General features: G+C 44.6%; 3 protein-coding genes across 3 annotated transcripts; all 3 read left to right on the plus strand.

Moving 5' to 3' along the window:
* Positions 1-37,758: 37,758 nt before the first annotated feature.
* On the plus strand, positions 37,759-40,365 carry LOC147855622 (uncharacterized). The gene is made up of 4 exons (XM_087330310.1): positions 37,759-37,921; positions 38,303-38,725; positions 39,003-39,039; positions 39,716-40,365. Exons 1-4 carry the CDS (start codon positions 37,852-37,854, stop codon positions 39,909-39,911), a joined length of 726 nt encoding a protein of 241 aa, XP_087186436.1. The 5' UTR covers positions 37,759-37,851; the 3' UTR covers positions 39,912-40,365.
* Positions 40,366-44,678: 4,313 nt separating this feature from the next.
* Positions 44,679-47,503, plus strand: LOC147855623 (large ribosomal subunit protein eL20y-like). Its single transcript, XM_087330311.1, has 4 exons — positions 44,679-44,811; positions 45,151-45,266; positions 45,366-45,429; positions 47,057-47,503. Exons 1-4 carry the CDS (start codon positions 44,797-44,799, stop codon positions 47,396-47,398), a joined length of 537 nt encoding a protein of 178 aa, XP_087186437.1. The 5' UTR covers positions 44,679-44,796; the 3' UTR covers positions 47,399-47,503.
* Positions 47,504-51,358: 3,855 nt separating this feature from the next.
* LOC147855624 (acyl-CoA synthetase family protein) lies at positions 51,359-57,348 on the plus strand. The gene is made up of 6 exons (XM_087330609.1): positions 51,359-51,647; positions 52,286-52,556; positions 53,182-53,386; positions 54,979-55,182; positions 55,671-56,009; positions 56,094-57,348. Exons 1-6 carry the CDS (start codon positions 51,441-51,443, stop codon positions 57,274-57,276), a joined length of 2,409 nt encoding a protein of 802 aa, XP_087186735.1. The 5' UTR covers positions 51,359-51,440; the 3' UTR covers positions 57,277-57,348.
* The last annotated feature ends 14,741 nt before the right edge of the window (positions 57,349-72,089 follow it).

A 72,089-nucleotide genomic window follows, 5' to 3' on the forward strand; every position in this document is an offset into this window, starting at 1 on the left:
TGGAAAGGCATGAGAAATTGGGAGTTGTTGAAACCAGAGACGACACTCCTCGCCCGATTGAACATGTCGGAGAAGTTCCCCTCAGCCATGTCGAACATAGAGGGAAGATCATGAATGTGTTGCAAGTTGTCGTGAAGATCCGTCACTACGCGCGGATCATGAGGCGGAACCACCGGGGTTTTGGACCAGAAGGACTCAAAGTTTGCACCAGCTTTAGTGAGAAAGGAATTAAGATAGATTGAAAGAGAGAGAGAGATTGAGATAAGATAGAACACTTGACTTTAAATTGAGAGAGATTAAGATTGAACTCTTGACTTTAGATTTGAAGAACAAGATTGATATATCAATCGAATAACAAATTTCTTACTTTTAATGTCTTGATTAATACCTCGCTCCCCTTTTTTTATTTTCTATCCACTCTTTTATAGATGCCCCCATGCATATGATGCATGTGGGGTACAAGACATGCATAAAATCCATGATGCATGTTTGCCATTTGGTGCTCATGCGTTACATGTGATGCATAATAACCATGTCACTCATTTAAGCTCTTATATGAGAATTTTCAAGTAAAACTATAATGAAAAAAATATATATATAACTTTAAGGAAATGACTTGGCTTAGTGGTAAATATATTGCTTTTTGTCTTGGAGGTGCAAGGTTCAAGTCTTTCTTACATCGCTTTTAAAGCACAAAATACTATTAGGCTTTTGGACCAAATATCTTTAAAACACCATGCACCACGATCAACCGATTCGTCCGGTCTGGCCCCGTTCGGTTCGCATCTCGAGGTCGCCAGATGTTGGATGCCGGTCACCAGTCGCCGGACAAAACCAATGAACTTGGCTACATCCATTCGTCAAGTCATTCAACTCATCCTTTCTATTCTCCACATAAACATAAAGATAATAACTTTTGCTCTTCCTTATATATGGTGAGATCCTTATTTGTCTTGTCTATGTGGGATATCTCACAATTTTTTATTTTTCTCTTTTTCTTTGCAAACTTCATACCCACATAACTTGACGCTCATATGTTCGTTTGTTATGTAGCAAAGTATATTCAAAAGCTCTTCAAGATCTCCATCTTTTTGTACCAAGATATTAAACTTATTTACATTATTATTGTTTCATATTGTGTGTGAAGAACCACACTCAATTTTGTATGTTCCATGCAATTTTCACACTGTTGCCGAAAATCTTCACGACAACGTTTCGACAATTACAAAGAACCTGGTGTCGGTTAGACAGATCGTCGACCAGGGGATGCAAATGCAGTTTACGCATCTTGGGTGCTTCACCAAGGAAGAGGGACAATTCATCGCACCAGGGCGTTGGGACAAGAGGATGTTTATCCTCGACACCAACAACGTAGGCACCGCCTTGTTCGCAAAAGGACGAAAAGTCGAGTCGGATATCGACTTATGGCATAATTGGATCGGCCACGTCAACTATTAGAGGCTTCAAGACCTGTAATCGAAATAGGTTGTTTTCGGATTGCCAAAATTTTGTGGTTGGAAGGCCCAAATTTGTGAAGCCTGCCATCTCAGGAAGCAACACTAGCTTACGTTCCCCATTGAAAGAAATCAGAGTTGTAACAAGCTCGATCTAATACATTCAGATGTCTGGGGACCGTCATAGAATGTTAGTCTTGGCAGGAGTCGATATTTCGTCTCCTTCATTGACGACTACAGCCGGCACACATGGATCTACCTATTCGAAAGGAAAAGCGAAGTTTTCGATTGTTTCTGAAACCTGCAAAGTCTTGTGGAACGAGAAACGGAGACGAAGATCAAGTGTCTACGGTTGGATTGTGGAAAAGAATATTTTTCTGGCCAATTCAATAGTTATCTACAGTAGAAAGGAATTTAGAGGGAATTCAGTTGTAGATACACACCGGAACAAAACAGTGTGGTCGAAAGAAAGAACCGGTCTATTGTGGAGGCGGCACGAGCCATGCTGGAAGAGAAGAGCATGCCCAAGTTCTACTGGGTTGAGGCGGTCTGGACGATCGTCTATATCCAAAACCGGATCGGGGATAAGGTGTCAACACATGCTATATTTCAGGCGCAAGCCGAATTTAAGGCACCTTAAGATATTTGGTAGCATTGCCTATGTGCATGTACCGGATGAGAAGTGGGGGAAGCTGGACCCTATCATGAAGACATACATTTTGGCATTGCAAGGATTCGAGCCCAAAATGTCTTGGTCTATATGTTAGACCTTTAACCATTATAATAACATATATGATGTATAGTTATAATAAAGGCCATTACGAGCCAAGAGACAACTGAGTTACTCTTGCGAGAGGTGTTTCGGCATCATGGTCTTCCTAATGATATTATCAATTATCGGGGTCCCTAGTTCATCTCAAAATTTTGGCGGCACATGTTCAAACTCTTACATACTTCTTGCAAACTCTCTTCCGGTTACTATCCAGAAACTAACAGACAGAGTGAGCGCACCAACCAAACAGTAGAACAATATCTTCGTTGTTTTGTCAACTATCAACAAGATGATTCGGTTTATCTATTACATTTGGCGAAATTTGCTTACAACAACTCACAAGATTCTTCTACTGGATATTCCCCATTTTTTGCAAACATTGGGTACCATCCTTGTTGGACTATGGTTGAACATCTCAAACTCCCGAAAAACCCGACTGCTGAAGATTGGCTCACCCGACTCCAAGAAGTTCAAGATATCCTTTTGCACCATTTATGGATGCTCAAAACACTCAAAAGAAGGTTGTTGACCATCATCGACTACGTTTCAAGTGGGAGATCGAGTATGGCTTTTACAAGGTCGCATTAAAACAACCTGACCTTGTTGCAAATTGGATTATCAACGTTTTGGCCCATATGTGATTTCTAGTAAGATCAATGATGTGGCATTTCGCCTTGATCTTTCCCCTCATATGCATCTTCACCCGGTCTTCCATGTTTCACTTTTGGAGCCATACACAATCAACTCTATTCCAGGCCGTCTTACATCTCCCCCACCTCCAATCGAAGTTTCAGATGGCTCCGAATATGAAGTTGTTGTCATTCTCGACTCCAAGATTGTTCGCAACAAACTGTATTATTTGGTTGACTGGTTAGGTTATACACCTAATGATTGAACATGGGAACCTCTCGAGAATCTTGCTAATGCCTCCAAAATGGTTGTTGCGTTTCACAACAAATATCCCCATAAGCCAAGTTCGAAATATTGTCTTCTGACTCGTGGAACTCATTGTTGAAAAGAGGGGATAATGTCATGAAGACATACATTTTTGCCTTACAAGCATTCAAGCCCAAGACGTCTTGGTCTATATGTTAGACCTTTAACCATTATAATAACATATATGATGTATAATTATAATAAATGTATTATTAGTTATTACAAGATATTTAGAGTATTCTCGAACATTCTAGGATATTCCATGATTATATTAAATATCATAAATATTCTAGAACATTCTAGAATACTCCATAAGGACCTATAAATAGGTGTCTATTCATTCATCACAACTCATTCGGTTCAACACTAGTTTGTAGCCCCTTAGCCTACACTTTGTAATCCTTGCTCTCTTATAATATAAACACTCTTTCCATTTCTAGTGCTCTCTCTCTCTCTCTCTCTCTCTACCTTCTATTGTCATCTTATCTTTCTCTCTCCTATTCTCAAGTCTCGATAGACCCAAAGTCGGAGAAGTGTATCCTTGTTGGCTACTCACATGAGCAGAAGGGGTATAAGTTCTACAAGCCCCGGACAAAGACGATTCGAGTAAGTCGAGATGTCAATCGACATCCTGGTACTCTCTACCGACTCCGACCTTCAACCCCGACCCAATTCCGGAGGATGAGGCCAGTGAGCCCGAAACGATCTGGGCAGAAGATGAGGAAGGATTCGACACTCTAGACGAGAGTCCGATCTCATTCCGGCTAAGTGAGCCGAATGAGCGACTGAGTCGAAATGACCAGTCATATGAAGAGTCGGCGAGTAGTGGAGACTCGTCTGACTTTCCCCACGTAAGGAACCGAGGAGATGGTTCATGTGCAAAGAGAAGGGGAAGAAGAAGATGTTGGAATATGACTCTGGTAGATATGAGTCGGATCAGAGTGAGTCTTATTCCGGAAAGAAATAAGGCGGATCTTGAGAAGAGAAGTCTGAGTCAGTCAAGAGAGCCCAAAAATCGACAAAGCAGAAATTGCGCCGATCTACCCGCTAAAAGCACCCCGTAGTTCGATACGGATATAACGAGTATATGGCGCATCATTATGTGTACATGGTGAAGGTGGCAATCGTGCGCGAGCCGGTGAGCTACGACGAAGCGGCTAAGGATCCGAACTGGCAGAAGGCCATGGAGGAAGAGATGCATGCGCTCATGGAGAATGAGACGTGGGACTTGGTGGACGTACCGAAAGGAGTGAAGCCGATCGGTTTTCGGTGGGTATACAATGTCAAATACAACACTGATGGCTCCGCCAACCGGTACAAGGCCTGGTTAGTGGCAAAGGGCTATGCGTAACAGCACGACATCGACTACGATGAGACATGCACGTCGATCGTAAAGATGACGACCGTTCGTGTCTTGCTTGCGGTGGCAACGACGAAGGGGTGGTATCTACATCAAATGGATGTGAAACATGTGTTCCTGCAAGGTGATCTTGAGGAACAAGTATACATGGTTCAACCCCCCGGATTTCAGTTCGGAATGAACACATCGGTCGTTTCTCGGCTGAAGAAGTGCCTTTACAGACTCAAGCAAGCCCCTCGCACATGGAACGCGAAAATCAAGCAGTGACTGCGTCGGATGGGGTTTGCCGCGTCGAGGTCAGACTCTTCCCTATTCATTCGGCGAGGTCGGAATGGACTGGTAAGCATTTTGCTTTATGTTAATGATTTAGTCATCGCCGACACCGACCTGGCCGAAATTGACCATGTCAAGTCCGAACTCGCGGCATCGTTTGACATGAAGGATCTTGGGGACCTTCATCACTTCCTCGGGATTGAAGTGATCCGCACCTTGGAAAGCATATTGATCAGTCAATGCCACTATGTGTTGAGTATGCTCTTCAAATTCGGTATGACAGAATGTAAGTCCATCTCAACTCCTCTGGATAGGAATGTTGAAAACGTAAGTGTTTGCGGAAGCGTAAAACAGAGAACACAGAGAGAGAGAGACAGAGACAGAGAGAGCAGAACGTAATTTCAAAATTATATCAAGACTCTGTATACACACTGTGCTAAGTAGCACTATTTATACAAGTCCTCTTGGGACTGACAGAAGTACCATGTACTTCAATGCTCACACGAGCATCTGACAGTTACTACGAGACTATAGCTACCTAGTAGTCTATCCTATACTAGGCTTCCAATTGGACTTCCGGTTACGGATTGCACCCAGCCTCCACTGCTTGCCGGTTCGGTTGCTCACCGTTCATACCGATCCGTTTCGCCCGATCTGTCTCGCTTACCGGCTCCGGCTTATTCAGCCGATCCGGCTCCGGTTGAGCTTGCCGCTCAACACTCCCCCTCAAGCTCAACCTGAGGTGGGGTCGTAGTGTTGACCTCTGTGGTAGTTGGTTCTTCCAACCAACTTCCCCTGGCGTCACTCCTGTTGGGATTTCGGTCCCTCCGGATGGGATGTCCGGAGATGAATGACGGCAAGCCCGGTTGCGGTTACGGAACCGGATGATGAAGAGTACCCGGCATGAAGCCGGATAAAGAGTACCCGGATACGGAGCCGGATGATGAAGACCCCGGTTACGGAGCCGGATGCTGAAGACCCCGGTTATGAAGCCGGATAAAGAGTACCCGGATACGGAGCCGGATGATGAAGACCCCGGTTACGGAGCCGGATGCTGAAGACCCCGGTTACGGAGCCGGATGACGAATGTACCCGGATACGGAGCCGGATGATGAAGACCCCGGTTACGGAGCCGGATGACGAATGTACCCGGAGAGAGATCCGGATGCGGGGACATATTTGTGAATATGTTTGCCAAGAGCCCTTGAGGCTATATTTGTAAATAGCCCAAAAGTCATATGTGTATAAATATGACTTAGGGCAAACAGTTTTATGTTGTTGTTGCTCATTTTCTGTTTTCCACGAAGAGGGAGCGAAGTGAGAGCAGCCGAGAGAGTGTGAGAGACGAAGAGGTCGTTGCCTCAGTGTATTACCGCCGCCTGTGGCGAAGACTGTGAGCTCAAGGTTGTTGCCTTGTAGCTTCATCATTGTACATCTCTGCATATAGTGATAGTTGGAGTTTGAGGACTCCCGTGGTTTTTCCCACTTAGGGTTTTCCACGTAAAATATCCTGTGTACTCTTCTCCCCATTATCTTCGTGTATTTTGTAATTCCTGTTTTCTGAAAGTTAATCCTATTTCTCGGTTGTGGCCGAGCACTGCGTGTAACAAATTGGTATCAGAGCGACGGTAACACAGAAAATGGAAGGCGGCGGCAGCGGGCAGCCGATGATGATGGTGCTGAATGCACAGAATTACGCCGACTGGAAGATCAAGATGGAGGATCTTCTGATTGTTCGGGACCTGTACGAACCGATTGACAGGTCGGAAATACCGAAAGGGGTACTTGAGTCGGAGTGGAAGCTCCTGAACCGGAAAGCCGTAGCGACGATCCGGCAATATGTCGATGTAAGTGTCCTGCAACATGTGGCGAACGACACCAACGCATACGAGATGTGGAAGAAGCTGTCGGGCCTCTATGAGAGGAAGAATGCGTTGAACCGGACCTCCCTGATGAGGAAGATAGTGAATCTCAAGTACCGGGACGGCGAGAGTATGGTAGAACACGTAAGCACGTTCATGGGATTCGTGAATCAGCTTGCGGCGATCAAGTTCCCGTTGGAGGATGCAATGCAAGCCATCATCCTGATGTGTACATTGCCGGAAAGCTGGGAGAACTTGGTGGTGACTCTCAGCACCTCGTGCACCGAAGATAACTTGTCCTTACAAACTGTAAAGACAAGTATTCTGAATGAAGAAGCGCGTCGGAGAGATAAAGAACCGGTCTCCGACTCGAAGGCGCTGCTTACCGAATCGGAACGGGGAAGACAGTGGAACCGGAGTCCGCAAAGACGGGAGAAGTCGGGGACCCGGTCGCAGTCAAGAGGAAGGCCAACATGCTTCCACTGTGGGAAGCCGGGGCACTTCCGGAAGAATTGTCGGCATTACCGAAAGGACAACGGAGCCGACGACACCGATTCGAAGAAATCACCGGAGAGAAACGGTGCATACCGGGGAGCCACGGACCGGAGAGGTCCGGATCGGCGAGGGCAGGACCGGAAAGGAACGACGGCACTTGCGGCAAGTGAAGAAGAGATAATGCTTATTACCGAAGAGAGGGAGCTGAACCTTGCCGGTGTAGAGATGACCTGGGTGGTCGATTCCGGAGCGTCGTTCCACCTGACCCCGGAGAAGAAATACTTCTCATCCTACACAGCCGGTGAGCACGGCTGTGTCCGGATGGGAAATGAAGGTACGTGCCGGATAGCCGGCATAGGAGACGTGTGGCTGATGACATCAACCGGATGCAAGATGCTGTTGAAGGATGTGCGACACGTTCCGGAGGTCCGATTGAACCTGATCTCGGCCGGGAGGCTAGATGATGAAGGCTACACGGGTAGCATCCGGAACGGTGTCATGAAGTTCAGCAAGGGGAGCCTGATAGTGGCTCGGGCCCGGAAGGTCAACACACTGTACCTGATGAATTCCCGGCTATGTCTGGAAGAGCTGAATGTGGCAGCCGACACTGCCGGTGAGCTGTGGCACAAAAGACTGTGCCACATGAGTGAGAAGGGGATGAAGAGGCTTGCAGAAGACAACCTCATTCCAGTGAAGCATGTGCACCTGGAGAAGTGCACCGACTGCCTGGCCGGTAAGCAAAACCGGACCTCCTTCCACTCAAGGCCACCGACGAGACGTAGCGCACCATTGGAGTTGGTGCACACCGATGTGTGTCAGGTAGAAACGAAGTCACATGGCGGAGCCCAGTACTTCGTAACATTCATTGATGATCACAGCCGGAAGCTGTGGACGGCACCGTTGAAGACAAAGGACCAAGTGTTGTGCGTCTTCAAAGAACTCCACGCGAGAGTGGAAAGGGAATCCGGCAAGAAGCTGAAAGCGATACGAGCGGATAACGGAGGGGAATACCGGGGGCAGTTCCAGGAGTACTGTCGCTCGAAGGGAATCCGGCTCGAGTTTACTGTGCCGAAGACGCCGGAACTGAACGGGCTGGCCGAGAGGATGAACCGGACCATAATGGAGCGGGTCCGGAGTATGCTGGCGCATGCGAAATTACCCAAGGGGTTTTGGGCTGAGGCAATGTCGACGGCGACATATGTGATAAACAGATCACCCTCAGTTCCTTTGGACGGAGACACGCCGCAGAGAGTGTGGACCGGTAAGGAAGTGTCCTACCGGCATCTGAAGGTGTTCGGGTGTCTCGCATACGTGCATGTGGCAAAGGACCGGAGAGGAAAGCTAGATCCTAAGACCCGGCCATGCATATTCCTCGGTTACGGCGACGACGAGTTCGGCTACCGAGTATGGGACCCGGTCGACAAGAAGATATTCAGGAGTCGAGACATCATCTTCATGGAGGACAAGACACTCGCCGACTGGGAGTCGGAGAAGAAGATGAAGAGCTCCAAGTCGATCGGTGAGGATCAACTCTACGAGGAGCAGTCCCGACCGGCAAGGGACCGGTTAACACTCGAGGATCCGGCCGAAGACGGTGAAGAAACAGAACCGGCCGAAGAAGATGAAAATGATACCGGAACCGGCCCCGATCCCGAAATGGATTCGGATGAAGAAGAAGAATCGGAAGAACCGGTTACCGAAGCTCCCGAACGGAGATATCCTCTAAGAGAGAGGAGAGCCCCCCGGAGATTTCCGGAACCAGAGCACGTGCTGCTAACCGACGAGGGGGAGCCGGAGAGCTTTGAAGAAGCAAAGGATGACACCCAGAGCCGCAGGTGGTTGAGTGCCATGCAGGACGAGATGGATTCCCTGCATGAGAACCACACATATGAACTTGTGGAGTTGCCGAAAGGAAAGCGGGCACTTCGAAACAAGTGGGTGTTCAAGCTGAAACCGGGAGATGCCGGAAACCCCACGAGATACAAAGCCAGGATCGTGGTGAAGGGGTTCCAGCAAAAGAAGGGCGTCGACTTCGACGAGATATTTGCCCCGGTAGTGAAGATGACCTCCATCCGGACGGTGCTGAGCATAGCGGCAAGCATGGACCTCGAGGTAGAACAGATGGACGTGAAGACAGCATTCCTTCACGGTGACCTCGAAGAAGAAATCTACATGCAGCAACCGGAAGGATTCGAGAAGAAAGGGAAGGAGCACCTGGTATGCCGGTTGAAGAAGAGCCTTTACGGACTGAAGCAGGCTCCCCGGCAATGGTACCGGAAGTTCGACTCCTTCATGACCGACGAAGGGTACCTCAAAACGCAGTCCGACCACTGCGTGTTTGTGAAGAAGTTTGAAGGAGGAGACTTCCTAATACTCCTCCTGTACGTGGACGACATGTTGATCGTCGGACGGGACCAGGTCAAGATACGGATGCTGAAGAAGGCTCTTCACCGAACCTTCTCAATGAAGGATTTGGGTCCGGCGAGGCAAATACTAGGGATGCACATCATCCGGGACCGGAAGAAGAAGCAGTTGTGGCTGTCACAGGAGAAGTACGTGACGAAGGTGCTTCACCGGTTCAACATGTCGGAGGCAAGACCGGTCGGATCGACCCTCCCGGCAAACTGCAAGCTGTCCAGCAAGCAAAGCCCCAAGACAAAGGCTGAAAAGGAGGATATGATGAAAGTACCATATGCCTCAGCCGTCGGGAGCTTGATGTACGCCATGGTATGTACGAGACCGGACATCGGATATGCAGTCGGAGTGGTGAGCCGGTACATGAGCAATCCCGGCAAAGAGCATTGGAACGCGGTCAAGTGGATACTCCGATACCTGAAGGGCACGGCAAACGTGTGCCTCCGATTCGGCTCCGGTAAGCCCGAACTCGAAGGCTTTACTGATTCTGATATGTCGGCTGATGCAGATACCAGCCGGTCCACATCAGGGTATGTGATGACGTATGCAGGGGGAGCTGTTTCGTGGCAGTCGAGGCTGCAGAAGACGGTTGCGTTGTCAACCACGGAGGCGGAGTACATGGCGGCTGTTGAAGCCGGCAAAGAAATAATATGGATGAAGGACTTCATTAGAGAGCTCGGTATCCAGCAGGAGGAGTACCGACTCTACTGCGACAGTCAGAGTGCCATCCACCTTGCGAAGAACGCGGCCTATCACTCCCGGACGAAGCACATCCAGCGAAGATATCACTGGATCCGGGAAAGGATAGAAGACAAGGAGTTCGTGCTGACGAAGGTCCACACGGACGAGAACGGGTCGGATATGCTGACCAAAGTGCTCACACCCGACAAGCTGGGAGCGTGCCGGAAGAGAGTCGGATTGGAGAGACATCCCATGCCGAAGTGAAGGGGGAGTTTGTTGGGATTTCGGTCCCTCCGGATGGGATGTCCGGAGATGAATGACGGCAAGCCCGGTTGCGGTTACGGAACCGGATGATGAAGAGTACCCGGCATGAAGCCGGATAAAGAGTACCCGGATACGGAGCCGGATGATGAAGACCCCGGTTACGGAGCCAGATGCTGAAGACCCCGGTTATGAAGCCGGATAAAGAGTACCCGGATACGGAGCCGGATGATGAAGACCCCGGTTACGGAGCCGGATGCTGAAGACCCCGGTTACGGAGCCGGATGACGAATGTACCCGGATACGGAGCCGGATGATGAAGACCCCGGTTACGGAGCCGGATGACGAATGTACCCGGAGAGAGATCCGGATGCGGGGACATATTTGTGAATATGTTTGCCAAGAGCCCTTGAGGCTATATTTGTAAATAGCCCAAAAGTCATATGTGTATAAATATGACTTAGGGCAAACAGTTTTATGTTGTTGTTGCTCATTTTCTGTTTTCCACGAAGAGGGAGCGAAGTGAGAGCAGCCGAGAGAGTGTGAGAGACGAAGAGGTCGTTGCCTCAGTGTATTACCGCCGCCTGTGGCGAAGACTGTGAGCTCAAGGTTGTTGCCTTGTAGCTTCATCATTGTACATCTCTGCATATAGTGATAGTTGGAGTTTGAGGACTCCCGTGGTTTTTCCCACTTAGGGTTTTCCACGTAAAATATCCTGTGTACTCTTCTCCCCATTATCTTCGTGTATTTTGTAATTCCTGTTTTCTGAAAGTTAATCCTATTTCTCGGTTGTGGCCGAGCACTGCGTGTAACAACTCCGCCTTGCTCACGCTCCTCGTCCGGTCCGGTCCCGTTTGCCGCGACCCCTTTGGTTCTGCGCGCCTCGACCCTCTCGGTCGGCATGTCTGCTCAATAGGCCCATCTCAGCACTCACGTTGCTGTGACTCCGGCGCTTGCCGATCCGTCGGATCTCCCACGATGGCATCGACTTCCGCTGTGTCTGTGTCCTCTTGGCCTTCAGTCGATCCGACTCATCCGGATCCATCTGTTGATCCAAGTCAGCTGTCTCTGACTCGTTCCAGCTCTTGTCTGAATCGGTACACTCCGATTCGACTTCCGGCTTCAAGCCTCTCACCACATCAGACCACTTCCGAGTCTTGGCCTTCTCTATGCTTCCCTCGGCTTCTTCAGCCGGTGAACCGAAATCGAATTCTTCATTCGACTTCGCATCATGGTCAGTACCGTCGTGATGACCTCCGCACATCATGCACTTCTCTTCCTGAGTGCACAACTCTTCTTCACAACCGCTTGCTCCGACCTGTTCGGATGTGTCGGCTTCCTTCATCTTCTTGTCTCCTCTTCTTCCGGTTCTCCTCTTACCGACGGGTTCAACAATTTTTTGGCCTTTGCCCGTTTCGGTAGAGACTTTGCCCTTGCTTCTCCCCCTCAAGTGTGGCACGTCAAGATGCTGAATACCAAGCATGTCGGTAAAGTGCTGCAACTTGTCCAATCCGAGCGGCTTGGTGAAGATGTCGGCAACTTGCCGATCCGTATGAACATACCGTAGGTCAACTTCACCGCTCAGGACCCGCTCACGCACGAAGTGGTAGTGCACCTCGATGTGCTTTGTGCAAGCATGGAACACAGGGTTCCTGGCGAGCTGCAAGCTGCTCATGTTATCGCAGTAAATCGGGATCCGGGTCGGTACCTCGATCCGCAATTCTCGCAGTAGTCGCTGAAGCCAGATGGCTTCACAAGTGGCAACGGTAGCGGCCCGATACTCAGCCTCAGTGCTTGACAAAGCCATTGTGGGCTGCTTCCTGCTGCTCCACGCAACGGCCGCCCTACCTATGGAGAACATGTATCCGGAAGTGGAGCGGCGATTAGACACATCGTCGGCCCAGTCAGCATCTGTGTAACCGACAAGCTCTTCGGGTATACCCCGCCGGTATAGCAGTCCCCGGTCCTTAGTGCCGCTGACATACCGTAATATTCGTTGCGCGCACTGAAGGTGCTCCACGGTCGGCTTCTGCATGAACTGACTTACCATGCCGACCGGATAGCTGATGTCGGGTCGGGTGATGGCTAAGTAGATCAGGCTTCCGACAACCTGTCGGAACCGTTTCTCATTGTAGGCCGGTTCGGAGTTGGGACGGAGCTTCTGGTTCCGGTCCAAGGGTGTGGAGACAGGTCGGCAATCCGTCATGCCGAACTTATACAGCATATTCAACACGTAATGTCGTTGTGAGAGCAATATGTCGTCGGGGGTCCGGATCAGTTCGATCCCAAGAAAATAATGAAGGTCCCCCAGGTCCTTCATTTCGAATGCGTCCGACAACTGGGACTTGACGCGGTTGATTTCGGGAAGACCCGGTCCGGTGATGACTAAATCATCCACATACAAGAGTATACATACCGGACCGTCAGAGCCTTGCCGGATGAAGAACGAAGAGTCCGACTTAGAGACAGCAAACCCCAGCTTACGCAACTGGTGCGTGATCTTCGCGTTCCACACTCGGGGGGCTTGCTTCAAGCCGTAAAGCGACTTCTTCAGTCGGCATACCGCCGACTTGTTCATCTCCGATTGAAATCCGGGGGGCTGAGTCATAAAGACTTCTTCTTCAAGCTCTCCTTGAAGGAAGGCGTTCTTCACATCCATCTGGTGAAGATGCCACCCCCTTGCCGTAGCAACCGCCAGTACCACATGAACCGTCGTCATCTTCGCCACAGGAGCGAAGGTCTCGTCGTAGTCGATTCCGTGGGTCTGTGCGTATCCCTTCGCCACTAACCGGGCTTTGTACCGGTTAACAGAACCGTCGGCGTTGTACTTGACCTTGTACACCCACTTGCATCCGATCGGTTTACAGTGACGAGGAGGATCAACTAGGTCCCAAGTTTCGTTGGCATCGAGTGCACGCATTTCTTCGTCCATAGCGGCACGCTAATTTGCGTCCTTTGCCGCTTCTGCGTAGCTCTCCAACTCACGCACTTCTGTCACCTTAGTCATGTACGCATAATGATGCGCCATGTATTCATTGTACCCGTACCGCATGACGGGATCCTTCTGGCGGGTTGATCGGCGCAACACACCGTAACCTGATTTGAGTCCCTTCTTGGCCAGTTCGGTCTTCGTTGCCGAAGATCCGCCTTTTTCTTTTCCGGAGTCGGATACGTACCGATCCGACTCATCGTTGCCGGTTTCGAATTCCGGCATCTTCCTCTTCCCCTTCTCTTTGCGCGTGAACCGTTTCCTCAGTGCCTTGCGCGGGGAGAGCACGACAGAGTCTCCACCACTTGCCGTCTCTTCATCCGACTGGTCCAACCGACTCAGTCGCTCGTTCGGTCCACTCAACCGTAACGATTCCGGACTCTCATCTTGAGTCCCGGCTTCATCATCCTCTGCCAGGGCTGATTCAGGCTCACTGGCCTGATCTTCTGGCATTGGGTCGGGATCGGAAGTCGGAGTCGGTACGGAGTACCAAGATGCTGATTCATCGAACTCAACATCCCGGCTAACTCGGACTTCCTTCGTCTAGGGGTTATAGCACTTATACCCCTTTTGCTCTTGAGCATAGCCGACTACGATGCATTTTTCCGATTTTGCATCCACCTTTCTCCGCTTCTGATCCGGCACATGCACATACGCTATGCTGCCGAATATCCAAAGGTGTCTTAAGTTCGGCTTGCGCCCGAAATACAGCTCATGAGCTGACACCTTGTCACCAATGCAGTTTTGTATGTAGACGGTCGTCTGGACCACCTTCGCCCAGTAGAACCGGGGCATGCTCTTCTCCTCCAGCATTGCCCTTGCCCCTTCGACGAGTGTCCGGTTCTTCCTTTCGGCCACACCGTTTTGCTCCGGTGTGTATCTGCAGCTGAACTCTCGCCGAATTCCCATCTGCTGCAGATAACTAGTGAATTGGCCGGAAAAATATTCCTTTCCGCCATCCGACCGAAGGCATTTGATCTTCCTCTCTGATTCCCGTTCCACCATCTTCTGGAGGCTCCGGAAACAGTCGAAGACTTCGCTCTTCCGCTCAATGAGGTAGATCCAAGTATGTCGAGTATAGTCGTCAATGAAGGAGACGAAGTATCGGCTCCCGCCAAGGCTTACACTTTGTGCCGGTCCCCACACATCCGAATGGATGAGATCGAGCTTGTTACGGCTCCGGTTCCGTTCGGTGGGGAATGGAAGCCGGTGTTGCTTCCCAAGTTGGCAGGCTTCACAAATTTCGGTTCTCCGGCCGCTAAACTTCGGCAAACCGAAAACGACTTGTTTGGTTTGCAGGTCTTGAAGCCTCCGGTAGTTGACGTGGCCTATCCGCTTGTGCCACAGGTCGATGTCCGACTCGACCTTCTGTCGTTCCACGAACAGAGCGGTGCCAAAGTCATTGGTGTTGAGGATAAACATCCTCCCGTCTCTGCGCCCTTGCGCAATGACTTCGCCCTCATCCTCAATGAAGCACCCGAGGTGCGTAAACCGCACCTGCATCCCTTGGTCGACAATCTGACCGACGGACACCAGGTTCTTCGTGATTGTCGGAACGTGTAATACGTTCATCAGCTTCCCTTTCTGTCCGACGTGGCTTAGAGGGACTTCTCCGACGTGCACGATTGTGTGAGGAGTGGCGTCTCCGGTTTCGACTACTCCTGGTTGATCCGGTTTCTCCAGAAAGGAGAACCACTCTTTCTGGCTCGTCATGTGGTTCGACGCGCCGGAATCAACATACCACACTTCCTCCGTTTTGGAAGTGGTCTTCTTCATTGAGTTTGCCTTGTGATTCATCACCAAGGTTGGCCCCTTACCGGCCTTTCCGGTTCCAGATCCTCCTGATCCGTTTGCGTAGTGCAAGTTTTGCCGGCCATCCTTACCGATCTTGCCGGATCCGGATTTGTCCGAATCGGCACGCTTTCTCCAGCACTCGCTTTCCCTGTTGCCTTTTTTGCCACAATACCAGCATTCTGTAGCGGATTTGTCTTGCCGGCCTCCGGCACCGCCTTGACTCCCCCTACTTGTGGAAGTCCCGGAACTGCTGTCAGCACGCTCATAGTGCCTCCGTTCCTGCTCTTGCCGGCCGCCTCCATTGCGTGCCGACCCACCTCTTCCACCACGCCCACAGAGCCGATCCGTTCCCGTGTATAGCATTCGGTTGTCCGGGGATGCACTGTTAGATGCACCGGCGTGGTTCTCCTCTACAAGGAGCATCGACTATAAGTCGAAGAATGAGGGGGTATTCTCCCTTGTACACACCGCAGTCCGGAACGCTCCGAACTTGGACGTCAGGCCTCCGAGACATACCTGCACCATCTCGTCTTCCTCTACGGTAACATTGATAGAGGCGAGCGAGTCGCAGATCTCCTTTATCCGGCCCGTGGAGTCTGCCACGGACATGTTCTTTTGTCAAACATTGCTCAACTCCTGTCTGAGTTGCAGCTTCCGGGCAGTGGTGCTTGCGGCGAAAACCTTTTTCAGGTTCCCCCAAGCATCCTTCGGTGTCTTGGCGTCACGGATGTGGCTGAGCAGCTGATCGCCGACACTGGACGCGAAGCAGTACATCACCCTGCTTGCCGCTTGTTCCCATACCGGGAAGTCCTTGTGTGCCGAGTCTGGCGCCGCATCATTCGCTCCTTCGACAAAACTCCAGTACCCGTGTCCAAGCAGGTACTGGTGCATCTTGTAAGACCAGGATGCGTAGTTGCTCCTGTCGAGCTTCTCCACCGGGAGCGACGTAGCCATGCCTCTATCCATGTCTTCTACTGTGTCTGTTTTCGACCTGTTAGGGTTTTCTTCTCAAGAGTAAATGTCTGTAGCAGAGGTTCTCAACCCTCGCGCTCTGATACCATGAAAACGTAAGTGTTTGCGGAAGCGTAAAACAGAGAACAGAGAGAGAGAGAGAGAGAGAGAGAGAGAGCGAGAGAGACAGAGAGAGCAGAACGTAATTTCAAAATTATATCAAGACTTTGTATACACACTGTGCTAAGTAGCACTATTTATACAAGTCCTCTTGGGACTAACAGAAGTACCATGTACTTCAATGCTCACACGAGCATCTGACACTTACTACGAGACTATAGCTACCTAGTAGTCTATCCTATACTAGGCTTCCGATTGGACTTCCGGTTACGGATTGCACCCAGCCTCCACTGCTTGCCGGTTCAGTTGCTCACCGTTCATACCGATCCGTTTTGCCCGATCCGTCTCGCTTACCGGCTCCGGCTTATTCAGCCGATCCGGCTCCGGTTGAGCTTGCCGCTCAACAAATCTGAAGCTCCGCCCAACTTTGGAACGCATGCAACCCAAAAAGTTTCCGCCAAACAGTCGAAAGCCTCATATATCTAACCATCACCCGGCCGGACCTCAGCTATCCGATTGGACTGATTAGTCAATTTATGGCTCATTCAACGCTAAGTGCATGCCCATGTGTCTTCGTATGACACAACGCATCGGACCGTGAAGAAGATTTTGGGAGAGTATCTCTCCGGTGGCTGAGACAATCGTTCAAACCATCTTGGGATGATTGAGGTCGTCGTATCATCACTGATGATCATCTCTTGAGTAGTTGATCCACTTTATGGGTCGCTACTTAGGCTGCTCTTTGAGTTAGCTTGACCCGTGGTGGCGGCTTGCCATGTTGCCGCTCTAGTGTGTTGTGCTAGGCTATCAAGAGAAATCAAGGCGTCCTAAAAAGTGACTCTTATGACTTCAATTTGTAGTCGGTTTGTGCATCTCTGACTCGTTGAAAACGACGTCCGAACTTTGGATGATTTGCCTGTTTAACAAAGGAAAACACATTTCCGAGATCGTGGCTCAAGCTTTTGATGATCATCCTTAGGCACAAGTGTGAATGCTTCACAACCAAAAATACGTAGCTTCTCATAATTCGGCCTCTAGCCAGTCTAGAGCTCCTGCGGAATATGAAGTCCTAGAAGCCTACTTGGGAACATGTTGATTATGTGCACTGCAGTGAGTAGTGCCTCAGCCCAGAAACCATTCGATAGTTCAACAAGTTGCATCATGGTGACAAATCGTTCCTGAATTGTCCAATTCATGCGTTTTGCAACGCCGTTTTGTTTTAGACTATATGGAGTTGTCAGCTCTCATCTGATCCCACATTGTCAGAAATATTTGATGAATTCGTGGAGTGGAATTCTCCACCATTATCCGGTCTTAAGCATTTCAACTTTGGGCCTGATTGATTTTCAACCATTGCAAGCCACTCTTGAAAGATCGTGAACACTCGATCGTTGGTTTTGATCATATACGCCCACACTTTTCTTGTTGAGTCATCAATAAACGTGAAGATGTAGGAGGAGCCGCCAAGAAACTAATGTGGCATCGGGCTATAGACGTCCGAATAGACTAAGTCAAGGGACTCAACTCTCTTGGCTCTCTTGTTGGGTGTGAGACATCAATCTATTTGCCGTATTGGCAGTGCACACAGAACTGGTGGTCAGAGAATAAGAGTTTGGGGATGTATTCGGCTTTGGATAAATGCGTAATGCCGGCCTTGCAGAGGTGTCTGAGTCGGCCGTGCCACAATGATGACACAGGAATGTTGACCAGAAACAAGTCCCCCTCTCTTAGTGTGGACTATAGAGGGTACATGGAATGTACTTTTTGTCTTCGAGCAAGCCGGTGTCGCGAAGTTTCGCGCGCGCGTGTTACTTGGGTGGGACCATTGGGGTCTTGGACTAGGGAGTACTCAAGGGATAGAGAAGACCCGAGGTTTGCTTTACGACAATACTATTTCCCGACCCCTTCCTGAGCAAGGACTCATTGCCCTTTGTTTTGTGAGGCCAGTGGCTCTCGTTGATCACGACTCGTCGACCTTTCGAGATCACCACATGAGCCAAGTGATCAAAGTGGTACAAGCAAGATGAACACACAAGGGGACAATAACACAAACACGAATGCATGTACGTCTTTATGAGGAGGAGAGGTGCATGGGCACGCCCGAACGCTCCCTCGTCACAAGACGTCGAACATACGAGTGTCATGATATGGCAAGACTCGAACCCATGACCTTATGGTATATGGGTCGAGCTCTTAACCATCACACCATCTATTGTAATTCATATGATATTATTTTCATTTATGTTTAATTATAAGAAAGTAATGTATATTCCAGATTTCTCTGGAACATTCTAGAAGTTTCAGGATTACTCCTGACAACACTATAAAAGAAAGCACTAGGCATTATGTTGAACCAAATTGGTTCAACGCCAGTCTTAAGCCTCTCAGCCGCTTTGTACTTATCTTTTCACATAATATATTAGTTGTTGTCATCATCTTTCTCTCTCTCTCTCTCTCATCCTCGCTATCTCTCTCTCTCTCTCCTCTTCTCACTTCCTTTCTCGGGAATCTTACGCAGTCCCGTCCTCTTAGTACTAATAGTACTACTCTTCTTAGTACTAATTCCATCTTTGCTTTAGTGCTATTCCTGACAGTTTGAACCAATTTCTTCCTTTCCTCCAGCCTACTTGTCGTTCTCCCTCATCCTCCTACCCTTTTCCCTATACTATGGCTACTGTTAGCGCCCAAGAATATCAATCCGTTTTCTCCGAGTTACAGTGCCTAAAAGAAAAGTTTGTTGCCCTGGAACAAGAAAACCAACGGTTGATAGGGGATCTGCAACAAATCGCTCTCGAAAAACAACAAACGCAACAACAACATGGGGAGTTAGCATTACTGGTACAACAACTCGAAGCAGCGTTGCAACAACAAGGATCAAGTCCCCAAGGATTTCATAAAGAACCCAAGATTGGACTTCCTGTGAAATTTGATGGAACGCGATCGCAATTCCGGGGATTCCTTAATCAGGTACGCTTAGTCATCCAGATGCATCCTTCCCGATATCCCACTGATGCATCTCGAGTCGGCCTAATAGGCACGTTACTTAGCAGCTCAGCCTTGGCATGGTTCGCTCCGCTTCTAGAAAAACAATCACCCTTGCTTAATAACTTTGAAGATTTTATTGGTGAGTTTAAAGCCTGCTTTGGAGATATCGATAGCATCAGGACGGCGATCAACAAGATCCGAAGATTGCGTCAAGGCGATCGTCCAGCCTCTGCCTACGCGGCGGATTTCCGTCTACTCGCCTCAGATATTCCCTGGGATGATCAGGCCCTCATGGAGCAGTTTCGCTACAGCTTGCGCAATGATGTCAAAGATCTGCTTTTAACCTTCCCCGAAGAACCAAAGTCTCTTACGGAGGCAATCAGTCGAGCGATCCGATGCGACAACCGCCTTTTCGAACGGTGTTCAGAGCGTCAGTTACAAATACCACGCTCTCGGCCAGAACCCACATACGCCTCAGTCACGGCTAAACCGTTTGCATGCGATGTACCCCAAGCCAATATTCCGACACCGATGGAGATCGACACCATGCGTCGACGCGGCCCGTTATCGGAAGAAGAAAAGCAACGACGATGTGCCAATCGATTATGTCTTTATTGCGGTGGACCAGGGCATATCGCCATCAATTGTCCCCATAGGCCAAGAAGACAGGTAAATCAAATCGTCGCTTGTACTAAACCCGAGTCAATTCTTCCCTTCGGAGTGTCTGATAGTATTAATAGTACTAATAGAGTGTCAGATAGTATTCATAGTACTAATAGCCCAAGTATCTCAAACAAATTTGAAATCCTTAGTCAATTAGATGAAGAGTTAAATGATTGAGTCCAGCCAAAATAGGAGCCGTTTGGTTGGACAGCAACCCTAGATCTGTACAACCCATTAGTGGTTCCATTCCTTCCAAGCAAGTTAGCAATGTGTTCCTAGCCCAAGTCATTGTTAGTACTAAAAGTACTCCCCCAGTACCCGTCCTAGCACTCTTAGATTCCGGAGCTAATTCCTGTTTCATGGATTGAAATTTTGCCCAAGCTTCTCAGATATCCCTAAGAAAACTTCCTTGTCCCGCATATGTAGTAGTCATTGATGGTAGTCCCATTGCTTCCAGGAATATTGTAGAAGAATCAGAACCCATTCAAGTTGTCCTAGGTAGTTTTGTGTGTGTAATATCATTTAATATAATTAGTAGTGCAGAGCATCCCATTGTCCTAGGATTACCTTGGTTTGAATTACATAATCCAACCATAGATTGGAGGACAAGAGAAGTCCAATATCGACCACCCCAAGAATCTACTCACCGAGTTTCGACCATTTCACTCCATCAATTACGCGAAGAAGGACACAAGGAGGCAGTGTTCCTATTTGCAATATCAATACACCCTTCCAGCACTATTAAGAAGGACTCCTCAGTACAACTTCCGGCAAAATATCATCCTTATGCCGATGTATTTGACAAGGTAAAAGCCGGTACCCTTCCTCATCACCGTCCCTATGACTGTCCCATCGATTTACAACCAGGAACCGAGCCACCATGGGGACCAATTTACAACTTGTCACCCACCGAATTAGAAGTCCTTCGAGCCTACATAGAGGAGAACTTGGCAAGCGGGTTCATCCGTCATTCGAAATCTCTGGCCGGTGCACCCATCTTCTTTGTTAAGAAGAAAGATGGCTCACTTCGTCTCGTCGTTGATTACCGCGGATTGAATAAGGTCACCATCCGGAATAGGTATGCACTTCCTCTTATATCAAGTCTTTTAGAGCGAGTTAATGGTGCCAAGTTTTTTACCAAAATCGATCTACGAGGAGCGTTGTTGCGTTGTTACGCGCGTGCGTGGAGAAATGCGGAACCACGCGGGTCTTGGACTAGAGAGTGATGGAGCGTAGGAAGTCGTGCTTCACTGTTTCTGGGGCATCCCAGAAACACACCGGAAGCAACCGAAGGGAGAGAGAGAGAGAGAGAGAGAGAGAGCGTGCTTAAAACCAACTCACACACACACACACACACACACACAGCCCAACCCGACTCACGCCTTATGCACAGAAAACGCAGGAAAGGGTAAGCACCCGACGCCAACAACGACGCAAATATACACAGGCAAACGTATATATATATATATATATATAAAGGGAAGAATACATTCCCGGCGTCGAGCCGGACTGAGGTAGGTTACAGTAGTCGTCTGCTGTCAAGCCGCCGTCGGGGAGCTCTCAGCTCGTCGCGCCGAGCGGGGTCTTGCACAGGAGGCCGAACCAAAGCAAACCCTAAGCAAAACACGAAGAAGGAGGAGAAGAAGAAGAAGAACCTAACTCTAAACCTAACGGTATACCCTCTAATGCAAAATGGGCAACCCTTTCCCAAAGGGCGTTCCCCTCCTTTTATAGAACAAGGAGAGGGATGCGTTACAATGTGGGACAAATCCCGACTTACATGGGATCGTCTGTCCCGACTTGACTACTCTTCGGCGCCATAAAGGCGCCCTCGATATTCACACTAAATGTACATGGGTGCGTACACACGCTGCACCCCGCCGATGTAGCCAATGTTTCCCGGTTTCCGCCTCTGGCCGAAATTCTTCACGACAACGTATAACCTCGTGCGGATCCGACCGGGAGATGAATGGAAAACCGCCTTTCGCACGCGGTATGGGCATTTCGAGTATACTGTTATGCCGTTCGGCCTAACCAACGCACCCGCAGTCTTCCAACACATGGCAAATGATATATTCAGAGACCTCTTGGATATCTGTTTGATCATCTATCTTGATGATCTATTGATTTATTCGAAGACCCAGCAAGAGCACGATTCTCATGTACTATTAGTACTAAAGCGACTCCGCGAGAATGGTCTTTATGCCAAGCTAGAAAAATGTAGCTTTGACTGCAAGCAAGTGGAATTTCTAGGCTACATCATCTCCTCAAAGGGCATCGCCATGGATCCAGCTAAAGTCCAAACTGTACTAGAGTGGCAAATTCCACGGTCGGTACGAGATGTACAATGTTTTCTAGGTTTTGCTAACTTCTACCATAAGTTTATACAGGATTACTCGAAGATTATCCTACCCCTCACACAACTTACGAAGAAGGGCCAAGCATTTCTTTGGTCCATTGAAGCAGATATGGCTTTTTGGCATCTTAAGAAAGCCTTTACATCAACACCGATTCTAGCTCATGTGGATACTAGCAAACCATTCATCATGGAGGCCAATGCTTCAAATTTCGCCCTCGGTAGCATCCTTTCTCAACAAGGAGATAAAGAAGAGTTGCATCCGGTGGCTTTCCATTCGCGCAAATTCGATGTTGCAGAAATCAACCACGAAATACATGACAAGGAGTTATTAGCCATCGTGGATTCATTTGTGCAATGGTGGCATTTCTTAGAGGGCTCTCCACATCATGTCGTTGTCTTTAGTGATCATAAAAATCTTGCTTATTTCCAGAACGCTCGCGTACTAAATCGACGGCAAGCTTGATGGGCGCAATTCCTCACGTGTTTCGACTTCAAAATCACATATCGACCGGGGAAGCAGCAAGGAAAAGCAGATGCACTATCACGACGTTCATATCTTGCACCTCGTCCTGGTGATCCAACATTTGATAATCAAAAGCAAGTAATTTTGGGACCAACACGATTGCACACGACGCGGATTTTTCACACCCCGATGGATTCACGGATTACCGATAACATACGTGCAAACTTGAAGACGGATAGTTTTGCTCAAGACATCCTGGCACACATTGATACTTCTCAGGCATCCTGTTCTCAGTCTCAACAACCAGGTATTGACTACCGACAATTCGAATATCATGATGGTTTGTTATTCTTTAAAAAGCGCGTATATGTCCCTGATTGCTCCTGTCGCCTTCACATCGTCCAGCATTGTCACGACACCCATACGACGGGACATTTTGGTAGTACTAAGACATTGGAGCTAGTGCAGCGATCTGTTTGGTGGCCCCACATGCGCCGTTTTGCTGCCGAGCAAAGATGCCACGATACCATCCATATGGCTTGTTGGAACCCTTACCGATTCCAAGTAAGCCGTGGCAGTCTATTTTTCTTGATTTTATCACAGATCTGCCGGTCTCGCAGCGGTTCGATGCTATCTTAACCGTCGTCGATCGATATACGAAGATGGCACATTTTGTTCCGTGTACTAAGGCCATCACTAACGAGGAAACCGCCGCCCTAGTCATGCGTGAGGTATTTCGGCATCATGGCCTCCCAGACAGTATCATCAGTGACCGAGGACCGCAATTTTTCTCCAAATTTTGGCAGCATCTCTTCAAGATGCTCAAGGTCTCTTGCAACCTCTCCTCCGGCTACCATCCTCAGACCGATGGGCAGGCAGAACGAACAAACCAAACACTGGAGCAATATCTCTGGTGTTTCCTGAGTTATCAACAGGACAATTGGGCCGAGATTCTCCACTTTGCGGAGTTTGCGTATAATAATGTTGTTCACTCCTCGACTCAAGTCTCCCCATTCTACGCTTATACCGGTTCTCATCCTCACTGGTCGGTGATCGACACCCCTGAGCTACCTACCAATCCTCGTGCTGGGGATCATTTGGAGAGACTACGCAAGATCCAGACAAATCTCTCGACTCATCTTCGTCATGCTCAACAGACACAGAAGACTTACGCGGATCGTCATCGGCTTCCCTCCTCTTTTGCCATCGGAGATCGAGTATGGCTCTTACGTCGTCACATCAAGACTACTCGACCGTGCGACAAGTTGGATTATCGACGACTCGGTCCTTTCCGTATTACGGGTAAAGTTAATGATGTCACATTCCGCCTTGATCTCCCTCCGCAGCTTTAGATACATCCGGTTTTCCATTGTTCTCTTCTTGAACCTTATAAAGCAAACACCATTCCCGATCGTGTTACACCACCGCCAGCCCCGCTGGAGTTGGACGTCGGCCCGGAGTATGAAGTTGCTGCCATCCTCGATTCCAAACTTATTCGCAACAAACTTTATTATTTGGTCGATTGGGATGGTTATAGTCTGAGCGAACGCACTTGGGAACCCGTCGAGCATGTTGCCAATGCTCAGGATCTGCTTGCTGATTTTCACCGAAAGTATCCGAACAAACCCGGTCTGCAGTCAACGCCGACTCGTTCCACTCGTCGTCTTTAAGGGGGAGATAATGTCATGATATGGCAAGACTCGAACCTATGACCTTATGGTATATGGGTCGAGCTCTTAACCATCACACCATCTATTGTAATTCATATGATATTATTTTCATTTATGTTTTATTATAAGAAAGTAATGTATATTCCAGATTTCTCTGGAACATTCTAGAAGTTTCAGGATTACTCCTGACAACACTATAAAAGAAGGCACTAGGCATTATGTTGAACCAAATTGGTTCAACGCCAGTCTTAAGCCTCTCAGCCGCTTTGTACTTATCTTTTCACATAATATATTAGCTGTTGTCATCATCTTTCTCTCTCTCTCTCATCCTCGCTATCTCTCTCTCTCTCCTCTTCTCACTTCCTCTCTCGGGAATCTTACGCAGTCCCATCCTCTTAGTACTAATAGTACTACTCTTCTTAGTACTAATTCCATCTCTGCTTTAGTACTATTCCTGACAACAAGGAAGACACAAACACACGCACGAAATGCTCATACGCCTTTATGAGGAGGAGAGGTGCATGGGCAAGCCCGAAATGGTCCCTCGTCACAAGATGGTCAAACGTACAAGGAAGACACAACACACACACAAATGCTCGTACGTCTTTATGAGGAGGAGAGGTGTATGGGCACGTCCGAAACGCTCCCTCGTCACAAGACGCTCGAACGTACAAGGAAGACACAAACACACACACAAATACTCGTACGCCTTTATGAGGAGGAGAGGTGCATGGGTTAGCCCGAAACGATCCCTCGTCACATGACGGTCGAACGTACAAGGAAGACACAAACACACGCACAAAAGGCTCATACGCCTTTATGAGGAGGAGAGGTGCATGGGCAAGCCCGAAACGGTCCCTCGTCACAAGACGGCCGAACGTACAAGGAAGACACGAACAAAGAAAGAAGGAAAGAAAGAAACACGAATGATATCAGCCAAAGAAATAAATACGTGTTTGATTCCAACGCAAGAGGACCCTTTATAAAATAGGGTTTGATTACAATGGCAACTTATAGTTAACCACAAGCTCAATCAAAACATAAATACTAAATGCCCTTAGAGACAAGAGCAAATCCGAACACAGCGAAGATGAACACATGACCACCACCAAAATGTCAATCCCAACGAACCACGACCACCCGAATGGCGAGCACACGGGCTCGCAACGACGAATGGGGCGGAGCAACATTGAACCAACGAAGCTTGGGCTCACGAGCACTTTGAGTGCCGACGTGAAGAAGACGAGCACGTGGCGGTGGGGGGATGAAGGGGTATGAGATGAAGAGAAGTGGTGAATAAGAAGATGAAGAGCTCCGAAGGAAAATTGGCGATAGTCTCCTCCTCCCCAAAACGTCCTCCCCGAATGAGCCCCCCTCGACCTCCTTTTATAGGAAAAAGGAAGGGGAGGTTACCAATTTTGTCTTTAATGTAAAAAAGGAATAAAATTCCTTAAATCACGTTGCACTATAAGACTAGATTTGAACCGTGCACCTCTAACTAGAAATCAATGTGACTATCCACTAGCCCATTAACTCTCTCTTATATACCTCTATAAATTAATAGCTTGTCTCCCCTCTACCTTTTATCTCTCCTCTCTTTTACTTTTTGCACGAGCTTCTATATCTCCTTTCCACCCTTTCTTTTCCCTTTTATTTTGCATATGCACAATTAATCGCCTTTGTGTGCACACACATTGCACATGCACATTTTGATCCCCCCTTTCGCCGGTTTTCCCACTCTCGAGCACACCACATCACGACATCGGAGGTTCCCCCAATGGAGTGTCCACCCTCCTGATGAGAAACCAACATAGATGCCATCTTTATATGACTGTTTGACTGAGATCAATGGTCTTGAGAGCATACATGTAAAACATTGTGTAGTACTAATGTAGAGCCACCCGGAAGGTTGAGCTCTACAATGTTGACTCCAATTATGGCGCAATGTTGGGAGTTTTAGACTTGGACTGAGTCAGAATGTCAGGCCGAATATTGCCGAAATTGGGATCTATGAGGGGTCACACGATAGGACACACCCGAATCCAAGAGCCATGTGCTCAATTCCTCAATCATGAGCAAAACTTCTTGTTACCATACGAGATGTGCAGAGAGTTGAGTGTTATGAGTGAGGGTGAAGAGACTTAATGATGTTGTATGTATGTGTAATGTGTATGATTACGAGTGTGAGTATATGCGTAAGCGTAAGTGTGAGTGGACGGATAAGATGAGGAGTGAGTGAGTGATTAGTGTGAATGGCCAAGGGGGTTGCACCCCTCTTGTAACTATTTAACCCCCTTATGGGGAATGAATGAAACATGAATAAGTTCTCTCTCAATCTCTCTCTCTTGACATCTCTCTCTTTCTATCTCCCTCTCTCATGTTGAACCCCCTTGGGAGGGGGGTGGAGCCATTCTAGGCACCCAGCCCCACCCCGCAATCCTTATCAATCTATCAACCCTAAACTGATAACACTATTTTGGCACGCTTGGTGGGACAGAGGCATGCGGCGAAATTTTAAAAAACTTGAGGCTAGAGGACAAAATTTCAAAATTTCAAGGGTATATAATAGAATTTTAAAAATCGAAGGGCAACGACGAGATTTTGAAAACTTATCAACGTGAAAGAAATGGACGCGATCAACTCATGATAACTCACAAAATACATGGAAGAACACACATACACACAACGTGATTTTGGGCCCATGATGAAGTTCGTGTGCCGATAGAATGAGATCTTCATGTAAAAGAAGATTTGCTGACTGACGAAGATGTTCGAGTCAAGCATTCCAATCGAGGGAGTCGATAGTAGAGAAGACCGATGAAGTTCCGGTCGAATAGAGATCAAGGCATGTGGGATCAACGTGCAATGCAATGTCCCACGTGTGTGCCATAATGTGTTACCGTACGAGATATCCGGAGAGTTTACTGTTATGAGTGAGGGTGAAGAGACTTAATGTTGTTGTATGTATTGTGTAATGATTATGAGTGTGAGTATATGCGTAAGTGTGAGTGTGAGTGGACAGATCATAAGGGGTGTGAGTGAGTGATTAGTGTGAATGGCTTGCATCCCTCTTGTAACTATTTAACGCCCTTATGGGGAATGAATGAAACATGAATAAGTTCTCTCTCAATCTCTCTCTCTCCCTCCCTTGACGTCACTCTCTTTCTCTCTCCCTCTCTCATAGACGACCACATTATAGGATATCTCATCAAGCTTTTGAGGCATCTCGATCTCTATATGAGTCTGGTTATACTAGCTCAAGGTATGGCCTGATGGTGAGTTGGCTTCTTGCAAACCGTCTAGACATTAATAATCTACGCCCCCTTAGGTACAACCACACGATCGATAATACTTTTGCTAAGAATTAGGTAAGTAATTAAGCAAGGATTAATTAGTACCTAGTTATGTGATTAGTTGATAAGCGGAAGATTAAGTGATATGTGTGTGTGTGTGTGTGTGTGTGTGTGTGTGTGTGAGAGAGAGAGAGACTTATGAACAACACAAGATGGGGGATAAGTAAGTATATTAAATTAGCATTATCATCATCAAATGCAAAAATACCCACAATGAGGTATATATACATCTCATGTGCAAGGGGGCACATGTGTGAGTGGAATATAGGTACTAAGGTGTGCGTAATGATGGGCCATATACTCGTTGTAGCCGAGCCGAGTGACGAGATTCTTCTCTCTAGAAGAGCGTCGAAGTAGAAGAGCGCCTTCTTTGCTCCGGGTGTACGCATGATGGGTACACTGAACTCACTATCTAGTGAGGGAGCCGACACATCTGAATCACTGTCGTCGGGGTGATCAACTTCGTATTCGGGCATCTTACCTTTGCCTTTGTCCAAGTTCGTACTTGGCCACGACGTGCTTGGGTCGCGTGGGGGCTCTTGTGGCCCACTAGGCTTTGTCGTAATCGAACTTTCTTCGAACATGTGTTCGAAGCGATCTCCATCTTCTATCTCTTGTTCGGCGGATTCCGGGTTGAGCGGAGTCGGAGTCGAAGTTGCCTTTGGTGCGTACCACGATGCGGACTCATTGAAGACTACATTTCGACTTACATGAACTTCTCGCGTCGACGGGTTGTAGCACTTGTATGCTATCTTCTCGGATGAGTATCCTATGAGGATACATTCCTCCGACTTCGCGTCGGGCTTCTGTCATTGTTCATTCGGAATGCGTACATTCGCAATGCTTCCGAAAACCTTGAGGTGTGACAGGATCGACTTCCTTCCAACGACGAGCTCGTATGGAGTTAGCTCATGGACTCCATTAGTGGTGCACCGGTTCATGAGATAGACGGCCGTGGATGCCGCTTCAACCCAATAGAAATTCAGCATGTGCTTCTCATGCATCATGGCGCATGCTACCTCGAGTATTTGCCGATTCTTCCTTTCGGCGACTCCATTTTGTTGGGGTGTGTGTCGGCATGAGAATTCTCTACGAATGCCTTCACTTTGGAGGTAGGAGGTGAATTCGTCAGAGAAGTACTCATTTCCTCCATCCGATCGTAGGCATCGAATGTGCCAACCGGTTTCTTTTTTGACTTGCCCCTTGAGCTTTTGGAAGTGGGAGAGCACTTCGCTTTTCTTCTTCATCGGGTAGATCCACGCGCTACTCGGTTTCTTTTTTGACTTGCCCCTTGAGCTTTTGGAAGTGGGAGAGCACTTCGCTTTTCTTCTTCATCGGGTAGATCCACGCGTAGCGCGAGTAGTCAACGATGAAGGTTACGTAGTATCAGCATACGCCGATCGTCGGCGTTTGAGCCAGTCCCCATACATCTGAGTGTATGACGTCGAGGAGGCCTTTGCTCGCGTGGCTCTCCTTCGAGAATGGGAGTCAATGTTGTTTGCCGAGTTGACACGCTTCGCATACTCGGTCGACTCGTTTCGACTCAAATGTCGGAAGTCCAATGAAGACTCCCTTGGTTTGCATCGCTCATAGCCGTCAGAGGTTTATGTGGCCGATTCTCTTGTGCCACAACTCGATGCTTGTCTCGGTTTTGAGACCTTTGGCATACATTGTCAATTTCACCTTGTTCGAATTGAGGATGAACATTCGGTCATCTCTTCGCCCCTTAGCTATGAGTCGGCCATCTTTCTCAATGAAACAACCTTCAGTGTTGAAGCGGACTTGCATGCCTTGCTCCACGATTTGGCCGACCGAGACCAAATTCTTCGTTATTGTGGGCACGTGCAAGACATTCTTGATGCAAGTTTGCTCGCCTTCTTTCCCGAATGGGACATTGCCGATGTGCCATATGGGGTGCGTGGTGTCGTCTCCCGTCTCTATGAAGCCGGGTCGATCCGGCGTTCATAAATCACGAAACCACTCTTCGTGAGATGTCATGTGATGTGAGGCGCCAGAGTCAATGTACCATACATCTTCCGAGTTGGAGGTGCTTGCGGAGTTGGAGTTCGTCATAGAGTTTGCTCTATGCCTCATTACAAACATTCCGCCACGGTCACCGTAGTCGGAATTTGGGGCGTAATTTGTAAACATTTCACTACGATTGTTGTAGTCAGAATTCGACGCATGATTCGTGAACATTTCGCTACGGTTGTCGTGGTCGGAGTTCGATGCATAGTTTGTGAGGTGTCGACTTGTTGAAAGCGACTCACTTCTCTTTTATTGACACTCCACCTCGTAGTGGCCGATTTTGCCGGAATAATTGCAAGTTGCAGGCCTCGTTTGCCAACCATGTTCGGCATGGAAGCTCCCCCTTCTTCCGAAGGTTCCTCGATGGCTTCCGTGAAGGTTTGAGTTCCCTTTGCGTGATGGGTCGAATTGACCTCTTCTACCGCCGTGACCTCCTCCTCGGCCACCGTCCGAATTCGAGAAGAACATTTGTCCTTCTGACGTCTTGCTTTTCGTTCGGACGTGGTTCTCTTTGACCAATAACACTGATTGGAGGTCGAAGAATGAAGGAGGGGTTTCTCTCGCCAAGATTGCCATCCGTAATGGATCGAATCGTTGTGTGAGGCCTCCCAAGCATACTTGCACCATCTCGTCTTCGTCGACGTTTATTTTGATGGAGCCAAGAGACTCGCAAATGCTCTTGTTGCGTAGTCAACGTTCTTTGAGTCGGGTTGATTTTCTTGAGCGTCGTTGATGTAGCTCGAATACCCTTGGCCGACGAGGTATTGGGTCATCTTGTACTCCCAAGATAAATAATTGCTCCGGTCTAGCTTTTCACTAGGGAGCGAGCTACCCATTTGTGTGTTCATGTTGATTAGTGTCTTCTCTTCTTTTGCTTTTCTTCCTCGATCACGTACACGTGCTACGTAGCGGCACTACAGTAGCGGATAACCGGAATTTGTCGTCGGCGTTTCGAAAACACAATTATGAAGAGGCAGATGGGCTTAGTGGATGTGCTAAACCACACACTCTAATACCATGTTAAGAATTAGGTAAGTAATTAAGCAATGATTAATTAGTACCTAATTATGTGATTAGTTGATAAGTTAAGCGGAAGATTAAGTGATATGTGTGTGTATGTGTGTGAGAGGAAGAGAGAGAGAGATACACTTATGAAGAACATAAGATGGGGGATGAGTAACTATATTAAATTAGCATTATCATCATCATCAAATACAAAAATACCATCAATGAGGTATATATAGATCTCATGTGCAAAGGTGCACATGTGTGAGGAGAATATAGGTACAACTGTCTAAGTCCTATATTAAATGACCTTGGGAGTGGAGGATCTAGAATATCCTACTTAAGTACAAGGTCCTATTTAAGTCATTATAGTCAACACTTCTAACTAGATTCTATCTAGGTAACTACAAAATTACATGGTTGACTAACTAACTAAGCTAAGTTGAGCTTGATCTCTCAACAAAGACTATGTACATACAATGTCCTACAGAACACTTTTTATACAACTCCTTAAAAGCACTGACAGAAGTATTTACATGTACTTCAATGCTCGTACGAGCAACTGACACTAACTCCAAGGAATATGCCTACGTACTAGGCTCAGACCGTAGGCCTCTAACGGCCCACCAATTACACTCCGATCCGGCTCTTGATTTCGGATACCTATTCGGTTCTTCGTTCTGGATATTGATCCGGCTCCGGCTTATTCAGCCGATTCGGATCTGGTTGAGCTTGTCCGCTCAACACTCCCCCTCAAGCTCAACTTGAGGTCGAATCATGGTGTCAATGTCTGTCGGTTCTTCCCTCCGACTCCTCTTGGCGTCTTCCCGCCTTGCTCGCGCTCCTCGACCTTCCCGTCGGCTTGTCTGCTCATAAGGCCCATCTCAGCTCCTTCGTTGTTGTGACTTCGGCGCTTCTCAACCCGCCGGTTCCTCCGTGTCGATGTCGTTTTCTCCTGCCTCCTTGTCCGCTTGGCCTTGAGTTGATTTGGTTCCTCCGAATCGAATGCCTCTTCTAAATCGGATGACTCTGATTCGTTCTAGCTCTTGTTTAAATTGGTTGTCTCCAATTTGTCCCCAACCTTCAGGCCCTTTACCACATCAGACCATGTCTGAGTCTTGGCCTTCTTCTTCTTGTCCGTAGTGTCCTTCTTGACTCTACCACCGTCACCGCTTGTTCTGCCTTCTTTGGATTCAGCTATATTTTCGTCCTTGTCTCCCCCCGTTTCAATTTCCTTCTCTCCAGCTACTTTTCTGGTTCCTTTACCTACATTTCTGGTTTTTGTTCTAGTACCCCCGTACTAGTACCAATTCTCCCCCTCAAGTGTGGCATGTCAAGATGTTGAAGACCAAGCATCTCCGAAAAATGCTGCAACTTGGTGGTTCTGAGTGCCTTCGTGAAGATGTCGACAAACCTATCGATCCGTTCGAACATACCAAAGTTTGACTTCACCGCTCCAAACCCGCTAGCGCACAAAGTGGTAGTGCATTTCTATGTGCTTTGTCCAAGCATGGAACACATGGTTCTTGACTAACTGCATGTTGCTCATGTTGTCGCAGTAGATCAAGATCAAAGTCGATACTTCGATCCGGAGGTCTTGCAGCAGCCGCCGACGCCATATGGCTTCACAGGTGGCAACGATTGTGCCCTGATACTTAGCCTTTGTACTCGATAGAGCCACTGTCGGTTGCTTTTTGCTGCTCCACGCAACAATCGCGCTAGTTGGAGAGAACATGTAACCGGAAGTGGACTGACGATCCGATGCGTCACCGGCCAAGTCGGCATTTGCATATCCGACTAGCTTTTCGGTTATAGCGTGTCTGTATAACAATCCCCGGTCCTTAGTGCCTCTAACATACCTAAGTATTCGGTGCGTGCACTGAAGGTGCTCCAAGGTCGGCTTCTACATAAACTGAATTATCATCATGATCGGATAGCTAATATCGGGTTGGGTGATAGTGAGATAGATGACGCTTCCGACAATTTTTCGAAACCGTTTCCGTTGTAGGGCGGTCCAAAGTTGGGACGAAGCTTCAAGTTCTGGTTTAGGGGTGTGGAGACTAATCAACAATCCGTCATGCCGAACTTGTCAAAATGATTCACAAACCAAAATGCTAGAAGTCAAATCTAGAAAGCCAACCAATTGGGTCAAACGATCACTCGTAGAAAAAACTCCAAGTTACGTGTTGACTGACCAATCCGAACCGACATCGACACAATTGAACTAGCCGAACACTCATGAAGTAAGGGACAATCTAACATCAATGCAAGACAATTGCAATTGCGAAGTCTTCAACAAATCTCCACCGAACAAAGGTTCAAACAATACTGACAGATCATCAACATTGATCGAAGAATCCGAACTGAATAAATTGGCACCGAGGAGAACAGGACGAGTTTGAAGGCTGACAAAGTCCTATCAACCGGGCCCGGACTACGTCAACTATATGGACACATGAGAACCGAGCTCATACATGGAAGCCATTACTGTGCATGATGCCGAAACATGGCAACAAGCCATGCGATCCAAAATGGACTCAATCAAATAGAATAACACATGGGAATTGGTCGAATTACCATGCGGTAGGAAGTCGCTACCCTACAAATGGGTTTGCATGTACAAATATGTACCTGGTTCGGAAAAACCTAAGTACAAAGCTTGACTCGTCGCCAAGGGATTCAAACAAGAATGCGGCGTTGACTACGACGATATTTTTTTCTCTTGTAGTCAAGATGATGACCCTTTGACTCTTATTCGGAGTGATGGCGACGAAAGCTCTTGAGCTTGAGCAACTAGACGTCAAGATGTCATTTGACCATGGAGATATGGAAGAAGACATTTATATGTCTTGGTCAACAGGCTTCACGGTGATGGGGGGAGGAAAGTCACCTTATTTGTTGGCTGAAGAAAAGTCTTTACGGCTTAAAGCAAGCACCAAGGATGTGGTATCAGAAGTTTGACTCCTACATCCAGAAGCTTGGGTACAACTGGTGTATGTACATTCGGCAATTTGACCCAAATCTACATGATCCTTTACGTCGGCAACATGCTCATCGCCGACAACAACAGAGCCAAAATCGGGAAGCCAAAATGGCAACTTCACGATAAATTCTCGATGAAGGAACTCGAAGAGACCCGACAAATCTTGGGCATAAGGATAGAGCAAGACGGGACGAAGAAGATCCTACTGCTCTCCCAATCCGACTATATATGTAAGGCGTTGACATGATTCAACATAGACACGTCAAAGCCAGCACCGACTCCGCTCCCAACGTTGATCCGACTAGTGCACATGGAGTCTCCCTCTACAAAGGTTGAGACTGAGCAGATGAGAAAGATACCCTATGCATCGGCCGTAGGAAGTCTCATGTACGCAATGGTGGCCACCCGACCCAATCTTGCATATGTCGTAGCCGTCACCAACTGCTACATGTCTAATCCCGGAAAGAAGCATTGGGAAGTTTTTAAACACATATTCTAGTATCTTCGCGGAACCGAGAACTTACAACTAACTTTCAGATCGAACTATCTGATCGACGTCGAAGGTTTCACTGATTCTGACAATGCCGAATCAAGGACAACCCCGACAATCGGAAATCAACATCAGGCTACGTCTTCACATACGGAGGTAGAGCGATTTCACCGAGGTCGAAACTCCACGGATGTACAACACTCTCCACAACAAAGGTCGTGTACATCATTGCGTCAGAGGTCGCAAAAGAAGCTATTTGGCTGCAATGCTTGTCGGCTGATTTTTTGGCCAAGAGTTTATTCGACCATCCAGCTTTGACTCTATATTGCGACTCACAGAGCACAATCCACCTCATTCGGAACCCAGTCTATCATGCCAAGATGAAACATATTGAGGTGAGGTATCACCATATTCGAGAGGTCGTCACCGACAAAAAGCTCAAAATCTGGAAGGTCAATACAGAGGTGAACATCGTTGATTGCCTAACGAAGTTGCTCCTAGATCACCGCTTTGGAACACTAAGGAGACAGATGGAACTTCAACAACAAGTTGAGGAGAACTGCAAAGCTAAATCAAAGGTAGGAGGAGAAGAGCCGAAGGTCGAAAGAGCTGAAAAAGCTGACAATCTGAAGAGCCGGAATCGAGCAACTGGCCAAAGAGCCAAAGGGCTGGAAGAGCCGAAGGACCATAGGAACCGATCATACCAACTCAACCACTCCCAATTTAGGAATTAGCCAAACAACTTGAAATTTGTAATTGTAATTTAAGTCCACAGGGGGAGATAATCCCTAGCTTAGCTCATTGTAATCAATTAGAGTAGTTCTTTTAAGGGGGAGTTTGGGCTTAGGTAACCTAACTATATATGAGAAACTATATCTTGTAAAAAAGTTTATGGCGGGATTAGTAATACAACTATCTCTCTCTCTCTCCCTTTTCTCTATGCATATCTTCTTGATTGAAGAATACACCATTCTACCTTCACATGTTACTCGCATGCCAACTCTATACACAAGGTCCTCCTTGCCTTTCCACACTGGTCAGTAATAACAACACACGATAGCCAACAGATGCCACTATGCAATGTAGGGGTTGAACCAATGACCACCTGGTCTCCATTGGGCAACCTTACTAATTCTGTCTCTCCTTACATATATCTATCTGTTATTTGAGTTGTGTGATTGCCTATCTTATTCTCTAAATCTTGAAATTCTTAACATTCCTAACTCTTGCATAGCTCTACCTTATATTTGAGACAATTCCTCACCAAAAAACATGTGAAACGAAGTGTCTAAAATGTTATAGTAAAAGTTACAAAAAGTATGCTTAGATCAACTAAACAATCCAAAATCCTTACAATTAGAGAAGTATGTGTGTGCTTGTTAATATTCGAAAATTAGATGTTCTCGTATGAAACACATCCATAAAATTTATAACTTATAAGATTTATCTAGAGTGTAAATTAATTCATTGTGCGTAATCATCATACTTAATTTGTTCGGAAAATTTTGATTGATGTAGCATCTAATTGAAGCTACTTGTAATTGTGATAAAACGGTTCACCAAAGCAAAGTTTTTTCTAGTTTCTAATTGAAGATAAACGAATAACTAAATGATTCTACAAATCAACCTCATTTCTTGATTATCTATTGCTCAAAAGTTTATAATTGTATGCTTAATCTAATTAAAAATAAAAATAAATATGCATTTGCAGTTTTGGTAAATTATAACCATATTTTATTGTATTAAGGTAAATATCTATGTTGGTTTCTACATATGTCAATGTAGTTTCGACTTGCAAGAATCTAGCTCACCTAGTTTAGAATTCCGTAAGGAAACTTTAGCACTAGAAATTATGAATAATAAATCTTGTATCGTGTGCCAGATATTCTCAAAGAAATTACTTGCATCTGTAAGGCATCAATGGTAAATCGATGGCTTGTTCTCGAGTAAATTACCATGATTGACCCTAGGCATTTGATATTCTCTACATCATGATGCAAATTTTTACCACAGTCATTAAAATTTCTAGAACAAAGGTCATTAAAGGATGTGATGATATCCTCGAAATGTCTACACACACACACACACACACACATGTTATGGCCCATTTTCTACTTGTTCCGTTGTAACTTGTCTAGAATGAATGACAATATCGTGAGCCCTATTTGCATGGTAGCAAAAAGAAGAGGTGAGGTGCAATAATCCCAAAAATACCATTTCTTAATTCGAACGCGGCCCAAAAGCAAACTCTACCAACAAAGCTCCACGTTAATGACAACGACGTAGCCATACATTTCAAAATTCAGCGAGAAACACCAATGATTAAACTATTGCACCAAGTCGGTGTGGCCTCGACGACGATCGGGTATTGATTGTAGTAATCGCATTTACTACAGGTTTCAAAAGGACAAATGGACTGGACTGATTGTTGTATCCCCGCCCCCACCCCCCACCCCCCAAAAAAAAACAAAAGTCCTCTCCCTTTTGCAAGGAGCTATGGGATGATTAGAAGGTCCCAATGGCGTATATGGAATGTGGTGTGAATGAACTATATGTATACACATTATATACATACAACACAATGTAGAGATGATCGAGTGGGTGGTCGGGCGAGCGAGCGAATCGACCATATATCAAGCATGGTTTTACGGCCGGGTTCGAAAGGGTATGAATGTGTCCACAAACACGCATGCATTCATATGTAGGGGTAGAGAGAGGGAGAGAGAGAGAGAGAGAGAGAGAGACATACACACACACACACACGTGTGCATCCACATGGAGAGACATATACAAACACATGTGAATGGCTATGTATGTGCAATCGGATCGATGCATGTACATATTCCTTCATTCACGTGTGTGTGTGTGTGTGTGTGTGTGTTGGAATCGAAGCAGGAAAAAGGAGAAAGGAAGGAGGGAATCTTATGAGACATGGACAGCAGCAGCAGCAGGAAGAAGAGGAAAAAAGAAAGTAGCCGTTTGATGACAGTGTTCGTTGCCTATAAATTCATATATATATATATAGGAAATTGGTAAATTCACAGTTTTTTCCTTAAAATACAGAAAAAAACTGTGAATTTATCAATTTCCTTTATATAATGGTATCGCTGCGGAATTGCGTCCGTACAAATGTCCGTTCGACCGTACAAATGTCCGGGTAGCATCCCAGTCCGTTCATCCGCCCGGAAACGAAAAGAAATATGCGTGTGCGTGTGTGTGTATGTGTGTCCGTCCGTACAAATGTCCGGGCACCCATCCCGTCCGTTCGTCTGCCCGGACACAAAACAGCTTTCTTCAATGCCCCCCCCCCCCCTGCCCTCTCTCTCCTTCCTCCTTATTATATCTATGTGATGGTGGGCATCCTTCTGCCTTCTTCTTCTTCTTCTTCTTCAAAAATCTGCCTAAATTTGCAGCTCTGTGCTGCCTTTCCTGAGCCTGTGTAGTTTTTTGAACCCCACTCCTTCCCCAAATTCTTAGGTTCGGCAAGCAATGAGGGCTTCTCATGATCTGCCCAAGCTCCTCTGCACTCTGCTGCTGCTACTACTCTTCATAGCACAAGGTATATATGTATGTATGCATGTATGTATGTATATATGTAGCTATGGCGGAAGCAATTCTGCAGGCATTTCTTCTTCCCCTAGCATAGAATGCACACTCGAAGCAACATTGCATTTGCTCATGTTGGCGTAGGAATTCGCTCATCAGAAAAAATCGTAGCAATGCATGTATGTATGAGTGAGTGAATGAATGAATTAATGGCGGAGCTGAGAGGTTTCTCTCCAGATTTCATGTGCTCTTGCGCGCGCAGGCATAGATCTATCTGGCTTAAGCTCGTAGGCGAGGGTTAAGAGAGTTAATTCGTCTGGTGGTGGTGCAGACATGGGATTAACAGGTCCAAGGAATATGGATTTTTGTTTTTTTTTTTTTTTTTTTTTTGCAGGAACGAGCGGCTCCAGGAGATGGATCGTGCAGATGGGGGGAAGCAGTAGCAGTAGCAGCAGAAGAAGTAGTAGTAGTGGTGGTGGTGGTGGTGGGGGTATGCAGAAGAGGAGCAGGGGGCATGGTGATGTGGTAATGGCGGAGGTGATTCACGCGCGGCGGCTGCAGGCGGCGCCATACTGCGTGGCGATTGCTGGAGCAGACGAGACGAAGCTCCAGGACGGCTTGGACTGGGCCTGCGGATCTGGGAGCGGCCAAGGGAACGTGGACTGCTCCGCCATTCTGCAGACGGGCTCCTGCTACAACCCTAATACCCTGCAGGGCCACGCCTCCTACGCCTTCAACTACTATTACGTGAAGGAAGGCGGCTCCTCCGGCTCCTGCGACTTCAATGGCGTCGCCACTACCTCCTCCACCGACCCCAGTACGCTTCCCTACCCTTCCTTTCTCTCCTCTCACCATCATCATCATCTTCTTCGTCTTCTGCACAGGTCTTTTCTCATTGCAGTGTAGTGATGGATGGGAGGAGCTGCTAGGGTTTCTTGACCACTCCATTTGCTTGCATTTCTTGCTCTCCTCCCCCTCCCTCCCTCCCTCCCTCCCTCCTTCAGAGCTGCATTGAAATGACTGTGGGGAATTTAACCTGGAATTTTATTTTAATCCGGTTTTCTGCAAATTTGGCGGTTTTCTTTTTTCTGCAGGCAGCGGGAGCTGCGTGTATCCATCGCTCTCGGCAGGGTACGTTAAAGGAAAACAACAAGAAAAAAACTCTAGATTTTGTTTTGTTTTTTTAGTGTAGTAGGACATGGATTTTGTGTGTCTGTTGTCTGCATTGGCATGGTAGCTTCTGCATCTAACCCTAAAACTTCTCCTGTGTGTATGTATGTGTGTATGCAGGGTTTAGGGTATATGGTTTTCCTGTATCTGTTGTCTGCAATGGAATGGCATGGAATCTTTTGCATAGAACCTGAAATTTCTCCTCTATGTATGAATGTATGAATGTATGTATATGTATGTATGTATGTATGTATATGTATGTATGAATGGTTTAGGATTTTTCTGTGTCTGTTGTCTGCAATGGCATGACTGTATGAATGTATGTATATGTATGTATGTATGTATATGTATGTATGAATGGTTTAGGATTTTTCTGTGTCTGTTGTCTGCAATGGCATGACATTATGTGTCTGTTGTATGCAATTGCATGGCATGGCATGGTATCTTCTGCATCCAACCTGAAACTTCTCCTGTGTGTATGTATGTATGTATGTATGTATGTGTGTGTGTGTGTGTGTGTGTGTGTGTGTGTGTGTATGCAGGGTATAGTTGTCTGCAACGGCATGGCATGGTATCTTCTCAATCTAACCTGAACTTTCTCCTCTATGTATGTGTGCATGCATGTGTGTGTATGCAGGATCAGCAGCCCAACCTCTAGCAATGGAAACTCCACCATCGGTTCACCTCCGAGTGACACCAGCACAAATGGGACATCCATCACAGGAACCACCTCCAATGCTCCCAACCTCACCATTGCCATCTCCTCGGCTTCTCTCCTGACCTTCGCCGGTATCCTGTTCATGTCATCGGCATTCCCGATCGGGTATCTGTAAACATCCGGCGATGGCAAGACCATCCGTTGTTGGCCCCCGCCCGCCCATTTGTAATCATCCGGCGAAGCAAAGACCTCTTTTTTTTTTTGTCCTTGCGGTAGACCTATATATGTAATCCATTCTTTTGTTTCTAAGGCACTATTTTTGGTTTGTTTTCGGTTGAAGTGCTACAGGGCCATTGTATTGTACTACAAAACTTTGGATTCAAATTGACATGGAAACAAAGAATCATTTTGACACATAATGAGACTAGAAATAGACCACGCCCGACATAGCGTATGATCTGGTTGTATTAACTCTGAAGAGATCTCTTCTTTTGTTTCCTAGGCACTAATTTTGGATTGCTTTTTGGTTTGAATTTCTGCAGAGACATTGTATTGTACTAAACTTTGGATTCAAATTGACATGGAAGCAAAGAATCATTTTGACACATAAGGAGACTAAGAATCATTTTATGTTAGTAGTTAGTTTATGATCTGGTTGTGTATGATAGGCTTTTGGTGTTCTAGTGTGCTGTCGAGCGCGGTCCCCTTGTCTCCCCCTGTCAATTGTGTGTTGGGGATGTGGGTGCATGCGAGGAATTGCTTGGTTTCATTTCATATATTGCTGATATTGATGTAGTTCTGGCCATTGCTCTGCCCTCTGAATGAATAATGGTGCCCCCATATGCTTATTCAGCTAGCTAGCCAAGTCTAGCCTTCTAGCTACATAAAATGATTCTGTGAAGTTCAGGTCTAGTTCTACCATTGCTCTGCCCTCTGAATGAATAATGGTGCCTCCGTATGCTCATTCAGCTAGCTAGCCAAGTCTAGCCTTCTAGCTAGCTACATAAAATGATTCTGCAGTTTTTTGCAGTTTAGGTCCATGGGCACCTTTGCTTGTCTTTTTAGATGAGCTGAGCTGCTGCCTTTATGCCAGCTAGTAGTTATATGGCACTTTTCAGGGTTTTTGTATTGTCATGTTGTAGTGTATATACTTCTTTTAATATAAAAAGTGGGGGGAGAGAGAGAGAACCAATAATAAGTCTGAATCAATATGGAAAAGTTAGAAACCATCTGTCTACATAGATAGTGTGCACTGGCCTGGCCAATTTTAGATGCTTTGGATTCCCCTGACACACTCAAATTACCATGGGCAAAGATGACATATTCAGGTGATCAAAGCAATGTCCTCCACTGTAACTTGTAAGAGTCATATTTGTAATATTATGTGAGATTCTCGTTTTTCGTTTGAAAAAATTCTATAGGTCTATAGGCGAAGCATTTAGGCTTCCTACATTGAGTGAGCTATTGTTGATATGAATGATGCCCTTGAAAATACATCGAGAATGTAATGAAGAACTGAACGGGTTACATGGTGTGCACAATGCCATGGTGGTGAGCCATGCTCTAGTGCATGCGCTGGAAGTTTCGTAGTAGAATTATGGTGTGCACCCTTGTAAGGCTATTCCTACTCTTCGCTTCATTCTCTTTGCTCAAATGTAGTAAGCTACGATTTACCATTATCTCCTTTCTTTTCCATTTGCAATTGCCACTAGTACATGGGTTTTCTTCAGTAAGTTTTGTGCATGTGAACACGCACTTCAATAATCGGATATTGTGTCTAGTTGGATATTATGTTAAGGAAATCACATGAGAGAGGTAATATGGAAACTCGCAAGCAAGGTATATGCTCTTTTAAGGTGGAAAAGTAAAATAGTAAGAAACGAAAGGGGCATGTGCAAGGATTGTTCGTGATAACACAACATTCTACAATGTGCTTCAACTCATAGTGCCTATGATGGAGTTTACCTACTAAGTATAGGACATTCAACACAAAGGTTTGACACAACAATGCTTGTCTTGGACTTTACTTCTTTTACGAGCATTTGACACTAGTGTTTCACAACCATGAAAGGGGGTCAACTTTGGTACCCCTAGGTGGCAATTGCACCTTTTATGCTTCAAATATATTTAGCTCAAAAATTTCTCCATGCTTCACAATGATTTGAATGCATATTAATCTAGTAGGAGCCTTGGGTAACAATTGTGATGCAAGTGTTCCTTCTTACGCACCATGCTCAAGTTTCCCTCCATGCTTTGTATAATGTCTCTATGTAGAGAGTGGCCTCCAAAAAGCAATCTATGGATACATTAAGTTGTGCAAAAAATATATATCAATGTATGTATAAATATAGATAGATAGATAGACAGGCATATATTCTCCACATTTCAAAAGAACCTCACAACTCTCTAGAAATAAAGGCTAGAATATTCAATGAATTCGGAGGACAAAACACGTATTCATAGATTCAATGTTTATATTATTTACTTGCATAAAGACTCCGGTGAATACATAGAATTATAATCATACCGTAGAGGTTCTACTCCTTAAAGGGATAACTTTGGCAATAGAATAATTGCTAGCCCTACAGACAAACAAACTATTCCAAAAGTTAGTGTAAAAGCAAGCCCTTTCATTTATTTTAGAGGAAATGTTTTAGTTACAAAACATTTGGTCATAAATCGTTGCCATTTCTTTACCGAAAAAGTGCTCAACATTTTGTTTATGGCATTTTGCGAATCCCCACCTTTTTATCGATGTAACTTTAAAATAGATTTAAGGCACAATTATATCCACCGGCAACAATCTCTCGTTCACATGTTTGATCCGGTTGATCACAACGTTGTGGTGCTTCAATCCATACATGTTTCGAAAAGAGATTCCTCGAGACATTTGATGAGCTACATCCGCCCCTATACTAATTTCATTCAAATGACAATTCATCGTTGCAACTTGACTTTCTTCATATATCTTTGGTGATGTGACTAAATACGTAAATGCTTATTTATATATTGGAATTTTGTACTATTTTAAAAACTATTATTATTTTATTTTCCTAATCACTTCAACTTAGAAATGGCACACACTTTCACGTGTCGGTGTGTGAGACCAAGCCCTAAGTTTCGATTCTGATCCCATGTGACGTACATATGTGGAAGTGGGCAATATTGCTCAAGATGTTTGTTACTATATGAGTAGTGTAAAGTTGTGGCTTTGCAGTTAGCTCAATACTTTATGCTCAAAATAGTATAGCAACCAACAACCATAGCATCACCAAGACTTCAAATATATGCCCATGGACATGAAAAATATATCCTTGCACCTAGTTTCCGTTTTTTCCAAAAAAGTGCTAAGTTTGCTTTCGTAACCAATGTCAAAGGATGCATGCATTTTTCAATGTGGTATGACTGAGATCGGCATTTTATCCCACCATCTAACAATTGTTTATCTCGACACAAAAACACTTTCTAATTTGCATATCATGATAATGTAATAACCTTAATTAAGATTTTCACCATTTATGGGTAAGCTTGCTTTAAATGTTTTCCAAATTGAATGACACATTCATCCAAGCGTTGACTCAAAAACAAGGAGTTGGGCCTCCAACCTTTTGGACAATGGATATAGGGTGAGGTTCCTTGGCCATCATGGTGGTGGTTATCATTCCGAGATAGTTGCTTTGCGAATGAGAACTACACAATTCACTTATGAGACCATTAAGGACTAATCACATCACTACAATATTGAGAACACAAGAACAAAAGCGATAACTTCCAAATGACAAGACTTTGGATACTTCATTTTTTATTCTAGAAAAATCACACTAAATAACTCCTCACTCATTTTGTGTCATTTCGATGCTTAAATACTTTTTTATTCTAACAAAATCACACTAAAGAACTCCTCACTCAGTTTATGGCGGTCACTTCGATTAATTAATTTTACAAGTGTCAACTACTATTTCACCTAATTACCTAAGAGGAAAAAACTTCGAATATCATTAAAATTATTGCAAGTAGGAATAAACAATCAAAGTGACCTCAGTTTGAGGGATGTTCCAATACAATCAGTGGTAACAACAATGCTAAATATTGTAAGAATCACAAGAACACAGATGGATCCAATATTGATGGTAAGTAAGTAAACACTGATCACCATGCTAAACAATGAAGGGTTGCAACTGACGCATCACAATCTGTTATGTTAGCAAATTGTTCCCGAAGAACCAAACCTCGAGCAGATTGATTGATACGAAACCTACCAGCTTCTTCATTGTTCTTGACTCAAGAAAACGCCGACAAGCTTGTCTTAACACCACATATTGTGTTACCATGAACCCCGAATGGATCGATTGATACGGAACTTGCTAGCTTCTTCTCTGTTCCTCACCCAGGAAAATGCCGACAGGTTTGTCCCGACACCACCTTGAATGGATCAATCGATACGGAACCTGCGGGTTTCTTCTCTGTTCCTCGCTCGAGAAAGTGCAGACAAGTTTGTCCCTAGATCACGTTTTGTGTAGGCACACACACAGAGATAGAAGAACGGGGCATCCATACATTTATCCATAGTACGTAAAATTCGTGTTCGTCTAGCATAACATTCGTTTTCCTACGTTGGAAAATGAATGAGAATGTTATTCAAACATTCTTGTGTTTTTGTTTTTTGTTTCTTCCCATTTTTTAATGTTTTTTTTTTTCCATTTTTTAGGCTTATAATAAATAGTTAATCCAAAAGTATGGTATTTATCATTTGAAACATTCGTGAATGCGAATGCACGTATGGTACGTATGGGGTCATACTATGCATGATGATGATTCATCCATTAAGGTTTTTATAGAATGGACTTCAATTTTGAATGTGGACCGTTGGATGAGAGGGCCTCCCATGCTTCGTGGGAGCCGTCGGATCTTAGGGTTTCGGTTTCCATGGCGTGAGGTGAGTCTGGGGGTCTCTCTGAGCAGAGCAGAGCAGAGGCAGGGGTCTCTGCGTTTCGTCGTCTCTGTCTCTCTCGAAGGACAGATCAGGTGGAAGCGAAGAAAAGATCGCCACTGCAGCGGCAATGACCAATTTCCGGGTAATCCTCCAATCTCTGTCTGTATCTGATACAGACACGCTCAATCGATGGCATGGAAGGAAGGAGGGAAGAGAAGCTATGTTTTTGTTTCTTGTTTGTTCTTCTTCATGGGATAGTGGCATGACAGAAAGAGAGAAGGGGGAAAAAGCTACGCCTTTTTATGTTTCTCAAATCTTCCTTCTTCTTCTTCTTCTGTTTATTAGCCTGTTGTGTAATCGGTAGAGAGACAGGACTTCCTTCTGTTTTCCTTTGCAATTCTAGGGAGTCGATGAGATTAAGAGAGAAAGGAAAAGAGAAAGAGAGAGAGAGAGAGAGATTCAGAAATCGTGCTTCTTGCAGTTCCACCAATACCAGGTTGTGGGCCGAGCTCTCCCCACCGCCACGGATGAACAGCCAAAGATCTTCCGCATGAAGCTCTGGGCTACCAACGAGGTGCGGGCCAAGTCCAAATTCTGGTATGCATACACATTTGAGCATAAATGTTCTCCTTTGTACCTCGTCTTTTCTAATCGTGGTATGATTAGCTCCTCTTGACGCTCTTCTTGTTTCTGTAGGTACTTCTTGAGGAAGTTGAAGAAGGTGAAGCGATCTCATGGTCAGGTATTGGCCATCAATGAGGTTAGTCTCTCTCTCTCTCTGTGGTGTTCCATGACTTGTAATTGCCATTTCTGGAACAAGTAAATGACTATTAATTGGCATTTACAAACAGAACATTCAACTATATCTTGTTTTACCAAGTTGTAATGGGTCATACCCTTGCTGAGCATGCATTATTTTTTACTCCATTTGGTCTAATAAAAACCCTCAGGAGCGTTAGCCAACAACTTGAACCTAGGCATTCAGATAATGCCTGTCAAAGTGCTTTTTCCTTTTAATATTAAGAGATTAATCCACTCGTTTATCCTGTGGTATCAAATATTTGTATGTTTTTGACATCGCATGGAACATTTGATTCTTGTACAAAACTTAGCTCTTCCATGCAAGATTTGGTTTTTGCCCAAAATATGTCGTGTTAACTTGCAACCTGATAATTGAGTCCCTCTATCAGACCCTATGTTACAATTAACCTTCTTGATTGAAATAGTGATTCCCGCCTGCAGTCATTGGAAGTCTGATGGAATGCATAAAATTCTCATATTCCCAATTTCATTTTGTTCTACTTATACTTTCCAACATCATCTTTGCTCATTGTTTCTTATTACCTGGTTCCCCACGATGGTCACTAATGAGGATTTAGTCAGTGTATATATTCACTGTTTGTTATACTCTAAATATTTCCAGCTAATTTAAAAAAAAAATTACGTTCCCCTTTGATTCCGTGAATATTAATGCTCTCATTGCTTTGAATTTAGGCTAACATTTTGTATACACATTTGACCTGATCTATAGAGAATGTTTTATTGTTTAGAAGTTTTTCTTAGTTCCAAACTTGGCCATTTCAATTTAATGTAAATCTACTTTGTAAAGGCATTCAAAGAATTGTGAGCTCAGGAGGGGTGGTATCCCCATTTTAATCATTCTATTTTGTTCGTTGAATGTGACCAACTTAGTGTGGATTGCGGATCTGGCAAAGGGATTACAAACCTCTCTATATGCATTAACAAATGCTTAAAAGTGTTTAGATTGGTTTGGTATGGAGATTGGATTTTGCCATTTCTTTGCTTTTTTGAAATGATCTCCCCACAAAGCAGAAGATTATGGATAGACTGATACTTTTTTGATTGATGGCTTGTCACATTATGAGTATTATAGTGTTTTCACTTTCCAGCTTTCTCTAATTGGACAAAGAATTTCCTAGTGTTATACCAGGTTTATTCTATGGCTTAACACCTGTAACACTGTGTGGATTTGTGTAACTGTTTTTATTCAATTGTGACTAAATGCTTTATTTCTTTTTTTTATAAGGGTGGTCATAGTGCCATGGTTTCTATTCAATCATCTGTGGATGGATTTGGAGGGTTATGGCATAATAATTAGTGATTGTGATCAGAATGATATGCTAATATTGCGTGTAATCCTGTATTGCTATTAATCATCTATGCTAGTTTCTTGATTCTTGACCTAATATTGGTATCAGGCATTCCCATTCTGTTTGTTATTGTTTAATCTGTATAGGTAAAGCAAAGTTCATTCACTTTGCGTTTCTCATTTTTTCCTGTTGATGAATGTGAAATGGATTGTGTTTAGATGGCTATCTTAAGATTCATGTCCATTCATTAATTACCTTGGTGCATGTACTTCGCAGATATTTGAGAAGAAGCCCACCACCATCAAGAACTATGGTATTTGGGTCCGTTACCAAAGCCGAACAGGTTACCATAACATGTACAAGGAATATAGAGATACCACTCTGAATGGAGGTGTGGAACAGATGTATGATGAGATGGCTTCCCGCCATCGTGTAAGATCCCCATGCATCCAAATTATCAAAACGGCGACAGTTCCCGCCAAGCTCTGCAAAAGAGAGAACACTAAACAATTTCATGATTCTAAGATCAAATTCCCTCTCATCCTTCGCAAAATTCGTCCTCCCACAAGGAAGTTGAAGACCACATACAAGGCAACTAGGCCAAACACTTTTGTTTAGGATTTATACTTAATTTGGACAAGATTCTTAATTTGCTCGGCAAATGCTCCCCCAGTTGTTTTCTGGATTCAGGATAATATTGAGATTGTGATGCAGTATTTTTGACAGGCTTTGAAAGTTGAGTAAATATATATTTTTGTCACCATCAGTATGTTCAATATATATATTTCAGGGACCGATGTTAGGTTGTTTTTTGATTGCTATGTATATATGTTCTGCTAATTTAGTGTACCATTCCTTTTCAAAAGTATTGCATGCCCATGTCATGACTAAATTTGAGGTGGTGCCTTTTTAATGCAATCTATCTGTGTTCTGCATATTGAGTTTGCATTTTCTTATTCCAAGAATGGGATGCACTTGCTAGAACCGAGGATTATGCGAGAAAAAACCTCTAAATTTTGGTAGAGATTATATGAGAAGCCTATTGAACTAGTTGCAGATGCAGGGTGAAGAAAATTTAATGGATTTCGATGATTTGACTGTAATTTTATGAAGTTGACTGCATTTTATGGTTTCAATAATTTCTAAGCAATTGATGGTTGACATTTGAATGTTCATACAATTGTCCTGATTGTGCTTGTATGTTCATTACTTGTTGAGATCAGAGTATGTACTTGAAGATCGTCTTAGCTGAATTTGTCGCCACGGCCAGCTATGGGCCCGGGCCTGCTTCTTTTTCTTGGCCTTGAAACCAAACCAAACCAATTATTCATAATAAAAACCGAACCAAACTGTTCAAAATTTATGAAGCCATTTAAATGGAACCATTTAAAATATAGGAGAAACCAAACCGTTTACGGAAAATTTAGAAGTAAACCAAATTGGTTTATCATAAATCAAAACCAAACCAAACCAAACCATTTTTTATTGATATTGATTATCATACTTATTATAAATTTGTATGAGAATCATCATAAATTTTGTCATTATACTTATTATAAAATTGGTCATCATTTTTATCTTAAATTTGGTTATTATGCTTATCATAAATTTGATCGTCATACTTATCATATTTGATCATCATAAATGAAAAGGAGACTACATATAATGCGTATAAAATTTAATAAGTTAAAATTATAAGTTGAAAGTAAGAGCCTATACGGAATATTTAGGAGTATTTTTTAACCTATAAACCTTTAAACTGAAACCAAAACTGAAAAGCCGATAAATCGTTAAACCATAAAATTCAAAACCAAACCGATTAGTACCATTTGAAACCAAACTGAACTGTTTATTTATCTTCGAACCTACAAATTGTAAGCCACGGTTTATTGGTTCGGTTTGAGCTAAAACCGAGCCCATAGCTAGTTACGGGTAATAATTGGTTCACACAAACCTAGATTTGATTGAGCTTACATGGGATTAATGACCTGGCACAAAATTCTAGATGCCTTATGTTTCATAGGGAACTCGTGGGTTTGATGCCTTGCCTTTACTATATGTATATTGATGAAGTGGACCATTCGCATTTTGTACACTATTGTAAGCTTCCCCAAAACAATAATAGTTGATGCTTAAAACCTATGTGGGAGATCTTAGATCTTTAGATTTTGTTCCACATGGATTGGTACATGTGACTAAGGTGTAGACATGTTGGCATGAATCGTGCACAAGCGCTAAGATCTTTAGAATAATATGTTACTTTGTTTTATTATTAATCTAGTTATGTGCTAGTTTACAAGAAACATGAAATATTTCATTTTATATTGTTAGTGTTGGACATGTTCTTGATGTTGAATGCATAGACGGGAAAAAAACCCCAAACAAATTTGCATTGAGAGTTGTATTCGTATTTGAATAACTTCTCATAAGCGAAAGCTTAGTGCAAAAGAAGTGTCGGTGAAATGTGGGTTTTTGACTTTATGGGCACAATTGAAGAAATGCCCTTTTAAATTTCCAAAAGAATTGAGTAGAAACATGCATATGATATCAAATAATATTGTTATTAGATGACAACCTACAATGAAAACATGCTTCCTTTGTCCCATTTGTAAATTGTCATCTTTAGTACATAATAGAAAGATTAAAGTCTACCCAATAAATTAAAATTTGCCACGTGCATATTTTGTTGTCTTTTCCTACCTTTGTAGTCATTAGTAAAGACATCTATCCATTGAGAGTATGTCTTATTATATGTATTAAACATCATCAATGGCAACTTAAATCTGTAGTTGTAGGGCAATCAATAGAATGTAACGATGGATTTCAAAGTATTAATCAAATATCCTATGTGTAACTCAAGAGTAATTTCTAAAGAGTGTGTCATAAGTTAAAATTGAAGAAAAAGGAACTCATTCAAGTTTGAGAAAGTAACAATTCACACTCCACAAGATATTATACTAAACGTCATCCCCAAACATATTAAAAAACAATGTGGATCAAGGCAAGTAACAACAAACATCAACAAAACGTTATAAATTATCAAATACTTTGTTTTTGTAGACAACAAAAACCTTCAACGAACATATGTAGGTAGTACAATAGCATTGCAATGTAACAATGCTTCTTAAGGGTCATACATAGCTTGATAGTTATCTCTAACATGTGTTATTAGAGTTGACGTTCCAATTGTAATGCCCTCAAGAAGAAGGAAAATACTTGGAAGATAGTTTGGTGTCCTCAAGGAGATCGAACCTACAAATATAAAAGTAGGACAATAAGAGACATGATTGAAAAGCTAATTGTTGAGTGATGACAGAGTTCGGTTGAGATAGAAACCCGATCACCCAAAGTTCTTTCTAGGATTGCCACTTACGACATGCATCGACAAGAAAAACATCCAAATTTTTCATTAGACATATCCTATGCTTACTCGAGTACATTTACGCAATTAGTATTGCTTGCGTCAAATTTCAATGTAGAGGAGGCTTTGAGATGTATAAGTTTGATGAATCCAATTCCTCTTTTAGGAAAGATTACATCATTGATGTTTTGATTCAAGAGAAGCAATGGATACTAATTAATGGAAAGAGACTGTCTAACATGGATGATGAACAAAAAAGAAATTGGATTAGTTGGTTATGTCAACAAATTGCTTAGTTGTGAACAACTAAAACACAACAAAATTGTAGAAGAAGTTACACGGTAGTTATGAGAGTTGGATGAAGGAATCTAACTTGGTCTCTCTGCCCATAGTAAATGAGTTTAATGCAATCTTCGAGCATTTATGTTACATTGGATCAACACGATTATCTTCACATTGAACCCAAAACTAGCAGAGCAGGGGATAAAAAGACAAGCTTTATAACGACATCATGTGTATGAGTTTACACGTAAGAATGATATGATAAAAAGCATAAACAAAGTAACGATTCATTAGATCGAAGCGGCGATGATGTTCAAAGTGTTGTAAATACAATGTATAATTCCATGGACAACCAAAACCAAAGCCTAAACTGAAACCTATGTGATGTATGGTTTGTCCATATTGTCACTAACAATTGACAATGGTTCGGTTCGAGAGTGTTAAACTCAAACTATTTAAAAATTTTGAAACTTAAACTAAACCATGAAACCGTAACCATTCAAACCGAACCTCTATAGAAAATCCAAACCGTTAAAATTGTGGTTTCATGCTTTGGTTTCGGTTTTCACATTACGTCAAAATTAAAAAATTCAAAAATTGAAATTTACAATTTTATATTTTCCAATATTTCAGATTTCAAATTTTCAAAATAGTAAAGAATTTTCTTAAAATGTCAGAATTAGGCTTAAAAAAATGAGAAGGTTGTCCAGAAAAATATTTAAGAAAATAATCAATTGGCAACGATAAAACCATCCAACCGTTTAAACCGAATAGAACAAAAAAACCATTTAAACCGTTGGTTTCGCGGTTCAAAACCGAACCGTTGCAGATTACTAATCGTTGCATTAATCAGGAGATCAGGGGATCAAATCACAATGAATGAACAATTACTAACTTTAATAATATAATCGTGTGTTGCCATGATATGTCTGCATAACAAACAGCATTTTTACATACATTAAAACCATCATTCTTTTTTATTTTTTTCTGTGTGAAGCTCATAGATCAGAGAAGAGCATGATGAGCTCGCCTCTGGACCAAGCCATTGCTCTGCTTACTACTAGCCATGGCGATGGCGATGGCGATGGTCATGGCCATCATAATGCTGGTTATGTCCACCAGGATGATGATAGATCTAGTGGGCTTCGGAGTTTTCTTCGATCGGGAAACGAAGATCCCATGGTCGATTCGGTTCTCTCCATGCTTGGCTTCACCAACACTTCGGTACGCATTTCTTTCGTCTCTTCAGTTCCCTCTGCTCTCTAAATTCTAAATCATGCTTCTCTGTTATCGGAAACCCTAATCGTGTTGCTCGTTTTTCTAGACACTAGTGAGGGTTTAGGGTTTTCTCATCATTATTGAGGGTTTAGGGTTTTCTCAACACTATTGAGGGTTTAGGGTTTTCTTGGCCTTCTAAATCTCTTTTGAGATGTAGCCTATTGCTTTGGGAAGCTCGGTCTGAAAAGTTATTGTACACTCTATATCGCATGATGAAATTAGTTCTGTTTTATTGTATAGATGTGTCAAATTATACTATGCTCGTTTTTCTTTGCTCTTTCTTTTATTCGACTAGTTTATTTAGATTTAGCATAGAATCTTTCGTTTTCAGAGACTTCATTTGTTTGGATTTATGTATAGTGTATTGTTACGAAGTAACGTATACTCTACATCCATCAGTCAGAAAATTTGAAGAAGAACGTGAATTAGCTATCTTTTTAAAGTTTTCTGCTACCTTGTTTCTTACATGTTTGGCTTAGAATTTTCTTCTTCTGGGTTTTAATCTGCCCAGATTTGTTAACTGTATACACACACACACACACACATGCATGTATGTATCTGTATTGAGATATGATAATGTTTAGGTACATCGATCGTTTTGGAACATTTCAGGGACAACATTGGCAACAATCTTGTCTACTTATGTCGCTTCTGAAACTCAGCTATTATTCCATAGCTTGGAAAGTGTACAAACTTCCACAGATCTGGCCAAAAGTTCCATCTTTGTGGGAGATGTTGTGTCAAAGAATGACAATCCTCAACTTTCTGATGATTATGGATTTGAAGAACCAAAGAATGATTTGAAGGAATTTATGGGTCATGTCATCTTCCTTCTTAAAGGAACTGCAATTGAAGGTAAGCTCATAATTTCAGCCATTTTTTCAATCATTTCCTGAGGAAATATACCGTTTTCAACTCTTGGGTTGGTAAAAGTGAAATTATATTATATAAAAATGATTTTGTTTAGAAGGAAAATATTAGTTAAAAACACTGTTCTCTTATGTAGGAACCTGAGATTGAAGTGAAGTTTCCTCTTACACTTCTCTTTGAGAGGAATTTTGTTTAGAAGGAAAATCTTAGTTAAAGACACTGCTCTCTTATGTAGGAACCTGGGATTGAATTGAAATTTCCTCTTACACTTCTCTTCGAGAGGAGAAGAGGAGAGTGTTACTGTACATGATCTCAAATTTTGAACATGAATGCTTCTTGCAAGGAACGTAATTAACACATTTGTCAGACTCAAACCACAACTTTGTGGTCATAAAGCGTAACCTCCCATTTCATAATACAATTTATAAATGTAAATTTGTACCTGCGATGTTAATGGATGGCATTTTATTGATACATCTAATTTATGATTATAAAACTCATGAGATGTGTAAGGGTAAGGCTTTCTCATTTTGTTTAGGCACATAATGTTATCATTCTAGTTTGCAAAATGTTGTGAACAATATCAACCACTCTTTTTTGTTTCGTTCAGAACCACTTGCTTTGGAGCTATTAGAATTGTTGCTGAAAGCTATTTCTATTTTTTCGTCGATGAAATTGAGACATTCTGGAGGTTGCCTATTGTATGAAAGAGAACATAACACAATGGTATCGGCCCCATCTTTTATGTGTCCTTTAATTCAGTTTGCTTTGGCAAAGAGGGAAGTCTTCTATGATCGCTTCAGCTCCACGACAAGGTGATTGCTTTCCTAGTAAGCTACAATCAAACATAAAAATAATGAATATTCAGTAAAGTAAATGGAATGAATATGTCCTCGTGTCCATTTGGATACCATGCTTTCTTTTGAGAGAAACAGATAGTGATTATGCTGAATCATTCCCCATTTGTGAAGAGTTGCCATTTTGTGCTAGGTTACATTAGTGTTACAGGCATGGCCACACTTTATCCTAGTGTATAACCATAATTTATCCTATGGTAAGTTCTACCGTAGTATTTTAATACACGAGGATAAAGTCTGTTAGGATCATAACCGGCCACAACCGGTTATCACGTATACTTATGTGGGGTGCAAAGAATCGAATAAGATAGTGCACAGACAGAAAATGGGAAGGTACAGAGACACAAGTATTTTAACGTGGAGAAAAACCACGGGGGTCCACAAACCCCAAGAACTGAATAACTATAAAGGTAAAGTATACAATAAGGATCTCAGAGGCAACAACCTTCGAGTCCTTCTTCGTCTCACAGATGGCGGTAGAGTTACTCTTTCTCTCTGTATCACTCTTACACACAGTTATAGAGGCAACAACCTCGTCAGTAACTATTTAACTATAATGATCAACTCCACCAAATCTCTTAACCATAATGATTTGCCCTAGGTGTATATATACTGATACAACATTCGGGGCTATTTACAAATATGGCCCACTAAGGGTATATTTAGACTATTTACAAATATAGTCTCCCGAATCAGCTTCGACTGATTCGACTAATAACCGAGTTGATTTTCGATCCATTGTTGATTTGTCGATTTTTCGGAAATCGATTTTCGGCCTCGGCCAAGTTTACCTATCAACTCCATTCCATTTGGCTCGTGCTCTTCCCATCCGGAGGGACCTATTTTCCCAACAGTGTCATCATGCCCGTAACAATTAGATTTTTAGAAGATCCTATATTGAAATTTCCTTGAGTTTGTGCAACTGAAATTTGAAATATGGGAGAAAGGAAGGCCAAAGTCCTGTAGTGAAGAGGGTTAAACTCACATACCTAGTATCTCAGACACCACCACGTTGGTTCCATAATGAAATGTCCTACATGAGTGGTAGCTGAACTTTGGTTTACTCACAGTTTCTAGGCTTGTGCTTCATACTACATCAGATTACATGAATGAACTACTTTTGTAGACACAGAAACACTTCAAACTATGGAAGGTCTGAACCAACCTTGATCTGTCTATCACAGCTTTTTCTTGGTGTTGTATCTATACTATACTGTAAAAACTGCAGATGGTATGCCAGATGAATAAATAGATATTACAGAAAGATTATACAAAATAAAAAAAGAATGTTAGTACCACAAAATACTGTTGTACTCTGTATAGGGACAGATTGGATTTTTTTCCTATTTAAAGCTATATTATAGTTGTCCAAGGAAATTTCGATTATTTCTGAATCTTTAGAGTTCTGGTTCATAAACGCTGGAGAAGTGCAAGGTTCTACACATATATATATATATTTATAAACTTAATGTAGAAATTCATGCAAGATCTCATTTGTAGATCTTTTTGGTTGGACAGAAGCTCAAAGGAATACTTTTTGGTGGGCACAGATTGCTCTTGTGGCGTCTTCAGCCAGATTTGCTCTTAGAGGATCTATCTGCAATTCTTCAGAAAATTTCACACAGACCACTTCTACCATTGAAGCACGAATTGCGACATGTTGATGGGTGGTATAACCTTGTCCTTGGATTGGTTTCAGGACCAGACATCTTCTTGAAAGCAAGAACAGTATTGAATGGCTGGCTGCTGGCTGTGTAAGTTTTATAAGTAACCCTAAAGTGATTTGGTGTTGATTAGATATTTATCTGTTGTTAGTATCACCTTTGATTAGGCAATTTCTATCATTCTCAAGCCTTGGTTTGTGAAAAATGGATTAACAGGAGCTTGGAAATTTTAATTTATAAAGCTATTTTTTCAGTAGACAAGGTGTTAGCTAATGGTTAGTGCAATGATATCAAAGTCAATATATACATGCAACACTAGTAGAAAATGATTTTATAGTTGACAGTGTTATGATGTCAAAATCAGAATATGAATGCTCCTTTTACCTGAATGCAACATAGGTCCTTTGCATTAAACTTCAATGCAAGTCCTGGAGGTTATCAAGCATAAATTAGAACTACACCACTATACATTTATGTATATTATTTGTAAACTTTCTTATGGGTGTATAAAGGCAATGCATCACATTGTGCTTTAACATATAATGCCTGTTCTTAATTCTGATTGTTTTGTGCTGCAGTGGTGCTTCATGTTTGTTTGATCTGAAAGAAGGGCTTGGTGCTGCAGTGCTGGATGTGCTGGAACATCCATTTTCATGGGGACTTTGTTTTGAGGCTGGAAAGAATCTCCCTCCGTTGTCAGCATTTTACCATGTAAACTTACAATCATCAGTGAAGATTCTTATGAGAGCACCTAGTTTTTGTGGACTAAAGGACCTTCTTGATTTGATCACGAGAAATGGTTCACAGTATACTAGAGATAATAGGGAATCCCAATGTGAAGATTTTGCAAACAGTGCATTGGATACTAGGGCAATAGCCTGTACAGAGATGGATCTTCGCATTCCAGATTCTCTATGGTGTGTATGCAAAACTTTTTATAACCTCTAATAACAAGCAATAGTCTCAATGTACTGACTGCCTGGTTTTCTCTGTTTTCACAGGATGCTTTTGCTGGAGTTTCCTACATGGCTCCATTTTGCTTTGTTTTCACTTTTCTTGAGGCCCAATATCTTGCTTAAAGATTGTGATGGCATTGCTCAAACACAAAAGCTTCATGTAGAAGAATGGATAAGTTCAGGACATCGCGAAATTGCGGCAAGGTATATTTCATGGAGCTTCAGCCCCCATGACAATAAGCTCAGAGACCTTGTAGTGAGGATGCTCTTTGAACTAGTTGAAAATTGGCAGAAAATTAAGGATAAGGGAGGGGGAAATAGTGAGGAAAGTTCTTCCAGGATTAAGCGTAGAAGGTTGATAAAGATTAATAAAGAAGAAAAAACCATAGCAAAAGTTGATCAACATGAAATTCTGAGGAGAAAGGATGCTGTTATTATTGGTACTAATAAACACTTATGGAGAGATGGTTCAGAGGTTTTATTCTATGAGGATGCTGTCAACTGTTGGCTTATGAATTTCCGAGATTCTTGTCATCTCCTTGATACCTATAGCCAAGTAGGATCACATCATACAATAGAACCTCATAGTAAATATCAAGCTAATAGAGCATTGTTGAATGAGAATAGTGAAAGCATATTAGCTCATTCTTCTCATATCAAAATGTCGTCATTTTTTAGCACTTTTCCACTTATAGCGCTTTCTTGTTCGCCTCAGCTACAAAACCATGCCACTATTGACATCGTCCTTCATTTTGTTCTGTCTGGATATGGATGTTTGTTCTCAAAAGTAAATGGCATTGGAACTATGGAAGCGAGACAAGGCAATTCTTGTAGAGAGCCATCTCACCGAACTGAAGATTATAGGGATTTATGTATGGACCCGTTTTGCCGATCTTTTTCTGTTCATGCTTCTTCCGGAATAGCGGCCTTGGCTGTAGCAAGGGTCTTTAAATTCCTTGAAACCATAGATATAATTTATGGTTCACTCAGTTTGGAATGTGTCGATGGATTTAAGGAGATGATTATCAATCAACTAATGGTCTGTATACGTCGTTGGTGTGAAGATGTGGCGAATGCCGAATGTGTAACTGTACTAGATGATTTGCGACATAGAGCTAGTCTGTGGATCAATGGAGCTGAACTTCAAAATGCAACATTAAGGGCTTTTAATCAAGTATTGCAAGATTTGGATGTAGTGGTCATCTCATCATCCTCTGTAGATGTATGATTGTTCATGTAATTTTGGACATTTTGTAAGAGCAGATTCGAATTGCTAATTCGATGTAGATTTATGGCATTATATTTGCTTGGATTTGAGATTGTTTCAGTTTGGATGTTTGTGTATCTATACAAAGCTTAATATCCGGAACATCAAGTGAATGTCTGATGAATGATAAACTCATTGAATATGCATCACATCAATCATGTTTCTTGTGATTTCATATACAGGTGATGTATTAGTTGGTAATAATTGCCATCTTTGAGCCCAACAACCAAGGTGTCAATGTACAAACTCCAACAAAACCTATCTTCTTGAGCTGGGTCAAATGGCCCACATTTGTTAATAACGAATGAGGTAGAGCATGACATAAATTTTATGATGTGGTTGATGTATTGTGCATGATCTCGTTAGTCATGGATTGGATGTGGATTTCATAGAGGATAACGTGGACATGATTTTAAGGCATCTTCCTAATGGTAAGAGCCTTGGTTGGGATGGCTTAACAAATGAAGTTTTAAACGATATTCAAACATTGTAAAGCAGCCCCTAACTTTAATATTTCAACATTGTTGGGATTTTGGTTGTGTGCCGCAATCTTGGAAGGTTGGTCTCATTAAATTAGTTTGAAAGGTGGCATCTCTAGAGTCATTTCATCAATGAAGACCTATCTCTTTGATGTGTGCCACAATCTTGGAAGGTTGGTCTCATTAAATTAGTTTGAAAGGTGGCATCTCTAGAGTCATTTCATCAATGAAGACCTATCTCTTTGATGGGGGGGTTATATAAGATATTTTCAAAGGTCTTATAAAATAAATTACAAAAGCATTTGCTAAAGTCGCTACATCCTACCCTATATAGTTTTATTGTAGGTAGGAATATGTTGTATAACGTGTTAAATGTTTAAATGACCATGAATTATAAATGACACACTCATCAAGAATTAATTATGGTGCAATTAGATTTGGAGAAAGCTTATGATCATGTTAATTGGTCCTTTGTTTTCGGGTTAATGGATACAATAGGCTTTGGACCATATATGTCTTGCCGCATATTTTTATTAGGATAAGATGGGGTGTCTCAACTAATGCTTAATGGGAAATTACACAGATAAGTTCATGTATTAGAAGTCCCAATCTCGGCATTTCATGTATGCTTGAAGGTTGTACAATGTATTATATTACTTGCCATTGTTGCCATTGACAAAGAAGGCTTTCCATTTTGCTTTGCAACCTCTTCAATATTGTTGAGGGAGAAGATGGGAATCACATGGGTTGTGTGGAATGATCTCGTAACCCTTAAGCACTTGGGGGAAATTGGAATATTTAACTTATTTATGCATATGATGGCTCGTCGGTCTTTTCATTATTGTAAGATATGTGTTCAGACTCACAACCACGGATATGTATTGTTCAATATTTCATTGAGACCAAGGGTTTAACACATGGGAGGACAATGATTAAGGCTTCATGGTGATAATTACTAAACGGATGTATGTAGGGATCGACAACGGCTCGGCTCAAGCCTAAACCATTTTAAAACGGCTTAGCAGCTTAAAACGGCTCGGCTTAGGTTTGAGCTGGGTCCGGCTTGGCTTGAGCCTTGCCAAACCGGTTAAGCCGTTTAGAAACTTGAGAGAGAGAGAGAGAGAGAGAGAGAGAGAGAGAGAGAGAGAGAGAGAGAGGTGATGCATCGAATGGGGTTTGGTGATTGTATGTCAAATTTGATATATACATTGGGGGATGCTTCAATGTCACATGTCATGCTTAATGGAGGAGTAACACAACCTATTTCGGTGAGAAGGTCAATTAGACAAGGGTGCCCCCTTAGTCCACTTTTGTTTACTATTGTCACTCATTCTATACTTGTTAAGCTACATAATATGACAGTGGATGGAGATTTGGTTGGGTTAAGATTGCCATTTGGGAGACAGTGTATTGTTCAAGCGCTAGCAGATGATCATTTTATGTTTTTGGGAGCTACATGTAATAATGTTACAAAGGCTATAAAGGTTTGGGAATTGTTTTCTCTTGCATTAGGATTAAAGATTAATATGCATAAATTAGTTCTTATTTCATGTATTGAGCAAAATATATTGGAGCTTGGCTGGTCAGGAAAGATTGTTAATCGTGGGGAAATTTTTCGACACTTGGGTTACCCTATTGGAGTAGAAGTTTCACATGTTAAACTAGTTGATTGGGTGTCGAGAAAGATTGAAAATAAACTGTTCATCTATTGGAGATCTCAGTCATGGCCATTTCATATAAGGGTTAAAGTTGTGCAATCCATTATGATACCCATGGTTTCTTATTATCTTCCATTGTTGCCATGGTCTAAGAAGCCTGTTGAAAAGGTTACCCAATCCATGCGTTCATTATTATGGGAGAAAAAAGAGAAACATGACATTTCTTGGTTGGCATGGGATCATATTTGTACTCCAAAACGGCTTGGTGGAGCAACATTATTGAATGTATATGAGCATATGGTAGCTCGAAGGTTTTCATTACTCATTTCTATGTTTGCAAACACACAACCATGGATAGAAATGGTGATTTTCTTTATTGAGAGAATTGGCATCAAGTTTGGCAAAGTAAGAGTAGAAACACATTGGTTATTGGTGGAATGTAGTCAACTCCAAAGGCAAGTGAAGTGTTCAATGTCTTGGGTTGTTAATAAATTATTATCATCTTGGCAGAATGTGTTAGAATTTGTCAAGTGGGATCCTCCATCACATAGAGAGCATGCAAATTCTCTACAACTAGAGATTTTGGCAACATCAAGGGTGTTGGATTGGGAAACTATAAAGAATCAAGAGATGGATTCTTGTGAAGCGGAAGAGATGTGAGTTATGTGTGTGTGTAAGAGAGAGAGAGAGTGTCGTGACTTGAGAATAGGAGAGAGCAAAATAAGATGACAGTAGAAGGTAGAGGGGGAGAGAGAGAGAGAGAGAGAGAGAGAGAGAAAGAACACTAGAAATGGAAAGAGAGTTTATATTATAAGAGAGCAAGGATTACAAAGAGTAGGCTAAGGGGCTACAAACTGGTGTTGAACCGAATGAGTTGTGATGAATGAATAGACACCTATTTATAGGTCCTTATGGAGTATTCAACAAGACTTCTTGGGCTCGAATCCTTGTAAGGCCAAAATGTATGTCGTCATGACAACAACAAGTATCTGAAACCAAACCGACTCGGGTTCAGGACCGACTAGAACGATATCGGGTGAGCTGACCGGCTGCACCCCACTAAGCTTCCTAGTCAACTCTGAACAGAGTCTTACCAACCGAAACCGAATTAGATGGCATCAATATCCGGCTCATCGGAGATGAGTCTAAGGAGGTTCGACGGCTCAAACTTCAACTTCTAGAAGGAACAAATGTAGGACTATCTCATAGTCAAGAGTCAGATAGACCCGATTGAGAATGAAAATCCTCAAGAAGCATACAAGGCAAACGAGTGGCTAAAGCTGGACAGAATCGTCCGCACCATGATTCGGATGCACTTGTCAGAGTCAGTGTACTTCACAGTGCAATCATGCACTACAACTTTTGAACTTTGGAAAACACTGTCGGAAACTTATGAAAAGAAGGTCACCGCAACGAAGATGTATCTGATCCGGCGCCTCTACAACTTGCGGATGAAAGAATCTGATTCGGTTCAGGCACACCTCAAGGAGTACGAAAGCATAAGCTCCCAAATCTCGTCTCAGGGTACGACAATCGAGGATGAACTCAGAGCAATGATACTCATGAGTAGCCTTCCCTCTTCATGGGAAACTTTCATTATAACCGTGTGCAATGCTTCAACGACTGCCGTTAAGTACTCCAAAGTCACGAGTGCAATCCTGACTGAAGCAGCTCAGAGAAAGTCTTTCGCCAAAGACTCGGCAGATGAAGCTTACGTAGTACAAGGTTCGACCAACCGATCGAACAACTGGGGAAGAAGTTCTTCCCGACCGTCGAACAATCAGCGAAGCCGAAGCAAGTCCCAAGACAACCGAATCTGCAACTACTGCAAGAAACCAGGACACATCAAAGTCGACTGCCAAGCACTCAAAGCAAAAACCGACAAAGCTCAGAGAGCGGATTAGAAGAGTAGTCGGCATGAGGAGGTCAACTACGTCGGCTCTTCAACCGAAATCTTGATGACCGACCCGAACATACAGTCCATAGAGAACCCAGTCGAATCAGAAGTTTTGCTTACGACTGAGGAATCAAGCACATGGCTCCTGGACTCGGGCATATCGTATCATGTGACACCTCACCGATCTCGGTTTCGGCAAAACTCGGACCGGCACTCCGACTTAGTTCGAGTCGGAAACTCGCAACATTGTGCTATAATCGGAATCGACACCGTAGAGCTCAACCTTCCAGGTGGCTCTACACTCGTACTACACAACGTCTGACACGTTCCTGAGCTTTCAAGACCCTTGATCTCAGTCGGACAACTTGACAAAGCCGGCATCCGTGCCGGGTTGTCATAAGGAGGGTGGACACTCCACAAAGGGAACCTCCTGCTTGCTCGAGGACTATGTTGGGAACTCGACGTTCCTTATGTCCGACGCTCGGCCACAACCGAGCTTCTTTTCATACACAGGAAAAACAGGTAATAAAACGCGACACAAAAGAGGAGAAATGGTGCACATGAGGTATACGTGGAAAACCCCAAAGTAGGGGAAAAAACCACGACAGACCACAAGCTGCAAACTGTCACTATGCAGAAATATACAACAGTGAGATCACTGAGGCAACGACCTCGTGCTCTCAGATCTTCGCCACAGGCGGCGGTTACAACAGAGGCTACGACCTCGTCTCTCTCTCTCTCTCTGTCTCTGTACAGTTATGCGCTTTAGTTTCTTCTTGCACCAACAAGGAAGAATAATAATAACAACATAACTAAAAGTTTGCCCTAAGTCATATTTATACTAATATGACTTTTCGGCTATTTACAAATGTAGCCTTGATGGGCTTCATCCGGTTCTCCGCAGTCGGGTACTCCTCATCCGGTTCATATCGGGCCTACACCATCCGACTCTCTGCAGTCGGGTACTCCTCATCTGGTTCATACCGGGCCTACACCATCCGACTCTCCGAAGTCGGGTTCTCCCCATACCGTTTCGGCCTCGGCCTGTCGGCCTCGGTCGAGTTTGTTCGTCGGCACTGTTCTTCTCCCTTCCCATCCGGAGGGACCTGTTTACCAACAAACTCCCCCTTCACTCCGGCATGGGGTGTCTTTCCAGCCCGATCCTCTTCCGGCATGCGTCCAACTTGTCGGGTGTCAGCACTTTGGTCAGCATATCGGACCCGTTCTCGGCCGTGTGGATCTTCGTTAGTGCGAACTCCTGGTCATCTACCCTTTCCCGGATCCAGTGATACCTCCGCTGGATATGCTTCGTCCGGGAATGGTAGGCCGCATTCTTAGCAAGGTGGATGGCACTTTGACTGTCGCAGTAGAGTCGGTATTCCTATTGCCGGATACCGAGCTCTCCGATGAAGTCCTTCATCCATAATATTTCCTTGCCGGCTTCCACAACTGCCATGTACTCCGCCTCTGTGGTTGACAATGCAACCGTCTTCTGCAGCCTCGACTGCCACGAGACAGCTCCCCCTGCATATGTCATCACATACCCGGATGTAGACCGGCTGGTATCCACATTAGCCGACATGTCCGAATCGGTGAAACCGTCCAGTTGAGGTTTTCCGGTGCTGAATCGGAGACACATATTTGAAGTGCCCTTCAAATACCGGAGTATCCACTTGACCGTGTTCCAATGCTCCTTGCCGGGATTGCTCATAAACCGTCTCACCACTCCGACTGCGTATCCAATATCCGGTCGGGTACAAACCATTGCGTACATCAAGCTCCCGACGGCAGAGGCATATGGAATCTTCATCATATCTGCCTTCTCTCCTTTTGTCTTCGGGCTTTGCTTGCCGGACAACCTGCAGTTTACCGGAAGTGTCGATCCGACCGGTTTTGCATCTGACATGTTGAACCGGTGAAGCACCTTTGTCACATACTTCTCCTGTGACAGCCATAGTTGCTTCACTGACCGGTCCCGAATGATGTGCATCCCCAACATCTGTCTTGTCGGACCCAGGTCTTTCATTGAGAAGGTCCGGTTGAGAGCCTTCTTCAGCATCCGTATTTTGCCTTGGTCTCGTCCGACGATCAACATGTCATCCACGTACAGGAGGAGTATCAGGAAGTCCCCTCCTTCGAACTTCTTCACAAACACGCAGTGATCGGCCTGCGTCTTGTGGTACCCTTGATCGGTCATGAAGGAGTCGAATTTCCGATACCATTGCCGGGGAGCCTGCTTCAGTCCGTACAGGCTCTTCTTCAACCGGCATACCAGGTGCTCCTTCCCTTTCTCCACAAATCCTTCCGGTTGCTGCATGTAGATTTCCTCTTCGAGGTCGCCGTGGAGGAATGCCGTCTTCACGTCCAGCTGCTCTACCTCGAGATCCATGCTTGCTGCTATACTCAGCACCGTCCGGATGGAGGTCATCTTTACTACCGGGGCGAAAATTTTGTCGAAGTCCACGCCCTTCTTCTGCTGGAACCCCTTCACCACGATCCTGGCTTTGTATCTCGGGGGGTTGCCGGCATCTCCCGGTTTCAACTTGAACACCCACTTGTTTCGGAGTGCCCGCTTTCCTTTCGGCAGCTCCACCAATTCGTACGTATGGTTCTCATGCAGGGAATCCATCTCATCCTGCATGGCACTTAACCATTTTCGGCTATGGGCGTCAACCTTCGCTTCTTCGAAGCTTTCCGGCTCCCCCTCATCAGTCAGCAGGACATGCTCTGCATCCGGAAATCTCCGGGGCGCCCTTCTCTCTTTGAGAGGATATCTACGTCTTCGGGCTTCGGTAATCGGTTCCTCCATTTGCTCTTCATCCGAATCCGATTCGGGGTCTTGACCGGTTCCGGTCTCAGCTTCCTCTACTTCTTCTTCTGCCGGTTCGGTATCCTTTCCGTAACCGGCTGGTTCCTCGAGTGCTAACCGGTCTCTTGCCGGTTGGGTCTGCTCATTGCCGGTCGACTCGGAGTTCACTATCTTCTTCTCCGACTCCCAGTCGGCGAGCGTCTTGTCCTCCATGAAGATAATATCTCGACTCCGGAATACCTTCTCGTCGACCGGGTCCCACACTCGATAGCCGAACTCATCGTCACCGTAACCGAGGAATATGCATGGCCGGGTCTTTGGATCTAGCTTTCCTCTCCGGTCCTTTGCTACATGCACGTACGCGAGACACCCGAACACCCTTAGATGCCGGTAGGACACTTCCTTACCGGTCCATACTCTCTGTGGCGTGTCTCCGTCCAGGGGTACTGAGGGTGATCTGTTTATCACATATGTCGCCGTCGACAGTGCCTCAGCCCAAAACTTCTTGGGTAGTTTTGCATGTGCTAGCATACTCCGGACCCTCTCCATTATGGTCCGGTTCATCCTCTCGGCCAGTCCGTTTAGTTCCGGCGTCTTCGGCACGGTAAATTCGAGCCGGATTCCCTTCGAGCGGCAGTACTCCTCGAACTGCCCCCGGTACTCACCTCCGTTATCTGCTCGAACCGCCTTCAGCTTCCGGCCGGTTTCTCTTTCCACTCTCGCGTGGAGCTCTTTGAAGACGGATAACACCTGATCCTTCGTCTTCAGCGGTGTGGCCCACAACTTCCGGCTGTGGTCATCTATGAACGTCACGAAGTACTGCGCTCCGGCATGTGACTTCGTGTCTACTTGACAGACATCCGTATGCACCAACTCCAGTGGTGCATTACATCTCATCGGTGGCCTTGGTCGGAAGGAGGTCCGGTTCTGCTTACCGGCCAGACAATCAGTGCACTTCTCTAAGTGCACGTTCTTCACTGGAATGAGGTTGTCGTCTCCAAGCCTCTTCATCCCCTTCTCACTCATGTGGCATAGCCTCTTGTGCCACAACTCACCGGCAGTGTCGGAAGCCACGTTCACTTCTTCCGGACATAACCGGGCATTCATCAGGTACAGTGTGCTTACCTTCCGGGCCCGAGCCACAATCAGGCTCCCTTTGCTGAACTTCATGACACCGTTCCGGATGCTACCCGTGTAGCCTTCATCATCTAGCCGACCGGCTGATATCAGATTCAGACGAACTTCCGGAACGTGTCGGACATCTTTCAACAGCAACTTACATCCGGTTGGTGTTGTCAGCCACACGTCTCCTATGCCGACAATTCGGCATGTTCCTTCATTCCCCATCCGGACACAGCCGTGATCACCGGCTGAGTAGGATGAGAAGCATTTCCGGTCCGGGGTAAGGTGGAACGACGCTCCGGAGTCTACCACCCAGGTCATCTCGTCGCCGGCATGGTTTATCTCACTCTCCTCGGTGATGAGCATCAACTCCTCTTCACTTGCTGCAATTGCCGTCGTTCCCTTCCGGTCTGGCCCCCTCCGATCTTTACCGTTCCGGTCTGTACCGTTCCGGTTCGGGGTTTGCTTCGAATCGGTATCGTCGGTTTCCTTGTCTTTACGGAAATGCCGACAGTTCTTTTGGAAGTGTCCCGGCTTGCCGCAATAGAAGCAAGTCGGCCTCCCCCTTGACTTTGATCGTGTCCCCGACTTCTCCCGGTTCTGGGGACTACGGTTTCTCTGTCTTCCGCGTTCCGATTCGGTAAGGAGCGCTTTGGAGTCGGAGCTCGTATCTTTGTCTTTCCAACGAGCCTCCTCATCTAGCAAGCTCGATTTTACTCTTGCTAGGGATAGCCGTTTTCCTTCCGGCCCGGCGTTGCCCAAAGTAACAACTAACGTCTCCCAGCTATCCGGGAGGGAACCGAGCAGGAGTAGAGCTAGGACCTCATCGGCAAGAGGTACTTCCAATGACGTTGCCTGGTGAATCAGCCCCTGGAAGGCATTCATATGCTCCGCCATGCTGGAGCCATCTTGGTACCGGAGTCTTACAAGCTTCCGGAATACCGACGCCTGATTGACAACATTTTTGTTCTGGAACATTGTGCCGATCTTCTCCCAGAGCTCATGAGCCTTACTCTCTTCATTGAAGTTGTTGTACAGGCTCATGTCGATGAAGCACCGTATGTACGCCGTTGTCTTCATGTGCATCACCTCCCATATCGCGGCGTCGATTTTGTCCGGTCTCTTGTCCCCGAACTGAACCGGCAGCCAGAGGTCTTTAACCACGAGCATGTCCCTCATCTTCGACTTCCACACTGAATAGTTGGAGCCGGTGAGCTTGAACATGCCGCCAAACGATTCGTCCATTTTCTGTGTCGATTTTGCTCTGATACCAATTGTTGGGAACTCGACGTTCCTTATGTCTGACGCTCGGCCACAACCGAGCTTCTTTTCATACACAGGAAAAACAGGTAATAAAACGCGACACAAAAGAGGAGAAATGGTGCACATGAGGTATACGTGGAAAACCCCAAAGTAGGGGAAAAAACCACGGCAGCCCACAAGCTTCAAACTGTCACTATGCAGAAATATACAACAGTGAGATCACTGAGGCAACGACCTCGTGCTCTCAGATCTTCGCCACAGGCGGCGGTTACAACAGAGGCTACGACCTCGTCTCTCTCTCTCTCTCTCTCTCTCTCTCTGTACAGTTATGCGCTCTAGTTTCTTCTTGCACCAACAAGGAAGAATAATAATAACAACATAACTAAAAGTTTGCCCTAAGTCATATTTATACTAATATGACTTTTCGGCTATTTACAAATGTAGCCTTGATGGGCTTCATCCGGTTCTCCGCAGTCGGGTACTCCTCATCCGGTTCATACCGGGCCTACACCATCCGACTCTCTGCAGTCGGGTACTCCTCATCTGGTTCATACCGGGCCTACACCATCCGACTCTCCGAAGTCGGGTTCTCCCCATACCGTTTCGGCCTCGGCCTGTCGGCCTCGGTCGAGTTTGTTCGTCGGCACTGTTCTTCTCCCTTCCCATCCGGAGGGACCTGTTTACCAACAGACTAAAGGTACACTCTCTATACCCTTTATATGTCACACTCAAAGAGGGTGAGTTATTTCTGGTTGATATCCCCATGTCATCTTTATGGCACGGACAACTTGGACACCTCAGCAAGGATGGCATAACGCATCTATCCAGAGCCGGTTACATCCCCAAACTCTCCTTCTCGGATCACCAATTCTGCGAGCATTGCTAGTACAACAAACAGGTAGCCGTATCACACCCGACATCAGCACCAAGAGAATCAAGTCCTCTCGATTTGGTCCACTCGGACGTTTGTGGCCCGATGCCACGTTAGTCTCTTGGCGGTGCTTCGTACTTCGTCAGTTTCATTGACGACTCGACTCGGAAGGTGTGGGCCTACCCCATTAGAACCAAAGATCGGGTGTTCGTCAAATTTTGTCGGGGATGCGGCATTCGACGTGAATACACAGCACCTTAGAGTCCGAAGCAGAATGGAATTGCAGAACGCATGAATCGGACGATTCAAGAACGCGTAGTATCCATGCTCCAACACTTCGGACTGTCGGATGGCTTTTGGGCGGAGGCTCTATTTACGGCAGTACACATCATCAATATGTCGCCAAGTAGACCTATAGGACTTAAAATACCTCAAGAAATATGGAGCGGTAGTAAGCCGAATTATGACAAGCTGAGGATCTTCGGCTGCGAGGCGTATGCCCTCATATCGAAAGACGACCGCCGGAAACTCGAACCAAGATCAAGGAAATGTGTTTTCCTTGGATATGGACCCGACGGCGAGATCGGATACCGAATCTGGGACCTCGAGCACAGACAAATCATCCGAAGTTCGGACATCGTGTTCAACGAGTCGGCTATGCATAAAACGACCGAAAGGCCTATTGAAGTTCGAAGGGTAATATTCTACGAAGTGCCAACCCTTCATGAAGGCCCGACCCACAACACGAGATGAGTTTCACGGGTAACCGACACCTCCCACACTGAATCCACCGATTCAACACAACCGAGTGACTCGACTTCCGACCATCCGACATCTACACCCGGTGCGACCAGTCCAGTGATACCTCGAAGATCCGAGAGACTGTTGCAACCTCCGGAAAGGTACTTTCCCAGAATTGTCTTTACCGACGCTGGCGAATCGACGTCTTACGAAGAAGCATCGACATCTACCGTCAGAAATGCACTCCATTCGCGCAAATAAGACTTGGGACTTGGTCGAATTACCGAAGAATCGACGTGCTCTTCCGTGTAAGTGGGTCTATCGACTAAAAGGGACGTCTGACTCGACCAACCCAAAGTCCAAGGCCAAATTAGTTGCGAAGGGATTTCGACAAGAATATGGCGTCGACTTTGACGAAATCTTTTCACCAGTGGTGAAAATGACAACCCTTCGTTTCATGCTCGACGTCGTGGCTGCCGACAACTTGGAGCTGATTCAACTAGATGTAAAAACGGCATTCCTCCACAGTGACCTACAGGAGGAAATCTATATGGAGCAGTCAAAAGGCTTTGTGGCATTCGGTCAGGAACATCTAGTTTGTCGACTCAGGAAGAGTCTCTACGGCCTGGTGGTACAAGAAGTTCGACGATTTCATCCAGTCGGTCGGCTTCTCCAAGAGCGATGAGGACCATTGTCTCTTCACCAAAACGGCTTAAGATGGGTCTCCCGTCTTCCTCATCATTTACGTGGACGACATGCTACTCTCCAGCCGACATGCCGAAGAGCTCACCGAGCTTGTTCGAAAATTGCGGTTGAAGTTTGCCATGAAGGATCTTGGTCCGGCAAGACACATACTTGGTATGAAGATTAGTCGGCATCGCGATAAATGACAACTTTTCCTGTCTCAAACTGACTACATCAGACGTGTCCTAGAACGCTTCAACATGCACTCGACCAAGTCTGCTTCGACCCCGATCCCCATTAACCTTCAGCTGTCTCAACGAGACTGCCCAACATCCGGTCTGGAGGGGGAAGATATGAAGTCGTGACAGGAACTACACACTCCCCTTGAACAACGCTCGCCACAACCAAGCTTAGAATCAAACACAGAAAACGGGAATGAATGCACGACACAATAGAGAGAAGAGTACACAGGATGTTAACGTGCAAAACCCAAACTAGGGAAAAACCACGGCAACCCACAGACTGAAAACAATCACTATATCACAATGTACAATGATAAAGCACTGAGGCAACGACCTCGAGCTTGCTATCTTCGCCACAGGCGGCGGTTACAATAGAGGCAACGACCTCTTCCTCTCTCTCTCTCTCTGTACACTGTTACTAGCTCTAATCTTGCACCAACAACACACCCTTACTACTAAGTTTGCCCTAAGTCATATTTATACTAATATGACTTTTCGGCTATTTACAAATATAGCCCCGATGGACTCTCAGAAACATATTTACGAATATGTCCCTTCATCCGGTGAGCACTCCTCACCGGGCCTGCATCATCCGGCGCTTGCCGAGCACACGTCATCCGGTTCTCACCAGGTCTTCCGTTGTCGGGTACTCTTCATCCGGTTCTCACCGGGTCTTCCGTAGCCAGGTACTCTTCATTCGGTTTCGACCGAGTTTGCTCATCATCACTGTTCTTTTCACTTCCCATCCGGAGGGACTTGTTTCCTAACAAGTCAGTACCATATGCACTGGCAGTTGGCTCCCTTATGTACGCAATGGTCACGACACGGCCTGATATTTCTCACGTTGTAGGAGTCGTCAACAGATTCATTCACAACCCAGGCCGATCGCACTGGAACGCATTTCAGCATGTGTTCACATATCTAGGTGGCACAAAAGACCACGACATTCTTTTTGGCCCGAACTCAACCTCAGGCGTAGTCGGTTACACCGACTTGGACTTTGCCGGTTGCGTGGACAGTCGGAAATCAACAACCGGATATTGTTTCAAATTCGGCAATGGAGCAATCTCGTGGAAGTCGAAACTTCAAGAGTGCACAACCACCTCAATGACCGAAGCAGAATATGTAGTTACGTCCGACGCGGCAAAAGAAGCTTTATGGCTCAGTCGGCTAGCGCACACGTTTCGACAAGTCGACCTCGACTCGGCTCCAGTTGTCTACAGCGACATTCAAGATGTTCCGGTTCACCACAATGCCTCCAAGCATATCGACGTTCAATATCACTTTGTTCGGGACTGCGTCATTTTAGGGAAAATCGGTCTCGAGAAGATATCCACAACCAATAATGTCGTAGATGGAATGACCAAGTGTCTTTCGGCGGATCGCTTCCGGTCCCTTCAGCACCAGATGGGCGTAATGAAAAATCAGTCTAGTTAAAGTCACAACATAGGATGGTTTCGGAGAATCGACATCGGTCCTTTGAGGATCGACTTCAGCTCTTCCAACCTGATCAGTTCGGTCTTCTGTCTTCAGATCTTGCCAACTCTAACAAAATCGATCTGTCTGATAAACCTTGTATATACCTGTAATTTTAGATAATACGCCCTGTGTATACGCCCATTACAAGGGAGTGTCGAATACGAGTGTATAATGGCCATATTCACACCGTCCCTTTGGACAACCCAAGTTTGGGCTATTTCTGTAAATAGCATAAAGGGCAGTTGCCCTAGGATAGTCACTATATAAAGTGACTTTGTAACCCTTAGTTGGAGTTGTTTCTTTGCCATTCTTGTAACTGTTAATATTGAGAAATAAAGTCGTCTTCTTTTTGCCTATCTCTCTCTCTCTCTATATATATATATATCTTGTTTCACTCTCATACACAGGTCCTTCAACATTACAAATGTTGTTTGTTCTTCCGCACTGACGGCCTTATCCCCAACAATAAGGTTCTCTAAAGGAAAGGAGGAATCAAGAGAGGAGAGATGAGCTTGAACATGTCAGGAGTAGATCTCAGCGAGCTCATGTGTGAAATGTATTGTGGTATGATGGCTTGGTTGACTGGATTTGGTGGCGTTGGAGATATCGCATTTTAGCTCAAAGTATAAGAAGCGATGGTCCGCACCGATAGGGCATGGGGCCACCCAGAAGGAGTTAATCATGTGGGTAGCTTCAGGACATCCTATTAGATAATAGCTTGTGCTAAACCATTATGTATGATCATATGGTGCCGACTTCCAAGTTCGAGCAAATGATGACCAAAGCTTGTGGCGTTCGCACATTGGTCTTTGATGTATGTGTGATGCTTATGGCTAAAGGATCGGCATTCACCATTTCTAGGTTTTTATACATTTGAAATATTGTGCATTGTCTGGATTGGGTTCTCGCATTGAAATCTTCTACGAGGAGAATTTCCCCTTGAGAAGAATATCAGATTATGTCATCCGATAAAGGTTCGTATGGAGAGGGTCCATGTAGCACTGCTTCATCAACTAGTCTCGCTACTCCAGCCATATTATAACCGGATCCTTTTGAAGGAAAGTAACAAATGTTGATAAATATTGCCTAATCCATCCTAGTGAGGACTTTCACTCACATAAAAAGGGCTTCTGGGTCTGTCCTTAGTATTTCTATCCTATTATGTAGCTCTCTCCGAAACAATATTGCAACACCTCCAGATCCTCTACTAGTGTCTTGATGTGAGGCTTGCCTAAATACGGTCTCCCAACAAAAACCTTCAACTCGTGGGAGTCCTCTAGTTGGACTCTGGTGTGTTTCTACTACGAAAAGTATATCTGATACCTTTAAAATCTCATCTAGGTGGCCAGGGTGTGTCCAAAGTGCGCCCTTACAATTCCATAAACTCATTGTAATTTTATTTTTTGTCACGTGGGCCATGCCTCATCAATTGGTAGTGCAATAATTTATTATCACTCGTCCGTCTCAGTAAAAGGTGTGATGCCCTTCTTTACGGACAGAGCGATCAATTATTATCACTCGTCCGTCTC

Source organism: Azolla caroliniana, unplaced genomic scaffold, assembly GCF_043228905.1.
Source record: "Azolla caroliniana isolate FFs.n. ecotype wild unplaced genomic scaffold, voAzoCaro1.0.p SCAF_14, whole genome shotgun sequence".
NCBI lineage: Eukaryota > Viridiplantae > Streptophyta > Polypodiopsida > Salviniales > Salviniaceae > Azolla > Azolla caroliniana.

Excerpts from the sequence above, each read along its gene's own strand:
- LOC147855622 (XM_087330310.1), top strand. The coding sequence starts at position 37,852 with ATGAGGGCTTCTCATGATCTGCCCAAGCTCCTCTGCACTCTGCTGCTG. Across the intron at positions 37,922-38,302 it reads ACTACTCTTCATAGCACAAG|GAACGAGCGGCTCCAGGAGA; the intron begins GTATATATGTAT and ends TTTTTTTTGCAG. Across the intron at positions 39,040-39,715 it reads TATCCATCGCTCTCGGCAGG|GATCAGCAGCCCAACCTCTA; the intron begins GTACGTTAAAGG and ends GTGTGTATGCAG.
- LOC147855623 (XM_087330311.1), top strand. Across the intron at positions 45,267-45,365 it reads CGGGCCAAGTCCAAATTCTG|GTACTTCTTGAGGAAGTTGA; the intron begins GTATGCATACAC and ends TTGTTTCTGTAG. Across the intron at positions 45,430-47,056 it reads AGGTATTGGCCATCAATGAG|ATATTTGAGAAGAAGCCCAC; the intron begins GTTAGTCTCTCT and ends TGTACTTCGCAG.
- LOC147855624 (XM_087330609.1), top strand. The coding sequence starts at position 51,441 with ATGATGAGCTCGCCTCTGGACCAAGCCATTGCTCTGCTTACTACTAGC. Across the intron at positions 52,557-53,181 it reads TAAAGGAACTGCAATTGAAG|AACCACTTGCTTTGGAGCTA; the intron begins GTAAGCTCATAA and ends TGTTTCGTTCAG. Across the intron at positions 56,010-56,093 it reads CGCATTCCAGATTCTCTATG|GATGCTTTTGCTGGAGTTTC; the intron begins GTGTGTATGCAA and ends CTGTTTTCACAG.